The sequence below is a fragment of the Prunus mume genome, linkage group LG7, assembly GCF_029339155.1.
Source record: "Prunus mume cultivar Tortuosa linkage group LG7, ASM2933915v1, whole genome shotgun sequence".
Classification (NCBI taxonomy): domain Eukaryota; kingdom Viridiplantae; phylum Streptophyta; class Magnoliopsida; order Rosales; family Rosaceae; genus Prunus; species Prunus mume.
In genome coordinates, this window is record NC_142704.1 from 244,722 (window position 1) to 316,810 (window position 72,089).

The following is a 72,089-nucleotide window of genomic DNA, read 5'->3' on the forward strand; positions in this document are numbered from 1 at the left end:
AATATAGCAAGACAGTACGAAGGTCGTACTACTTAGGACCGAAGTTAAAATTAGTTATGTACTTAGATTACCAAATTCAAGAAAGTAGGAGGTTAAGTCTAAAATAGAATTTAAATAAAGAGGATTGTAATTGTTGAACAATTGAGGCAAAACGAAATTTCAAACAAAAGCAAAGTGAGCAAATGTAACAAAGAGTGTTTTTGTGGGCTGGAAAACAGATTGGGAGACTAGGCATCTGATTCACCATAACAATTCAATTCTAGGTTATAAGGAGTCAAGGACAAGTCTAATTGATTCAAAGATTGATTCTAGCTAAAGTGTGATTAGGCCATGGTGTCCTGGTCCTAACCTTGTGTTCCTAATTCCTAACTTGATCATTTGTTGTCTAACCTAAATTAAGCATTAGGAACTCATTAAGCATAGAAGAACAATTTAAACAACCAAGCATGTATCTAACTCTGTTGTCAAATGTCCATACATACTTTTCTTATTCATAGTTCAATTCAATCAAAGCATGGTGTCTACTCTGATTCAAACCAAGATAGCTAATATACAAGTTCTAATGGTGATCAATCATCCAAACAAGCATATTAACTGATAAGCATAATGAATAAGAACATGAATCATGAATCAAACTTGAAACTCAAAACTTCAACTTATAACCCTGAATATTCATGTTAGGTTACATCAAGTCCTAGTTATGAATTTAGCTACTCATAATGGAAATAAACTTAAACAGAAATGAGAAAACATAATGAATGTAATAAGAGGAAAACCCATTTCAAGTTACTTGTGGTGTCCAAGGCTTCTCCAAGTGCTTCTCCACACCTAATGCTGCTCCAAGAGCTTTCTCACATCTAGAGTATGGCAACTAAAGAGGAGGATTTGGGATGAGTTTGGGTGAGTGGTGATGGCATGTTAGAAAGAGGAAATTCGTAGGGAAATGGAAGGAAGGCTTGTTGGAGCTGTTTTGGTGATTTGGGACTGAATGGAGTGTTTGGGGAAGGATGGGAGTGTTAGAGGATGGTCAAGTGAATTTTAGGCTGAATGGAGTGACTCTCTTTGAATGAGTGTGCATCACTCTATTTAGAGTGCAAATTGTGCTCCCCATTGGCTCAGGTGAAGCACACCATTCCTAGCTATTCCCATTTGTCCGAGCTGCCCATTAGGTTCCCATGCTGCTGATTTGATGTGTTAGCCTATGCCTCTAGGAATGTCGCTGCCCATGCTTTCTTGAGTTTCCATTATGTCATTGTCACACATGACTCAATGAAAAATAGCTTGCATTCTCGAGCATGGAGTGCATTTTGATGGGTTCACTGATTAAAGGGGTTGACTTAATCAATTGATCTATTTGAGTAGTCCATCTTGCAGCTGACTCTCATCTTTCCAGGTACATATTATATGGGCCAATCAAGTTGGGAGAAAGATTTAATGCGAAATGAGTTGCCAACCTACCGCTCGTTTTGCACCATTTGCATCTTTTCATTCCAAAGGCACCATTGCTACCTAAGGCTCAATGAACTAATGATGAAATGTAAAAGGATAAAGATACGCTTGACTCCAATAACATAACCAAATCATAAGTTAGAAGGGTACAAAATGATATGCAATTGTGAACGATCAAATACCCCTGGACCTAGATTTTACTAGTCCCCTAGCAAAACAAAAGAAAATAAAGTTAAAAACAAACAAGAAGTTTAATCTAAACCACTTCACGGTAACCTGCGTTTGCATTGAGCATATGCAACAAGCCTTTAAACCTCTAGGCATCCTAGTAGAAGGAGTTGTGTCTCACCTGAGGGTTTAATTGAAACGATACCCACAAACGCTTTTTATGACCATTTATGAAACAAAAGGTTAGAAAACTAACTTGAAAACGACTAATGAAAATGAAAGAAAACTTTAATCATACCTCCAACACTTGAGAGTTGCCAAGATAGATGATCAATAAGTGTGTAAAGTGGAAGCTATAGCTCAAAGGCACACAGCTTCAAAGTAAACATACTAAATCTTGAAGGAAGAACATGCTTCAACTCTAATTCTCACATAGCACTCAATCACTCAAAACCTATGGTTTTATTCTCTCAAACAAGCATAAGTGAGTATATGAAATAGAATATGGATATTTGGTTAGATCTCATGAAGGGAATCAAATACTAAGAATAGAGATACACACATACATACCAGCACCATGAATACATCCTCAAAGATCAGCTAGGTCTTTCACAAGGTTGTAATGAATGGCTAAGGTTAGGGAAATGGAAGAGTTGGAAAGAACACAATTAACTTAAGAACATACCAAGGTTGCATTCTTCATTGATCTGCAAGGTATCATTGATTTAGAATGATATGGCTGCAAACTTCATAGCATCATCTGCATAGACTTTATATTTCACATTTAGATCAAATCGCAAACACTTTCTCCAAACATTTCTCTTTATCTTTCTTATTTGTGACTTGATCTACTTCTTCTTCTTCACTGCACAGATTCACACCAATTTACATTTAGGCATGTGGCAGCAAATCTTCCTTGCTTCAAACTTTATCTTGGCACACCTTGTATATTTCTAAGCTATAGGTATGGCTATAATAGGTTAAATATCTCAGATTGAGATACAAGGTTAGGGGAATTATGAGGGTGATAAAGAAAAGGCTTGAAGTGTTTGGCTGCAGAGAGCTGATGGAACACACTTAATGGGTAGGGTGAAAAGAAAGCACAGAGAATGGTTATACACACATAGCCTAGCATCACTTCAATGAGTTCATTCATGAATGAGAGCACGCACTGACCGAGTATCTGCAAAGAGAATGGTCATCCTTAGTATTCAATCAAAATGGAACAATGAGATCATTTAGAGTGAATTGAAGAAAATAAGTAGAGATGAGGAATAGAAACACTTTAAACCCTCTCAAGAATGCAATTAGGCTCGAAATAGCTCACTAGGGTAGTCTCCACTATTCTCCTTCAATAATCTGAGCATGGTACCTTAGCCACCAGAATTCTAAGAGCAAAAGCTTTGTGAAGTGTAAAATTTCTGATATGAAAATCTCAATGGCAGCTCCATAGCATTGATTGTATGAAATTCAAAAAAAATAAAAATAAATAAAAATAAAAAGTGACAAGCGGATTTAAAATTGTAAACACAAATGAACAAAATTGAAAACCTCCCTGCACTCTGAGTTTGATTGAACATTGTCCTCAATGTTAAAGCATAACAAAGATGAGTGAGAACATGTAAATAATAAGGGAAAGTTTAGACCAAGATTAGAGAAACTCCTCTTGATGCGATTAGGTCGAAATACTACCAAGCACCTTATTCTTCAAACATGGGTTGCCTTTCCAAGAAGCTTTAGTTAATGTCTTGGCAAGACATTGCAGTGATTAGCTAACTTGATTGTAATGAATGGAAGATGATCCACCACATGACCAGTTTGAATTCAACTGACACTCTCATAGAATGGCTTTAACGCTTGTCCATTTACTTTGAAATGAGCCATCTTTTTTTAGGGTTTTGAATCTCCACAGCCCCATAGGGAGAAACATTGATCAATTACTTGGTGAATGGGCCAAGCCACCTAGACTTCAATTTTCCTGAAAGAGACGCAAACGTGAGTTAAACAAAAAGAATCATGGCATACCTTTGGTGAACTCTTTCTGCTGAATGTTCTTTATCATGGTAACTCTTGTCTGCTCTTTGTAAAGCCTTGCATTCTCATAGGACTTATGTCTAATTTCTTCCAATTCATTGAGCTGAAACTTTCTAACATGTACGGCCTTGTCCAGATCTAAATTCAACTTCTTTATGGCCCAAAAGCATTGTGTTCAAGCTCCATTGGCAAGTGACAGCCTTCTCCCAAACACAAGACGATAAGGCTCATCTGGATGGGAGTCTTATACAGTCCTATAAGCCCATAATGCATCATTGAGCTTGGCAGCCCAATCTTCCTTGTACTATTCACCACCTTCTAGATCTGCTTAATTTCTCTGCTGCTTATTTCTACTTGATTCAGAAGTTTGAGGATGATATGGTGTAGAGACTGTGGGTGATGTTGTACTTTCATGAGTGCTTCCAAATGGCTTGTTGCAGAAGTGGCTGCCCATTACTAATGACAGCCCTGAGTAACAAACTAGAAAATATTGTCTTCAGAACTTCAGACCACCTATGATCATTGGTTTTGGTGGCTATGGTTTCCCCCATTTAGACACATAATCAACAGCAACAAGTATGTAGGTATATCCAAAGGAAGATGGGAATGGTCCCATGAAATCAATAATTTATACATCAAGAGTTCCACAAAGAGTATGTTCTTCAATAGCATTGCCTTCATGTTTATGTTTCCATCCTTTGACACCTATCACACTTAACACAAAAATTAAATGCATCTTTTGAATAGAGAGCCAAAAGAAATTGACAAAATTTAGGCGGTTCTCTTAGCTCCAAAGTACCTCACATTAAATTCTGTGGCGCTCAAGGATGCTTTCTTGTTCTTCTTCCGAACACATCTTCTAATGAGTTGATCCGGGCAATGCTTGAATAAGAAAGGTTCATCCTATATAATGTTTCACCATGAAAAGAACTTCTCTTTGTCCTCGATAAGGATCATTTCTAAGAACACCACAAGCAAGATAATTAATTTCAAAATTGTGCATACCATGGCTCTTGACTTGGGCAACAATAATGTTTATCCGGGAAAGTCTCATTCAAGGGTAGATGAAATTTTCTCCTTGCTCTTCAACCATACCCAAACACAGCCACTACATTTCACATCCTTCTTGTCTCAATTCTCCAAATCACCCTGCAGCAAGAGAATCCATCCGATCAAGCGTGGTTTACGCCCTTCTTAGTGAGCAAGCATTTAGAGCAAGATGGTCGTAATAAACAATTACTTTAGGAACCAACAAGGTAAGAACGAAATTTTTCAAAGCAAACCACAAAGAATAACTCCTTCTCTCATAGGAGTAATTGAGTTGGGCATCACCAAGGTCCGCCTGTGATAATGAATCACATGGGGAAGCTTGTTCTTCTTTTGACCTAGAACTGCACTAATAATAAAAAGTCGAGGCATCACACATTATTTCAAATGGTAAAGACCAACTGAGCTATGATAATAGGGGCTGGTTAGCTCTTTCTTCAAGGTCGGTTTCCATGCAAGTTTCACAAACTCAAAAACAGATCCTTAGCAAGGAGATTACACAATGGTCTTGAAATGCTCAAATTTTTTGATGAACCTTCTATAGAATTCGCATGTGTTCTGCCTGTAAGCATAGAAGAACAATTTAAACAACCAAGCATGTATCTAATCCCCTCAATGTCGAATGTCCATACATACTTTTCTTATTCATAGTTCAATTCGAATCAAAGCATGGTGTCTACTTGATTCAAAACCAAGATAGCTAATATACAAGTTCTAATGGTGATCAATCATCCAAACAAGCATATTAACTGATAAGCATAATGAATAAGAACATGAATCATGAATCAAACTTGAAACTCAAAACTTCAACTTATAAACCTGCATATTCATGTTAGGTTACATCAAGTCCTAGTTATGAATTTAGCTACTCATAATGGAAATGAAACTTAAACATGAAATGAGAAAACATAATGAATGTAATAAGAGTAAAAACCCATTTCAAGTTACTTGTGGTGTCTAAGGCTTCAAGTGCTTCTCCACACCTAATGCTCGCTCCAAGAGCTTTCTACGTCTAGAGTATGGCAACTAAAGAGGTGATTTGGGATGAGTTTGGGTGAGTGTGATGGCAGAGAAAGAGGAAATTGTAGGAAATGGAAGGAAGGCATTTGTTGGAGAGTTTTGGTGATTTGGGACCTAATGGAGTGTTTGGGAAGGATGGGAGTGTTAGAGGATGGGTGAAGGAATTTAGGCCAATGGAGTGACTCCCCTTTGAATGAGAGTGCATCACTCTATTTATAGAGTGCAAATTGTGCCCCCATTGGCCGGTGAAGCACAAAATGGCCCTAGCTATTCCTATTTGTCCGAGCTGCGCCAAAGGTTCTCATGCTGACATTTGATGTGTAGCCCATGCCTCTAGGAATGTCACTGCCCATGCCTTCCGAGTTTCATGTTGTCTTGTCAAGACATGACTCAACAAATAGCAGCATCTCCAGCATGGAGTGCATTTTGATGGGCTACTGATTGGGGTTGACTTAATCAATTGATCTATTTGAGTAGTCCATCTTGCAGCTTAGACTCTCATCTTTCCAGTACATATTATATGGGCCAATCAAAGTTAGAAAGACGTTAATGCCGAAATGAGTTGCCAACCCAATCTGCTTGCTTTGCACCATTTTGCATCTTTCTTTCCAGGCACCATTGTACCTAAGGCTCAATGAATCAATGATAAATAGTAGAAAGGGATTAAAAAGCACAACGCTTGACTCAATAACATAAACCAAATCACAAGTTAGAAGGGTACAAATGATATGCAATTGTGGAACTGATCAGATTCCACTCAAAACCCCAAATGACTCCTCCCACACATTATGATGTTCCCAAAGTTTTGGACTCAATCCCACATCGATTAGTACCATGAAATCGACAATCTGTGGTCGATAAGTTCGCTGAAATGGAGTGGTTGGTGCATTGCATTGTTTTAGGCATTGGATTTCACTCAAAACTCACCAAATGACTCCTCCCACCATATTATGATGTTCCCCAAGTTTTGGACTCAATCACATATGAATTCGTCCATGAAATCGGACAATCCAAGTTCGTACATAAGTTCGTTCTGAAATGGAGTGGTTGGTGCATTGCATAGTTTTAGGAATTGGATTTCACTCAACAAACCAAATGACTCCTCCCACCATATTATGATGTTCCCCAAGTTTTGGACTCAATCCCATATCGATTAGTCCATGAAATCGGACAATCTGGGTTCAGATTTACGTTCGTTAGAAATGGATTGGTTGGTGCATTGCATAGTATTTAGCTTTGATTCCACTCAAAACCTCCCAAATGACTCCTCCCACACATTATGATGTTCCCAAAGTTTTGGACTCAATCCCAAATCGATTAGTCCATGAAATCGGACAATTCAGGTCGTATGAAGTTCGCTCAAATAGAGTGGTTGGTGCATTGCATTGTTTTAGGCATTGGATTTCACTCAAAACTCACCAAATGACTCCTCCCACCATATTATGATGTTCCCCTGTTTTGACTCAATCTCATATCGATTGGTCCATGAAATCGGACAATTCAGGTTCGTAAGTTCGTTAGAAATGGAGTGGTTGGTGCATTGCATAGTTTTAGCCTTTGGATTCCACTCAAAACCCCAAATGACTCCTCCCACCATATTATGATGTTCCCAAGTTTTGGACTCAATCCCAAATCGATTAGTCCATGAAATCGGACAATTCAGATCGTACGAAGTTCGTTATGAAATGGAGTGGTTGGTGCATTGCATTGTTTTAGGCATTGGATTTCACCAAAAGCACCAAATCACTCCTCCCACCTATTATGATGTTCCCCAAGTTTTGACTCAATCCCATATCGATTAGTCCATGAAATCGGACAATTGATCGTACGAAGTTAGTTCGAAATTGAGTGGTTGGTGCATTGCATAGTTTAAGGCATTGATTTCACTCAACTCACCAAATGACTCCTCCCCATATTATGATGTTCCCCATGTTTTCGACTCAATCCCAAATCGTTAGTCCATGAAATCGGACAATTCAGATCGTACGAGTTCACTATGAAAAGGAGTGGTTGGTGCATTGCAAAGTTTTAGGCATTGATTTCACTCAAAACTCACCAAATGACTCCTCCCATATTATGATGTTCCCAAGTTTTGGACTCAATCCCATATCGATTAGTCCACGAAATCGGACAATTCACAATCGTACGAAGTTCGTTATGAAATGGAGTTGTTGGTGCATTGCATAGTTTTAGGCGCTGGATTTCAATCAAAACGCACCAAATGACTCCTCCCACGATATTAAGATGTTCCCCAAGTTCTAGACTCAATACCATATCGATTAGTCCTTGAAATCGGACAATTCGGTTCGTACGAAGTTCGTTATGAAATGGAGTGGTTGGTGCATTGCATAGTTTTAGGCATTGGATTTCACTCAAAACGCAGCAAATGACTCCTCCCACCATATTAAGATGTTCCCCAAGTTTTAGACTCAATCCGATATCGATTAGTCCATGAAATCGGACAATTCAGGTTCACGAAGTTCGTTATGAAATGGAGTGGTTTGTGCATTGCAAAGTTTTAGGCATTGGATTTTACTCAAACTCACCAAATGACTCCTCACCCCATATTATGATGTTCCCCATGTTTTGGACTCAATCCCATATCGATTAGTCCATGAAATCGGACAATTCACAATCGTACAGTTCGTTATGAAGTGAAGGTTGGTGCATTGCATAGTTTTAGGCGCTGGATTTCAATCAAAACGCACCAAATGATTCCTCCCACGATATTAAGATGTTCCCCAAGTTTTAGACTCAATACCATATCGATTAGTCCATGAAATCGGACAATTCAGGTTCATACGAAGTTCGTTATGAAATGGAGTGGTTGGTGCATTGCATAGTTTTAGCCTTTGATTCCACTCAAAACTCCCCAAATAACTCCTCCCACCACATTATGATGTTCCCCAAGTTTTGGACTCAATCCTATATCGATTAGTCCATGAAATCGACAATTCAGTTCGAATGAAGTTCGTTGAAATGGAGTGGCTGGTTCATTGTATAGTTTTAGACTTTGGATTCCACTCAAAACCCCCCAAATGACTCCTCCCACAACATTATGATGTTCCCCAAGTTTTGGACTCAATCCCAAATCGATTAGTCCATGAAATCGGACAATTCAGGATCACGAGTTCGTTCTGAAATGGAGTGGTTGGTGCATTGCATTGTTTTAGGCATTAGATTTCACTCAAAACTCACCAAATGACTCCTCCCACTATATTATGATGTTCCCCAAGTTTTCGACTCAATCTCATATGAATTCGTCCATGAAATCGGACAACCCAAGTTCGTACAAAGTTCGTTCTGAAATGGAGTGGTGGGTGCATTGCATAGTTTTAGGCGTTGGATTTCCCTCAAAAAGCACCAAATGACTCCTCCCACCATATTATGATGTTCCCCAAGTTTTGGACTCAATCTCATATCGATTAGTCCATGAAATCGGACAATTCAGGATCGTACGAAGTTAGTTATGAAATGGAGTGGTTGGTGCATTGCATAGTTTTAGGCATTGGATTTCACTCAAAACTCACCAAATGACTTCTTCCCCCATATTATGATGTTCCCCATGTTTTCGACTCAATCCCAAATCGATTAGTCCATGAAATCGGGCAATTCAGGATCGTACGAAGTTCATTATGAAAAGGAGTGGTTGGTGCATTGCATAGTTTTAGAAATTGGATTTCACTCAAAACCCACCAAATGACTCCGACCACCATATTATGATGTTCCCCATGTTTTGGACTCAATCCCATATCGATTAGTCCATGATATAGGACAATTCAGGATCGTACGAGTTAGTTCTGAAATGGAGTGGTTGGTGCATTTCATTGTTTTAGGCATTGATTTCACCAAAACTCACCAAATGACTCCTCCCCATATTATGATGTTCCCCAAGTTTTCGACTCAATCCCAAATCGATTAGTCCATGAAATCGGACAATTCAGATCGTAGAAGTTCGCAGAAAAGGAGTGGTTGGTGCATTGCATAGTTTTAGGCATTGATTTCACTCAAAACTCACCAAATGACTCCTCCCACCATATTATGATGTTCCCCAAGTTTTGGACTCAATCCAAATCGATTAGTCCATGAAATTGGACAATTCAGGATCGTACGAAGTTCGTTATGAAATGGAGTGGTTGGTGCATTGCATTGTTTTAGGCATTGGATTTCACTCAAAACCCACCAAATGACTCCTCCCACCATATTATGATGTTCCCCAAGTTTTTGACTCAATCTCATATGAATTCGTCCATGAAATCGGACAATCCAAGTTCATACAAAGTTCGTTCTGAAATGGAGTGGTTGGTGCATTGCATAGTTTTAGGCATTGGATTTCACTCAAAAAGCACCAAATGACTCCTCCCACCATATTATGATGTTCCCCAAGTTTTGGACTCAATCCCATATCGATTAGTCCATGAAATCGGACAATTCAGGTTCGTACGAAGTTCGTTATGAAATGGAGTGGTTGGTGCATTGCATAGTTTTAGGCTTTGGATTTCACTAAAACGAACCAAATGACTCCTCCCACCATATTATGATGTTCCCCAAGTTTTGGACACTCAATCCCATATCGATTTGTCCATGAAACGGACAATTCAAGTTCGTACGAAGTTCGTTATGAAATGGAGTGGTTGGTGCATTGCATAGTTTTAGCTTGGATTCCACTCAAAATTCCCCAAATGACTCCCCCCACCATATTATGATGTTCCACAAGTTTTGGACTCAATCCCAAATCGATTAGTCCATGAAATCGGACAATTCAGGATCGACGAAGTTCGTTCAAATGGAGTGGTTGGTGCATTGCATTGTTTTAGGCATTGGATTTCACTCAAAACTCACCAAATGACTCCTTCCACCATATTATGATGTCCCCCAAGTTTTCGACTCAATCTCATATGAATTAGTCCATGAAATCGGACAATCCAAGTTCATACAAAGTTCGTTCTGAAATGGAGTGGTTGGTGCATTGCATTGTTTTAGGCATTGGATTTCACTCAAAACTCACCAAATGACTCCTCCCACCATATCATGATGTTCCCCAAGTTTTCGACTCAATCTCATGTGAATTCTTCCATGAAATCGGACAATCCAAGTTCATACAAAGTTCGTTCTGAAATGGAGCGGTTGGTGCATTGCATAGTTTTAGGCATTGAGTTCACTCAAAACCACCAAATGACTCCTCCCACCATATTATGATGTTCCCAAGTTTTGGACTCAATCCCATATCGATTAGTCCATGAAATCGGACAATTCAGATCGTACGAAGTTCGTTCCGAAATGGAGTGGTTGGTGCATTGCATAGTTTTAGCCATTGGATTCCACTCAAAACCCCCCAAATGACTCCTCCCACCATTATGTTGTTCCCAAAGTTTTGGACTCAATCCCAAATCGATTAGTCCATGAAATCGGACAATTCAGGTCGTATGAAGTTCGTTGGAAAAGGAGTGGTTGGTGCATTGCTTGTTTTAGGCATTGGATTTCACTCAACACTCACCAAATGACTCCTCCTACCATATTATGATGTTCCCCAAGTTTTCGACTCAATCTCATATGAATTCGTCCATGAAATCGGACAATCCAAGTTCGTACAAAGTTCGTTCTGAAATGGAGTGGTTGGTGCATTGCATAGTTTTAGGCATTGGATTTCACTCAAAACCACCAAATGACTCCTCCCACCATATTATGATGTTCCCCAAGTTTTGGACTCAATCCCATATCGATTAGTCCATGAAATCGGACAATTCAGGATCGTACGAAGTTCGTTATGAAAAGGAGTGGTTGGTGCATTGCATAGTTTTAGGCATTGGATTTCACTCAAAACCCACCAAATGACTCCTCCCACCATATTATGATGTTCCCCAAGTTTTGGACTCAATCCCATATCGATTAGTCCATGAAATCGGACAATTCAGGATCGTACGAAGTTCGTTCTGAAATGGAGTGGTTGGTGCATTGCATTGTTTTAGGCATTGGATTTCAATCAAAACTCACCAAATGACTCCTCCCGCCATATTATGATGTTCCCCTTGTTTTCGACTTAATCCATATCGATTGGTCCATGAAATCGGACAATCCAATTTCGTACAAAGTTCGTTTTGAAATGGAGTGGTTGGTGCATTGCATAGTTTTAGGCTTTGGATTTCACTCAAAACCCCCAAATGACTCCTCCCACCATATTATGATGTTCCCCAAGTTTTGGACTCATTCCTATCGATTAGTCCATGAAATCGGACAATTCAGGATCGTACAAAGTTAGTTCGAAATGGAGTGGTTGGTGCATTCCATTGTTTTAGGCATTGGATTTCACTCAAAACTTACCAAATGACTCCTCCCAATATTATGATGTTCCCCATGTTTTCGACTCAATCCCAAATCGATTAGTCCATGAACTCGGACAATTCAGGATCGTTCGAAGTTCATTATGAAAAGGAGTGGTTGGTGCATTGCATAGTTTTAGGCATTTTATTTCACTCAAAACCCACCAAATGACTCCTCCCACCATATTATGATGTTCCCCAAGTTTTGGACTCAATGCCAAATCGATTAGTCCATGAAATTTGACAATTAATCGTACGAAGTTCGTTAAATGGAGTGGTTGGTGCATTGCATTGTTTTAGGCATTGATTTCACTCAAAACCACCAAATGACTCCTCCCACCATATTATGATGTTCCCCAAGTTTTGGACTCAATCCCATATCGATTAGTCCATGAAATCGACAATTCAGTTCGTACAAAGTTTGTTATGAAATGGAGTGGTTGGTGCATTGTATAGTTTTAGCCTTTGGATTCCACTCAAAACCCCCAAATGACTCCTCCCACCACATTATGATATTCCCAAGTTTTGGACTCAATCCCATATCGATTAGTCCATGAAATCGGACAATTCAGGTCGTCTGACGGGTTCGTATGAAATGGAGTGGTTGGTGCATTGCATAGTTTTAGGCATTGATTTCACTCAAACCCACCAAATGACTCCTCCCACCATATTATGATGTTCCCAAGTTTTGGACTCAATCCCAAATCGATTAGTCCATGAAATTGGACAATTGATCGTACGAAGTTCGTTCTGAAATGGAGTGGTTGGTGCATTGCATTGTTTTAGGCATTGGATTTCAATCAAAACTCACCAAATGACTCCTCCCACCATATTATGATGTTCCCCAAGTTTTCGACTCAATCTCATATCGATTGGTCCATGAAATCGGACAATCCAATTTCGTACAAAGTTCGTTTTGAAATGGAGTGGTTGGTGCATTGCATAGTTTTAGTCTTTGGATTTCACTCAAAACCCCCCAAATGACTCCTCCCACAACATTATGATGTTCCCCAAGTTTTGGACTCAATCCCAAATTGATTAGTCCATGAAATTGGACAATTAAGGATCGTACGAAGTTCGTTCTGAAATGGAGTGGTTGGTGCATTGCATTGTTTTAGGCCATGGATTTCACGCAAAACTCACCAAATGACTCCTCCCACCATATTATGATGTTCCCCAAGTTTTGGACTCAATCTCATATCGATTAGTCCATGAAATCGGACAATCCAAGTTCGTACGAAGTTCGTTCTGAAATGGAGTGGTTGGTGCATTGCATTGTTTTAGGCATTGGATTTCACTCAAAACTCACCAAATGACTCCTTCCCCCATATTATGATGTTCCCCATGTTTTGGACGACTCAATCCCAAATCGATTAGTCCATGAAATCGGACAATTTAGGATCGTATGAAGTTCATTATGAAAAGGAGTGGTTGGTGCATTGCATAGTTTTAGGCATTGGATTTCACTCAAAACCCACCAAATGACTCCTCCCACCATATTATGATGTTCCCCAAGTTTTGGACTCAATCCCAAATCGATTAGTCCATGAAATTGGACAATTCAGGATCGTACAAAGTTCGCTTACGAAATGGAGTGGTTGGTGCATTGCATAGTTTTAGGCATTGGATTTCAATCAAAACTCACCAAATGACTCCTCCCACCATATTATGATGTTCCCCTTGTTTTCGACTTAATCTCATATCGATTGGTCCATGAAATCGGACAATCCAATTTCGTACAAAGTTCGTTTTGAAATGGTGTGGTTGGTGCATTGCATAGTTTTAGGCTTTGGATTTCACTCAAACCCCAAATGACTCCTCCCACCATATTATGATGTTCCCCAAGTTTTGGACTCATTCCCGTATCCATATCGATTAGTCCATGAAATCGGACAATTCAGGATCGTACAAAGTTAGTTCTGAAATGGAGTGGTTGGTGCATTGCATAGTTTTAGGCATTGGATTTCACTCAAAACTTACCAAATGACTCCTCCCCCATATTATGATGTTCCCCAAGTTTTGGACTCAATCCCAAATCGATTAGTCCATGAACTCGGACAATTCAGGATCGTTCGAAGTTCATTATGAAAAGGAGTGGTTGGTGCATTGCATAGTTTTAGGCATTGGATTTCACTCAAAACCCACCAAATGACTCCTCCCACCATATTATGATGTTCCCCAAGTTTTGGACTCAATCCAATCGATTAGTCCATGAAATTTGACAATTCAGAATCGTACGGTTCGCTTCGAAAGGAGTGGTTGGTGCATTGCATTGTTTTAGGCATTGGATTTCACTCAAAACGCACCAAATGACTCCTCCCACCATATTATGATGTTCCCCAAGTTTTGGACTCAATCCCATATCGATTAGTCCATGAAATCGGACAATTCAGGTTCGTACGAAGTTTGTTATGAAATGGAGTGGTTGGTGCATTGCATAGTTTTAGCCTTTGGATTCCACTCAAAACCCCCCAAATGACTCCTCCCACCATATTATGATGTTCCCCAAGTTTTGGACTCAATCCCATATCGATTAGTCCATGAAATCGGACAATTGTGCTCGCATTCGTCTGAAATGGAGTGGTTGGTGCATTGCATTGTTTTAGGCCTTGGATTTCACGCAAAACTCACCAAATGACTCCTCCCACCATATTATGATGTTCCCCAAGTTTTGACTCAATTCATATGAATTCGTCCATGAAATCGGACAATCCAAGTTCGTAAAGTTCGTTAAATGGACTAGTTGGTGCATTGCATTGTTTTAGGCATTGATTTCACTCAAAACTCACCAAATGACTCCTTCCCCATATTATGATGTTCCCCATGTTTTCGACTCAATCCCAAATCGATTAGTTCATGAAATCGGACAATTTAGGATCGTAAAGTTCGTTATGAAAAGGAGTGGTTGGTGCATTGCATAGTTTTAGGCATTGGATTTCACTCAAAACGCACCAAATGACTCCTCCCACCATATTATGATGTTCCCCAAGTTTTGGACTCAATCCCAAATCGATTAGTCCATGAAATTGGACAATTCAGGATCGTACGAAGTTCGTTCTGAAATGGAGTGGTTGGTGCATTGCATTGTTTTAGGCATTGGATTTCAATCAAAACTCACCAAATGACTCGTCCCGCCATATTATGATGTTCCCCTTGTTTTCGACTCAATCTCATATCGATTGGTCCACGAAATCGGACAATCCAATTTCGTACAAAGTTCGTTTTGAAATGGAGTGGTTGGTGCATTGCATAGTTTTAGGCTTTGGATTTCACTCAAAACGCACCAAATGACTCCTCCCACAACATTATGATGTTCCCCAAGTTTTGGACTCAATCCCAAATTGATTAGTCCATGAAATTGGACAATTCAGGATCGTACAAAGTTCGCTCAAATGGAGTGGTTGGTGCATTGAATTGTTTTAGGCATTGGATTTCACTCAAAACTCACCAAATGACTCCTCCCACCATATTATGATGTTCCCCAAGTTTTCGACTCAATCTCATATGAATTCATCCATGAAATCGGACAATCCAAGTTCGTACAAAGTTCGCTCTGAAATGGAGTGGTTGGTGCATTTTATAGTTTTAGGCATTGGATTTCACTCAAAAAGTACCAAATGACTCCTCCCACCATATTATGATGTTCCCCAAGTTTTGACTCAATCCAACGATTAGTCCATGAAATCGGACAATTCAGATCGTACGGGTTAGTTCTGAAATGGAGTGGTTGGTGCATTGCATTGTTTTAGGCATTGGATTTCACTCAAAACTTACCAAATGACTCCTCCCCATATTATGACGTTCCCCATGTTTTCGACTCAATCCAAATCGATTAGTCCATGTGTTGATTCAATTCCTAACAACTAAAATGAGTTATTAAAAACAGCAACTTTAATTCTAAGTGCGAACCGTTTATAGTATAGCTTATGTAAATACGAGGTCGATCCCACAGAGAATGGTAACTTGGTTCCAAGCTAAATTACTTAGAATGCTAGAAAAACATAGAACAAAGAAACTGACTAACTAGCTAAAGGCAAGGTCAAATTCAACAATGCCTCTTGCTAATTACTCAAGGTCTAGGACAGAATCTAGCACCACACACGACTTTTCGAAATGGGGGTTTTGTTGTTGAAATGAAAAGAAGAACGTGAAATGAAAGTGCTCAAAGTAAACACCGGGCAGCAATCAAAAAGTTGTGAAACAAAGATTGAGAGGTGTTAGAGCCTTGGAATCTACCACTAGTCTTCCTATCCAAGTTATGAATGCATAGAAATTGACTAAAGCTTCATCAACAATAGATTATCGCATACAAGCCTATGGTATCTAGGTGCAGGATGCATGATTCTCCTAAGGCATGTGATTATGCATGGTATCTACACAACACGTGATCTCTAATATGCAACCTAAGCATGGTATCTACTTAGAATAAAGCATACAAGAGTCATTAAGCTTCTTGAGAATATGATAATCACACAAGTCCTAGAACATGGTATCTGTCCTAGTCAACCTATGGTTATTAACCCTTGAATGATTCTTAGGCCATTCATTTGTTGCTTGTGAAAGGAGAGTAGAATTGGTGAATCTAAACCCCTTCCCAACCTGTGCTAGATGCATAAAATCTTAGTTAGCTACTCCAAGAAAACATACATCAAGCACATAATAAACTAGAGATTAACAACTTGGTAATGAAAGCAAGGAAATCAATTAACTATAAAATCATCCATAACATTGAATATTCATGACTAGGGCTTCATCCTAAGCCCTAACTAAATGGGTTAGTTAGACATAACTATGAGTACAGAAAATAAGAAATACATAGATAGGATAAAGAGAGGAGAAGAACTAGATGATGGCAAAGGAATTCCCAGGACAGCCAAATTCTCTTCTCTCTTTGTGAATCTGAATGTGTGTTTGAGAGTAATGGATGAAGTGAATGTGTGTGTCTGCCTATATCCCTTGAATGAGTGAGCAGCTCTCTATTTATAGAGAGAAATTTCGTCCTCCCCTTTGGCTGGTGATCAGTTCACAATTGCATATCATTTTGTACCCTTCTAACTTATGATTTGGTTATGTTATTGAGTCAAACGTGTGCTTTTAATCCCTTTTCTGCTTATCATTCGATTCGGCCTTAACGTCTTTCTCCCAACTTTGATTGGCCCATATAATATGTCCTGGAAAGATGAGAGTCTGAACGGCAAGATGGACTACTCAAATAGATCAATTGATTAAGTCAACCCCAATCCGTGAGCCCATCAAAATGCACTCCATGCTCAGGAATGCAACTAATGTTGAGTCATATCTGACAAGACAGATAGAAACTTCGAAGGCATGGGAGTGTTAGAGGCATGGGCTACACATCAAATCAGCAGCATGGAAACTCGAAGGCATGGGCAGTGACATTCCTAGAGGGATGGGCTACACATCAAATCAGACATGGGAACCTAATGGGTAGCTCGGACAAATGGGAATAGCTAGGAATGGCTGAAAGCTTCACCAGCCAATGGGGGAGCACGAATTTGCACTCTATAAATAGAGTGATGCACACTCATTCAAAGAAAAGTCACTCCATTCAGCCTAAAATTCACTTCAGCCATCCTCTAACACTCCCATCCTTCCCCAAACACTCCATTCAAATCCCAAATCACCAAAACAGCTCCAACAAGCCTTCCTTCCATTTCCCTACGAATTTCCTCTTTCTCTGCCATCACCAATCACCCAAACTCATCCCAAATCACCTCTTTAGTTGCCATACTCTAGATGTGAGAAAGCTCTTGGAGCACATTAGGTGTGAGAAGCACTTGAGAAGCCTTGACACCACAAGTAACTTCGAAATGGGTTTCCACTCTTATTACATTCATTATGTTTCTCATTTCTGTTTAAGTTTCATTTCCATTATGAGTAGCTAAATTCATAACTAGGACTTCGATGTAACCTAACATGAATATTCTGGGTTTATAAGTTGAAGTTTTGAGTTTCAAGTTTGATTCATGATTCATGTTCTTATTCATTATGCTTATCAGTTAATATGCTTGTTTGGATGATTGATCACCATTAGAACTTGTATATTAGCTATCTTGGTTTGAATCAAGAGTAGACACCATGCTTTGATTCGAATTGAACTATAAATAAGAAAAGTATGTATGGACATTCACAAATGGATTAGATACATGCTTGGTTGTTTAAATTGTTCTTCTATACTTAATGAGTTCCTAATGCTTAATTTAGGTTAGACAACAAATGATCAAGTTAGGGAATTAGGAACACAAGGTTAGGACCAGACACCATGGCCTAATCACACTTTAGCTAGAATCAATCTTTGAATCTGAATTAGACTTGTCACTTGACTCCTTATAACCTAGAATTGAATTGTTATGGTGAATCGAATGCCCTAGTCTCCCAATCTGTTTTCCAGCCCACAAAAACACTCTTTGTTACATTTGCTCACTTTGCTTTTGTTTGAAATTTCGTTTTGCCTCATTTGTTCAACAATTACAATCACTCTTGGTTTAAATTCTATTTTAGACTTAACCTCCTACTTTCTTGAATTTGGTAATCTAAGTACATAACTAATTTTAACTTCTCAGTCCTCGTGGGTACGACCTCGTACTTGTCTTGCTATATTACTAATTGGCCCATAATTGCGAGTTAACATTTTAACAACAGCTGGTGAAGCACACCTCTCTTAGCTGCTCCCAACTGCTCCCTTCTGCTATTCTTGCCACTTGCTCCAGCTGCCCATGCTTTGGTATGGTGTCTTTATGCAAAGCTTGACTTTTGTTCATCTTTCTGAGTTCCTGAGCTGATTTGACTCCCATGTATGGCTGCCCATGCTGAGCACATGGCTCTAGGGATGTAGATGTGATGGCAGCCAATCATGACATTTCTGTGACCTTGGTTCAGTCTTTGACGTGCTAAGGGCTCCAGATTTATCCAATTGGGCTGAAATTTGGATATGTTATAATAGACACCCATTGGAACAACTTCTATCAAGGATGTCTCCTCATCCGACCTGTGTAAGTTGCTGAAATGAGGCCTGAAAGATGACCTACGAAACTGGACTGACAAGGAGTGTGGCCCAAATTGGGTTTGTCTTTAAGCCCATATTCCTCTTATCCCAATCAGCCCTTAACAAGCATGGATTGCATCAAATGTGATCTCTTGCTGTCTTAACCTACAAAACACACAAACATAGGTAAGAGACTCAAAATAAAGAGAAGCTAAACAAAATTACTAAGCAAAGAAGGCATGCAAATGTGTGAAATTATGACCTTATCAAATACCCCCAAACTTAGATTTTGCTAGTCCTCAAGCAAAACAAAGGAAAAATACCATTTAGAAAACAGGAAATAAGCTGCTAGCCTTCCAAACAATATCCTCAAAGAATCACCGAAATATATGGTTCCAAAGAAACACAACAATCACAATCTAAGTTCCACACATGATTCAAGGGTAACCAAGGCTCACAATGACATCCTTAAGTGTAGTGTGTGAATGCCAAATCAGAACAACACCTGCAACTCAAATAAGTACATGCGCACACACTTAGAGCAAAATCAAAAATTCCGAACCCCATAAGCTCATTATCCAATCTTCTCTCCACATAATACCATGCAACACCAAGGATCAAAAGGACTTTACAAGGGTAGTAATGAGGTTTAGGGTAGTGGTTGAACGAAAGAAGGGATATGAGATATACAATATTTTGAGCATAATTAAAGCATAGGTAAGAGCATAAGAGATTACTGAACTTTGTAACAAGTAAGGAACACATACATGAGCAGATTTTCAACATAATTTCAACACCTTCATATCTGTTTATTTGGCCTAATTTTGTGGCTCTTTACCCTAGATCACCATGATCTTCTCTTTTATAACACCCTAGGGTCGTGACTACATTGGTCACACTTCATTACCTCTTTTGATTAGTTACCAATACCCCCAAACTTATTTCTTTTCAATACTTGGGTTATGGCACTAATGATTCACTTTTGCTCTAAAAACCTTGCATTCTTTATAACTCTTTTTTGAAGATAACTTTAATTGCTCATAGAATAAGTAAGAATAAGAAAACAGAGGTTCATTATGGTAGGAATGGTTTACACAAAGAAAGGCTTAACTTGAGCTCAAATGGGTTGAGTATGGTTGAATATGTGTAGAGGATGGTTAGAAAAGCTCAAACGGTTCAAACATGGCCTAAATCACTTCCTAAGCATTGTATGGCAACAAAATGTCTCAAGAGATATTCAAATAAGTTCTAGAGTACTGAAACCAAGATCATGAGATAAGTAGAATTGCATAACATCTCCAAGTAACAAGAAATTGGACTAACTCAAAAGTGCTCAATAAATGCAAGGATGGCATGCAAGACAGAGTTAACTCAGAACCACACAAAGTCCTTAAACAATGACTATCAATCTCTGAGAAACCATATTAGTATTAGATCCAAGTCTTATCATAGGTGTTTGGAAGGATAACAAGACAAGACACAAGACACAAAATCCTGCGTTTTTAGACATTAGACACACTCAAAATTTTAAAATTTTTAAAATTTGACAATTTGAAACAACATAACTAAATCCTTCCCCCCAAACTTAAATGAAACATTGTCCTCAATGTCTAGAGTGTAAGAAAAAGCAATGCCTCATAAATGAAAGGAAAGAAGATAAGGGAAAGACATAACCAAAGGTTAGAGTTCAGAAAAACTCCCCTTTGAGGCAATTAGGACTCAAGCAAGCTTCCTCGCATATTCTATCTTCTCTCGTCACCTTGGGTTGCCTCCCAAGAAGCGCTAAGTTTTATGTCTTCAGCCAGACATCCAAACACTGGTGAGCTTCAAGAGAGTGGTGGAGGCTCCTTGAGTGCTTGAGACTCAATATTGGCATCAAAGTTGGCATCAAAGTAAGGTTTCAACCGATGTCCGTTCACCTTGAAGGTGCTGCCATCCTTAATATTTTGAATCTCCACTGCGCCATGATCAAACACATTAGTAATAACAAAAGGGCCAATCCACGAGAACGAAGCTTACCTGGAAGAGCTTAAGGCGTGAATTGAATAGGAGAACCTTCTGCCCTTTCTCAAACGTCTTCCTAAGAATTTTCTTGTCATGATATTGCTTTGTTTTCTCCTTGTAAAGCTTAGCGTTCTCATAAGCTTCATGTCGCAACTCCTCCAACTCATTGAGTTGAAGCCTCCTCTTCTCACCAGCAGCTTTCATATCAAAATTGAAGGCCTTGATTGCCCAATAAGCTCTGTGCTCAAGCTCCAATGGTAAGTGACAAGGTTTACCGAAAACAAGCCTATATGGAGACATACCTATAGGAGTCTTATAAGCAGTCCTATAAGCCCACAGTGCATCATCCAAACGCATGGACCAATCCTTCCTTGTGGTGTTCACTGTCTTTTCAAGTATGTGCTTAATCTCCTATTGCTTATCTCAACTTGCCCACTAGTTTGAGGATGATAGGTGTTGCCACCTTATGCGTGATTCCATATTTCTTCAAGAGTGCTGCAAAAGCTTGGTTAACAAAGTGGAGCCACCATCACTAATGATTGCTCTAGGTGTGCCAAACCTTGTAAAAATATTTCCTTTGAGAAAACCATCACAACCTTAGCATCATTAGTTCTAGTGGCAATGGCTTCCACCCATTTGGAAACATAATCGACAGCAACTAATATATATTCAAATCCATAAGAGGTAGGAAAAGGGCCCATGAAATCAATTCCCCAAACATCAAATATATCAATGATTAAGATATTAGTGAGAGGCATCTGATTTCTAGCATCTAAATTACCCATCCGTTGGCATCTATCACATGAAGCACAAAAGCATAAGCATCCTTAAAAAGGGTAGGCCAAAAGAAACGATTGTAGCACTTTGCTGGCAGTCTTCTTTGCTCCAAAATGGCCTCCGCATGCATGGGAGTGACAAAACTCTAGAATGCTCTTAAAATCACCTTCAGGCACACACCTTGAATTACTTGGTAGGGGCAATGCTTGAATAGATATGGATCATCCCAAAAGTAGTATCTTGCTTGCTTCCTAAGCTTGTCACGTTGGGCGTAGATAACCATGTAGGAGTTCATTAGTGCACAAATAGTTAACAATATCAGCAAACCAAGGCAATGGATTGAGGGAATTCAAAGCACAAATGGAGAAGAGTTGCTCATCAGGGAAGCTTTCACGCAATGGCAATGAATCCTCCTCTTCGCTAGATACATGTACCAATCTACTCAAGTGATCACCACGACATTCTCACTTCCTTCTTATCTTTTATCTCCAAGTCAAACTCTTGCAACAAGAGAATCCATCTAATGAGTCGTGGCTTGGCATCCTTCTTGGCTAACAAGTATTTTAATGCTGCATGATCAGTGTAAACAATAACCTTGTTAGTAATCAAATATGATCTGAACTTCTCTAAAGCAAATATGACAGCTAATAACTCCTTCTCTGTGGTGGAATAGTTGAGTTGGGCATCGTTGAGGGTTCTACTAGCATAGTAGATGGCATGTGGCTTCTTATCAACTCGCTGTCCCAAAATAGCTCCAACGGCATAGTCGAGGCGTCACACATCAATTCAAAAGGCAAGCTCCAATCTGGTGGTATAATGATTGGGGCAGTTGTGAGCATCTTCTTCAAAGCATTGAAAGCATTCTCACAGTTTTGATCAAAGACAAAACTCATGTCCTTGGCAAGAAGATTTCACAAAGGCCTCAAATCTTAGAAAATTCCTTAATGAAACGCCTATAGAAACCTGCATGGCCAAGGAAAGAACGTACTTCTTTGACTGAAGTAGGTGAAGGCATGGAGGCAATCAAATCAATCTTAGCTTTATCTACCTCGATTCCTTTACTAGAGATGACATGACCAAGAACTATGCCTTGGTTAACCATAAAATGACATTTTTCCCAATTAAGCACAAGGTTAGTCTGTTCACATCTAGCCAACACCTTAGATAAGTTATGCAAGCATTGATCAAAAGAATCACCAAAGACAGAGAAGTCATCCATGAATACCTCAATGAACCTTTCTACCATGTCGGAAAAAATGCTCATCATGCACCTTTGAAAAGTGGCTGGGGCGTTACAGAGACCAAAAGGCATCCTCCTATAAGCGAAAGTGCCAAAGGGACATGTGAAGGTCGTCTTCTCTTGATCCTCTGGGGCTATGGCGATTTGGTTGTAGCTGAATATCCATCAAGGAAGCAATAGTGGCTATGGCCAGCCAATCTCTCAAGCATCGATCAATGAATGGAAGAGGAAGTGATCTTTGCTTGTTGCTGTGTTGAGCTTCCTATAATCAATGCAAACTCTCTAGCCGTGGTCACCCGTGTAGGTACAAGCTCATTTGCTTCATTCTTCACCACTGTGATACGACTTTTTAGGGGACAACTTGCACTGGGCTCACCCATTTACTATCAGATATAGGGTAAATAATACCAACATCTAAAAGCTTCATTACCTCTTTCCTTACCACCTCCTTCATGTTTGGATTGAGACGTCTTTGGGCATCCCTCTTAGGCATTGCGTTGTCTTCCAATAATATCTTGTGCATGCATAGTGTTGGACTTATGCCTTTGATATCTGCAATGCTCCACCCAATTGCGTTTTGTGCTCTTTTAGAACTCTCAAAAGCTTCTTCTCATCATTTGGTTCGAGGTGTGAGGCAATGATAACAGGTAGAGTCTCATTTTCACCTAAATAAGCATATTTAAGGTGTTTTGGCAATTGCTTTAATTCCAACTCTGGTGCCTGCACAATAGAAGGTAAAACCTTATTAGTAGGTGGGGGTAATGATTCAAATTGGTTTGCATACCTCTTTCCAACTTCTATGTAGCTATCCATGCTGCAAACAAGCTCAAAAAGTAAAGGAGAGATCACAGCCTCTAAGCTGTCCGCTTCTTCTTTCCTTATGCTTTGTGTGATGCATGCTTCAATGGGCTCCAAATAACTCATTGGCAGTGCTTCTTTCACCATAGTATCAATTGCATCAAGCTGGAAAAGTTCATGCTCATCACTTGGAAACTTGGAGGCTTCAAACACTTTGAATGCTATTGTCTCATCAAACACGTTCATAGTCAATGTACCCTTCTTCACATCAATAATAGCACCGGCAGTTGCCATGAATGGCCGACCTAGAATGAGTGGTAACTGATTGTCATGAATTGGTGCTTCTTCCATTTCCAACACCAAGAAATCTGCTGGCAAAATTAGCTCTTCCACTTTCACCAAAACATCTTCTAGAATACCCTTAGGGTACCTAATAGTTCTATCTGCCAATTGAATGCTCATAGATGTGGCTTGCAACTCACCAAGGTTAAGTTTTTCATAAACATGATATGGCATAAGGTTTATAGAAGCACCAAGATCAAGCAAAGCTTTTTGAAACTTAAAATCACCAACTATACAAGGTATAGAAAATGAACCTGGATCCTTTAGCTTTGGAGGTAGCTTTCTTTGTAACACTGCACTTACCTCTTCACTCAATACAACTTGTTCATGCTCTTTGAATCTCCTCTTGTTAGTGCATAGATCCTTCAAAAATTTTGTATACTTTGGAATCTGAGCAATGGCATTGAGCAATGGGATGTTGATTTGCACCTTCTTGAATGTTTCCATTATCTCATCCAAGCCTTGATCTTTCTTTGACTTTGATAACCTGCTGGGAAAGGGTGCAATAGGCCTAAAAGCATTAGTTGAAATTGGAACTTGATTAGCATTAGATGATACCTTAGGGTTTGTGCTCTTTCTAGAAGGATTGAGGGACTGTTTGTCGAAGCTGTGGGCTGCTTATGTGGTGGCTGAATGATCTCCACGTTTACTCCATCTTCTTGCTCTTCGTTGACATCTCCAACCTTGTTATCAACTTGTTTACCACTTCTCAAGATGTGCACTGCTTTAGCATGCTCTTGATGCCTTGGATTCACCTCTGTTTGGCTTGGAAATGTTCCGGATGCCCTATTGCTCACGGAGGATGCAATCTGCCCAACTTGCACTTCTAGTTTGTTCACTGCATTTTGAAGATTCTGATTGGTTTGCATCTGTTGCCCCATGAACTTCTTGAACATGTCTTGCAATTCTCCCATTTGATCACCCCTTTGCTCTTGCACTTGTTGGGGAGCTTGCTGAAATTGCCTTTTGTTGTATTTGAAATCCTCGGGCAGGTCCTTGAGATTGTTGCACATTTGAGTTATTGCTCCACTTGAAATTAGGATGATTTCTCCACCGGATTATGCGTGTTTGAGTAAGGATCATTATTAGGATTCCTTGCTTGAAGGGCATTTGCTTGTTCTAGCATGTGCTCTGCAAAAGATTGGTCTTGAACTTCCACTTTGTTTCCTAGAGGCCAGTCACTGCTGTTGAAGCAAAGAACACATAACATCAAGTTTTGCAGCAATCTCATTATTAGTACTTACCTCAGAGACCACACTTTCATAGGAGCTCCTCTTCCTTTATTGTGGCTCCATTGTTGAGAGTTAGCACTCAAGGATTCAAAGAGAGTAAAAGCCTCCTCTGCTGTTTTGTTCATCAATCCTTCTCCACTTGTTGCATCTACCATCATCCTTTCGGAATCAAGCAAACCTTCATAGAAAGATTGCATTTGCATCCAACTCTCTATGTTGTGGTGTGGGCAAGAACTTATCATCTCCTTGTACCTCTCCCAACATTCATGAAAAGCTTCTCCTTCCTTTTGTGTGAAACCAAGGATTTCCTTTCTAATCTTGTTAGTCTTTTGAGCCGGAAAGAATTTCTGCAAAAACTTATTAGAAAGCTCTTCCCAAGCATGAATTGAAGCATTAGGCAAAGAGTATAACCAAGACTTAGCCTTATCTTTTAAACTGAATGGGAATAGCCTCATCTTAATCTGCTCATCATCAAGGCCATGAATTTTGATTGTAGCACATATTTCAAAGAATTGCTTAATATGCATGTAAGGATCCTCAGTGGTATTACCATAATAAGTTGGAAGAAGATGAATCATACCACTTTTAAGCTCAAACCATCAACTTTGTGAGTTGAGGATAGACGATGCACGAAGGTTGATCGGTGACTTTGGGAATGGAAAACTCACGCAGGGTTTCCGAGGTTGGAAACAAGCGCACCACCTCCTTCAACATTATTGTTGGTGTTCGGAATCTCTGCCATCGTGCTTGAACCTTCAGATTCGGAACTTTTAGAATCAGCACTTGAAGAACTATAATTCCTCCTCAAACCAGCACGTAAATGCGGTTCTTGGTGAAAGTGGCTCAGTGAACTTTACTCTTGGTCGATTCGGACATGCACACACCAAGGAACTCAATTCAGTGCTTTCAATGGAGATAACAACTAAATACAAAAACTGAATACTAAAAGAAAAACCAACGAAAAAAACAAATGAAACAACCAAAAACAAAACAATCAAAGTAATCTAACTATAGCACCAACGTTACGGTTCCCCGGCAACGGCGCCAAAAACTTGTTGATTCAATTCCTAACAACTAAAATGAGTTATTAAAAACAGCAACTTTAATTCTCGCAAGTGCACGAACCGTTTATAGTATAGCTTTGTAAATCGAGGTCGATCCCACAGAGAATGGTAACTTGGTTCCAAGCTAAATTACTTAGAATGCTAGAAAACATAGAACAAAGAAACTGACTAACTAGCTAAAGGCAAAGGTCAAATTCAACAATGCCTCTTGCTAATTACTCAAGGTCTAGGACAGAATCCTAGCACCACACACGCACTCGAAATGGGGGGTTTTGTTGTTGAAATGAAAAGAAGAACGTGAAATGAAAGTGCTCAGTAAACACTGGCGGCAATCAAAAAGTTGTGAAACAAAGATTGAGAGGTGTTAGAGCCTTGGAATCTACCACTAGTCTTCCTATCCAAGTTATGAATGCATAGAAATTGACTAAAGCTTCATCAACAATAGATTATCGCATACAAGCCTATGGTATCTAGGTGCAGGATGCATGATTCTCCTAAGGCATGTGATTATGCATGGTATCTACACAACACGTGATCTCTAATATGCAACCTAAGCATGGTATCTACTTAGAATAAAGCATACAAGAGTCATTAAGCTTCTTGAGAATATGATAATCACACAAGTCCTAGAACATGGTATCTGTCCTAGTCAACCTATGGTTATTAACCCCTTGAATGATTCTTAGGCCATTCATTTGTTGCTTGTGAAAGGAGAGTAGAATTGGTGAATCTAAACCCCTTCCCAACCTGTGCTAGATGCATAAAATCTTAGTTAGCTACTCCAAGAAAACATACATCAAGCACATAATAAACTAGAGATTAACAACTTGGTAATGAAAGCAAGGAAATCAATTAACTATAAAATCATCCATAACATTGAATATTCATGACTAGGGCTTCATCCTAAGCCCTAACTAAATGGGTTAGTTAGACATAACTATGAGTACAGAAAATAAGAAATACATAGATAGGATAAAGAGAGGAGAAGAACTAGATGATGGCAGCAAGGAATTCCCAGGACAGCTCCAGCTCTCTTCTCTCTTTGTGGTGAATCTGAATGTGTGTTTGAGAGTAATGGATGAAGTGAATGTGTGTGTCTGCCTATATCCCTTGAATGAGTGAGCAGCTCTCTATTTATAGAGAGAAATTTCGTCCTCCCTTTGGCTGGTGAAGCACACCTCTCTTAGCTGCTCCCAACTGCTCATACCTTCCCCATGCTTGCCACTTGCTCCAGCTGCCCATGCTTTGGTATGGTGTCTTTATGGAAAGCTTGACTTTTGTTCATCTTTCTGAGTTCCTGAGCTGATTTGACTCCCATGTATGGCTGCCCATGCTGAGCACATGGCTCTAGGGATGTAGATGTGATGGCAGCCAATCATGACATTTCTGTGACCTTGGTTCAGTCTTTGACGTGCTAAGGGCTCCAGATTTATCCAATTGGGCTGCAATTTGGATATGTTATAATAGACACCCATTGGAACAACTTCTATCAACGATGTCTCCTCATCCGACCTGCGTAAGTTGCTGAAATGAGGCCTGCAAGATGACCTACGAAACTGGACTGACAAGGAGTGTGGCCCAAATTGGGTTTGTCTTTAAGCCCACATTCCTCTTATCCCAATCAGCCCTTAACAAGCATGGATTGCATCAAATGTGATCTCTTGCTGTCTTAACCTACAAAACACATAAACATAGGTAAGAGACTCAAAATAAAGAGAAGCTAAACAAAATTACTAAGCAAAGAAGGCCTGCAAATGTGTGAAATTATGACCTTATCACCATGAAATCGGACAATTCAGGATCGTACGAAGTTTGTTATGAAAAGGAGTGGTTGGTGCATTACATAGTTTTAGGCATTGGATTTCACTCAAAACTCACCAAATGACTCCTCCCCCCATATTATGACGTTCGCCATGTTTTCGACTCAATGCCAAATCGATTAGTCCATGAAATCGGACAATTCAGAATCGTACGAGTTCGTTCTGAAATGGAGTGGTTGGTGCATTGCATTGTTGTAGGCATTGGATTTCACTCAAAACGCACCAAATGACTCCTCCCACCATATTATGATGTTCTCCAAGTTTTGGACTCAATCCCATATCGATTAGTCCATGAAATCGGACAATTCAGGATCGTACAAAGTTCGTTATGAAATGGAGTGGTTGGTGCATTGTAAAGCTTTAGCCTTTGGATTCCACTCAAAACCCCCCAAATGACTCCTCCCACCACATTATGATATTCCCCAAGTTTTGGACTCAATCCCATATCGATTAGTCCATGAAATCGGACAATTCAGTTCGTACGATGTTCGTTATGAAAAGGAGTGGTTGGTGCATTGCATAGTTTTAGGCATTGGATTTCACTCAAAACCACCAAATGACTCCTCCCACCATATTATGATGTTCCCCATGTTTTCGACTCAATCCCAAATCGATTAGTCCAGGAAATCGGACAATTCAGGATCGTACGAAGTTTGTTATGAAAAGGAGTGGTTGGTGCATTACATAGTTTTAGGCATTGGATTTCACTCAAAACTCACCAAATGACTCATCCCCCCATATTATGATGTTCGCCACGTTTTCGACTTAATCCCAAATCGATTAGTCCATGAACTCGGACAATTCAGGATCGTTCGAAGTTCATTATGAAAAGGAGTGGTTGGTGCATTGCATAGTTTTAGGCATTGGATTTCACTCAAAGCCCACCAAATGACTCCTCCCACCATATTATGATGTTCCCCAAGTTTTGGACTCAATGCCAAATCGATTAGTCCATGAAATCGGACAATTCAGAATCGTACGAAGTTCGTTCTGAAATGGAGTGGTTGGTGCATTGCATTGTTGTAGGCATTGGATTTCACTCAAAACACACCAAATGACTCCTCCCACCATATTATGATGTTCTCCAAGTTTTGGACTCAATCCCATATCGATTAGTCCATGAAATCGGACAATTCAGGGTCGTACAAAGTTCGTTATGAAATGGAGTGGTTGGTGCATTGCATAGTTTTAGCCTTTGGATTCCACTCAAAACCCCCCAAATGACTCCTCCCACCACATTATGATATTCCCCAAGTTTTGGACTGAATCCCAAATCGATTAGTCCACGAAATTGGACAATTCAGGATCGTACGAAGTTCGTTCTGAAATGGAGTGGTTGGTGCATTGCATTGTTTTAGGCATTGGATTTCAATCAAAACTCACCAAATGACTCCTCCCGCCATATTATGATGTTCGCCTTGTTTTCGACTTAATCTCATATCGATTGGTCCATGAAATCGGACAATCCAATTTCGTACAAAGTTCGTTTTGAAATGGAGTGGTTGGTGCATTGCATAGTTTTAGTCTTTGGATTTCACTCAAAACCCCCCAAATGACTCCTCCCACAACATTATGATGTTCCCCAAGTTTTGGACTCAATCCTATATCGATTAGTCCATGAAATCGGACAATTCAGGTTCGTACGAAGTTCGTTATGAAATGGAGTGGTTGGTGCATTGCATTGTTTCAGGCATTGGATTTCACGCAAAACTCACCAAATGACTCCTCCCGCCATATTATGATGTTCCCAAAGTTTTGGACTCAATCCTATCTCGATTAGTCCATGGAATCTGACAATTCAGGTTTGTACGAAGTTCGTTATGAAATGGAGTGGCTGGTTCATTGCATAGTTTTAGACTTTGGATTCCACTCAAACCCCACAAAATAACTCCTCCCACAACATTATGATGTTCCCCAAGTTTTGGACTCAATCCCAAATTGATTAGTCCATGAAATTGGACAATTCAGGATCGTACAAAGTTCGTTCCAAATGGAGTGGTTGGTGCATTGAATTGTTTTAGGCATTGCATTTCACTCAAAACTCACCAAATCACTCCTCCCACCATATTATGATCTTCCCCAAGTTTTCGACTCAATCTCATATGAATTCGTCCATGAAATCGGACAATCCAAGTTCGTGCAAAGTTCGTTTTGAAATGCAGTGGTTGGTGCATTTTATAGTTTTAGGCATTGCATTTCACTCAAAAAGCACCAAATGACTCTTCCCACCATATTATGATGTTCCCCAAGTTTTGGACTCAATCCCGTATTGATTAGTCCATGAAATCGGACAATTGAGGATCGTACGAAGTTAGTTCTGAAATGGAGTGGTGATAACTCATATATTTATACATTTATACCATCCATTTCACTTTTAGTTAGCATTCTTTCAAAACTTGTAATTTATAGAGGTCCAATCGGTCCCTGTGGTTCGACACCCTTACTTGTACCATTATTCTAACCATATATTGGCACTTGGAAGGAACACAACAAAATTTTTGGTGCCGTTGCCGGGGACTGATTTCAGTCCTCTGTGATTGCTTGTTCTCAAACCCTAATTTTGTTTTATTTTTGTTTTACAGGTAGTATATGTCAGATACACTTGCTGAAATTGGCCAAAGACTTGAACGCAGTTAAAGAGCAACACTTTTGAAAATTCTGTATCAGCTAGTGCCCAGGACTAGCCATATAGAAGAGGACAATAGTTCTTCTAGCCCAAATGAGTGTAGATTCTTTCGATAACTCTAACTCAGCGGAGAAGAAGAGATGGCTGGCAATACGATGACAACCAGAGCTTTGGAAGATTATGCTCAACCAGTTATACCAAATTCACCTTCGTGCATCTTGCTGCCTCAAGCTAGAAATTATGAACTCAAATCTTCTCATTTCACATGCTTCCTTCTTTTTATGGTTTACCTAATGAAGATCCATTATCCCATATTAAGGAATTCTACAATGTTGTGAGTGGTTTACCTTTGCAGCTGGAGTGAGTGATAGCAAATCTTAGGATGAGGGTTTTTCCTTATACATTGAAAGATAGAGCAAAGAATTGGCTAATGACGTTGCTTTGGTTCGCTCACCACTTGGGATGCCGTAGCTAAGAAGTTTACGGAGAAGTTTTTTCTCAACTCAAAAGACAGCTACGTTGAGAGGGCAAATCTTCAACTTTAAACAAGATGATGGAGAACCTTTCAATGAATGTTGGGAGCGTTTCAAAGGCCTATTGCTCCAATGTCCACATCATGGGTTACCTCTTTACTTACAAATGCAAATTTTTTATGATGGACTAACCCAAACATGTCAATCAACTGTGGATAATGCAGCGGTGGAGCTTTGAAGAAGAAGAATGCGCAAGAGTCATATAACATTTATGAGATGTTGGGATCTAATGCTCAACACAAAGATACAAGAGGTAAACGAGTTGGAATGTATGAAATGAGTTCTAATAATGATCTTGCTTTGCAGGTGGCTAGTTTGGAAAAGAAGCTCGATTACGTGCTCAATATGGCGCCTAAGATAGCTGAGAGTGTGTGCCATTTGCAACATACCAGGTCATCCTACTTATCAATGCTCAGCTAGTGAGGCTTATCGAATTCGTTCAAGAGCAAGTAAATCTCATGAATTCTTACAATCAGAGGCCGAGGAATGACCCATTCTCTAATACATATAACCCTGGTTGGAGAGATCATCCCAGCTCTCATGGAAGAATAACAATCAATTTCAAAATTTCCAACCAAAGCCTGCCACTACGCGAAGATCTTGTCAAAATGCTAGCTCGAACAACGCTTCAATTCCAGCAAACTACCAATAGTACTCTCCAACAACATTCAGCTGCTCTAACCAAAATGGAGACACAATTAGGTCAGATTGCTGATGCTTTGAGTCAAAGAGAACCCGGAAATTTCAAGCCAACGGTGATACTTCAAAGGAACCAAGAGCAGGCCAGCGGTCATAACACTTAGAAGTGGTAAGGTTATTGATAATAGAGTTGGCAATGAAGTTACTAATGAATCTGATCATGTGAATGCAGGCCCCACTCAAGAAGAGCATGAGAAACCGAATGAAGATCCAAGCAATGCCACTTCTTCGTATGAAGCTCCAAATTTTCACAAGGCTGAAAAACCTTACACTCCTCAATCCCATTTCTGGAAGACTTGCCAAAAGCAAGCAGGAGAAGTCATTTAAAGAAATTTTTGATATTTTAAGTAAAGTGAATGTTAATTTACCTTTGCTTGATGTCATTAGGAATATGCTAGCATATGGAAATTTTCAAGGAGCTAAACACTTATAAGAGGAAGTATGGACCTAATGAAAAGGTGATGGTGTCTGAAAATGTGAGTGCTGTGCTTCAAAGAAAGCTCCCACCAAAACTCAAGGATCCGGGCAGTTTTCTATCAATATCACCATTGGAGACACGCTAGTTGAAAAGGCTATGCTTGACTTGGGGCGAGCATCAATTTAATGCCCTATCAGTGTACCTTCAATTAGGTTTGGGGGTTTGAAGGCAACAACTATTTCATTGCAACTTGCCGATCGATCGGTGAAATATCCAAGAGGTATAGTGGAAGATATCTTAATTCAAGTTGACAAACTAATTTTGCCTGCTGATTTTGTAGTGTTGGACATGGAAGAGGCTCCTATACATGATCGTGAGTTACCTATTTTGCTTGGGAGACCCTTTATGGCCACGGCAAAGACTATCATAGATGTGCGAAATGGTCTCTCACCATGACTGTGCTAGGAGAAACTGTACAATTCAAAGTGTTTGAATCTCTTTCTCACCCTTCTAGTTCACTTGATTGTTGTTCGATTGATGTGCTTGATTCACTTGTTTTCTAAGTTTTTGCTGGCACAATCCAATGATCCATTACAATATGTTTTGAGTCAATCTCAAGATGACTTTGATGAAGAAGTGCTCATGGAGATGGTGGCAGCCTTGGAAGCATTAAAACCATATCCTCCACTTTTTCACCTCTTATAGAGCCATTAGGACCATCTGCCACACATCTGACCCCATCTATTGTTAAACCTCCAAAACTTGAGCTTAAACCACTTCCATCACATCTAAAATATGCTTACCTAGCTGAGTTTGAAACTCTCCCAGTTATCATAGCATCCGACCTCACCCCTTTGGAAGAAGAGAAGCTAATTAGGGTGCTAAAAGAGTTCAAATCAGCCATTGGTTGGTCTATTGCAGATATCAAGGGAATAAGCCCTACCATGTGCATGCATCGTATTTTATTGGAGGAGGGAGCGAAACCAACTCGTGAACCACAAAGAAGGCTCAATCCACACATGAAGGAAGTAGTAGAGAAGTGTTGATGTTGCTAGATGTGGGTATCATATACCCTATTTGAATAGCAAATGGGTCATTATTCACGTAGTGCCTAAGAGGATTGGAATCACATGGTAAAAATGAGCATAAAGTGCTTGTTCAAATGAGACCTGCAGCTAGTTGGCGTGTTTGCATCGATTACTGAAAGTTGAATTCGTACACTAGAAAAGATTATTTTCCTATGCCTTTTATTGATCAAATGCTTGGCGATTAGTCGTCACTCATATTATTGTTTTCTTGATGGATATTCAGGTTATAATCAAATTGCGATTGCTCTAAGATCAAGAGAAGACTACATTCACCTGTCCTTTTGGCACTTTTGCATATAGGAGGATGCCGTTTGGCCTTTGCAATGCCCCAGCAACATTCCAACGATGTATCTTGCCGCAATCTTTCAGATATGATTGAGAGATTTATTGAGGTATTCATGGCGATTTTTCAGTTTTGGTTCTTCTTTTGATACTTGTCTTAACCATCTCTCTCTAGTGCTTCAAAGATGTCAGGAAACAAATTTGATTCTTAATTGGGAAAAGTGTCAATTTATGGTGAAACAAGGTGTTGTGTTGGGACATGTAATATCCAGCAAGGGTATTGAAGTTGACAAAGCAAAATTGACATCATCTCAAATATGGCAGCCCTACTTCATGAAGGAGTGAGAAGCTTTCTAGGACATGCTGGTTTTTATCGTCGTTTCATTAAGGATTTTTCCAAGATCACTCATCCATTGTGCAATCTTTTGGCCAAAGATGTTGTATTTCACTTTGATAAAGATTGTATGAATGCATTTAATACCTTGAAACGTGAACTAACCTCTGCTCCTATCATTGTGGCCCCAGATTGGTCTTTGCCTTTTGAGCTAATGTGTGACGCCTCGACTATGCTATTGGTGCTGTTTTAGGTCAAAGAGTAAATAAGCTGCCACACGTAATCTACTATGCAAGTCGGACATTAAACGATGCTCAACTCAATTACTCTACAACCGAAGGAGTTGCTTTGTTGTTTTCGCTTTAGAGAAATTTCGTTCATATCTTGTTGGCTCTAAAGTTATTGTTTACTCTGATCATGCAGCTCTTAGGTTTTGTTGACCAAGAAAGATGCTAAACCACGTTTGATAAGATGGATACTCTTGTTACAAGAGTTTGACCTAGAAATTGAGACAAGAAAGGGAGTGAAAATGTTGTTGCTGATCACTTGTCGCGCTTGTTGATGAAAACCATGGAGATGGAAAAATTTTGCCTCTCAACGAATCATTCCCGGATGAAAAACTCTTTGTCATCCAAGATAAAACCATGGTATGCTGATTTTGTTCTAGTGTAATTAGAGATGATTTGACTTTTCAGGAGAGAAAGAAGTTCTTTTCAATGGTGAAACACTACATGTGGATGAGCCCTATTTGTTCAAGTATTGCCCCGACCAAATCATTCGAAGATGTGTTCCAGAGAGTGAGCAGCAAAGCATACTAACATTCAGTCATGCATTGGCATGCGGAGGTCATTCGATGCCAAAAAGACAGCTTTAAAGGTTTTACAATCTGGTTTCTTTTGGCCTACATTGTTAAAAGATGCTTTTGATTTTTGCTCTAAGTGTGATAGGTGTCAGAAAATGGGAGCATCGACGTGAGAATGAAATGTCATTAAACAACATTTTAGTGGTAGAGCTATTCGATGTATGGGGAATAGACTTCATGGGACCATTCTCATCTTCTTTTGGATACATATACATACTAGTGGCGTAGATTATGTATCAAAATGGGTCGAGACAATGCCTACAAGAACTAATGATCACAAAGTTGTTTTGAATTTTCTCAAAGATATGATTTTCACTAGGTTTGGAACTCCGAGAGCTATCATTAGCGATGGTGGCAGATCATACTGCAACAAACCTTTCGAGGCATTGATGAAGAAGTACAACATCACACATAAAGTGGCAACTCCATACCATCCTCAAACCTCTGGACAAGTGGAAATCAGCAATAGAGAAATAAAGAACATCTTGATGAAAACCGTTAGCCTTACAAGGAAGGATTGGTCACTAAGGTTGAATGATGCACTTTGGGCGTATCGCACAGCGATACAAGACCCCAATTGGAATGAGCCCTTATCGACGGTGTTTGGAAAGGCATGTCATTTGCCAATGGAGCTTGAGCACCGTGTATATTGGGCCATAAAGAAGTTCAATTTTGATCTCAAAGAAGCTGCAGGTGAGGAAGCTCCAACTCAATGAGTTGGAAGAGCTCAGAAATGAATCATATGAGAATGCAAGGATCTACAAAGAACGAACCAAGCTCTACCATGACAAAGCAATTCTTAGGAAGGAGTTTCAACCAGGTATGAAAGTACTTTTGTATGACTCACGTTTGCGACTTTTTCCAGGTAAATTGAAGTCTAGATGGGTTGGACCATTCAAAGTGCTTCAAGTATTTCCCCATGGAGCTATGGAGATAGAAAACATCAAGAATGGGACCCGTTTTAAGGTCAATGGACAGCGTTTGAAGCCTTATTTGGAGAATGTTTCACAGGAGCAGGTTTATGTAGTTATGGATTCTCTCGAGTTTATGACAACTTAGACACATTACCATGTCTTGCCTAGACATTAAATAAAGCGCTTGCTAGAGGCAACCTAGCTGGGTTTGTGTTCTTTCCTTTTATTTGTGTTAGTTTTAGTTTTTATTTTATTTCATTCCATGCACACTGCCAATTTGCATTGCATCCATTCCATTCATATTTTTTAAAGCATCGAGGACAATGCTTAGTTTAGGTTTGGGGGAGTGGGATTTTCGTTTGTTTCTAGTTAAGTTAAAGGTTGCTTTTGCTTACTAATGTGAATGTATATGAGGGCTATGGTTTACAATGAGGACTACTGTGTTGTCATGAAAAAGTTCGTATCATTATTTTTATTTTTATTTTTTCAAAGTGTTACTCTTAGAATCATGGTGGTTAAAGTATCATGCTCAAATTCTGGAAGAAGAATTGTGGAGACTACCCTAGAGAGTGATTTTGAGCTTATTTACTTCTTTGAGAGGGTTTAAAGTGTTTGTACTCCTATCTTTTTGCTTCAACTTCATTTCAAATGATCTCATTATTTTTGTTTGATTGAACGCTAAGAATTGTTCTCTTTCGCAGATACCATGTGTTTGTAACACTCATGAATGAACTCATTGAGATGATGTTAGGCTATGCATGTCTTAACCACCAAAAGGCCTAATTTCTTACCTTTATGTGTGTGTCATTACCCCATTTTGAAGCCAATCATGTTTAGCCATTTTCTTTTCTCACATTTTTTTCCCCATATCCTTTTATCTCAATATGAGATATTTAGCCCATTACAGCTATACCCTATAGTTTGGGGAATACCAAAGTGATGAAGACAAAGATAATTCGAGCTCTACATAAAGAATGTGGTGTGTACCGAGGTATGTGTGCTGGAATTGTAGAAAAAAGAAAGAAAACAGAAACAAAGTTTTAGAAAAGAAAAGAAAAAAAATCAAAGAGGATGTAATTTCTAAATCCTTCCATTATCGCACGAATCTGGATGCCACGGACAAACAACAAAGATCAATTCAAGAGGAGGCTTGCTGCTTTCAAGGAAGACACTTTGGTATGTCCCAAGCTTTAGTATTTCCTATCCTTTCTTTCATAGCCCCTGACCTAAGCCTTAACATTACAAACCTTGTGAAAGACCTAGCTGATCTTTGAGGATGTATTCATGAGTGATGCTAAGTATGTGTGCTATCCATATTCTTAGTGTTTGATTCCCTTCATGAGATCTGTCCAGAAATTGTGCTTTTATTTCATATTTCATATGTGAGGATTTTGATTTCCTTTACATAACTTCACTCACATATGTTTGAGGATAGACCGTGCCTTAGGATCTGAGTGAAAATTTGAGTGATATCTGTTAGGACTAGAGTTGAGGCGATTTCTATCTTTGGCATTTGAGTATGGTATCTTTGAAGACATGGGACATGGAGTAATTATTTTTTACACTTTATGATATGATTCTTTCAAGTGGCAGACTAGTGGTTTGAATGTATGACTAAGCTTTCATTGGTTCTTATTAGTCGCTATAAGTATGCTTTAACCAATTTGCTTGCAAGTATGCAGATGTTTGTGGTGTCATCACTCGAAACCCCGGAGACACAACTCCTCCTACTAGGGACACCTAGGGGTTTAAAACTTGTTGCACATGCTCAGTGCAATCGTTTAGCCAGCGAAAGTGGTCTAGTTAGATTTTAGTGTCTTGTGTGTTTTCAGTTTTTTGCTCAAGACTAGCAAAAATCAGGTTTGGGGTATTTGATAACTCATATATTTATACATTTATACCATCCATTTCTAGTCTATTTGTGATGTTTTTGAGTTAAACATGTTGCGTTTTACCCTATTTTGTGTTAGTATGCAGTTGCACCTACTTTAGGATCAAGTTGAAGGCAAAAGAAATCAAAACATGTCATTTTTGGAGCTGGCCACTATTCAAACGTGGAAAGAAATTTCGTGACTGTTTTGAAGTCCAAATAAAGATCCAAAGTGAACCTGGCTTGTTTAAAGACTAAGATGGAATGGGAAAGTAATGGGGATTTCTAGCTGATTTGGAGGTGTCAAATAAGGCAAAAACGTGCAAAATAAAGGCTGATTTATTAGGATCTCTTTGGAATATCGTGACCTCTTTTACCCCATAAAACTTGCCTTTAGCCACTTTCACAGACCCTATTTATTTTGGACGAATTTCACAACCCTAGACATCCTTCTTTTTGTTATTCTCCCCTTTCACACACACTTAAACCCTAGCCGCCCATATATTTCCACCATCAAGACTCATCGCAGGAGGCTGTTCTTGGAGAAGTTCAACATCAGAATTGGTTCAAGGGTTTCCTCTCATGAATTTATTTTCACTCATGTTGTTTATTTTCGTTTTAATCTTTGTGAACATGATGTGTAACTAAATTCATAGCTAGGGATTTCGATGTAGCCTTGCAACATTGATCCATGTTTCTAAGTTAAAGTATTCAGTTCATCAATCTGTTTCTTGTTTCATTCACTGAATCTATTGTTAAATTTGTTTGTCAATTTTAATGTTTGATCACCATTAGGGTTGCCTACAGATTATCTAGTCAAGGTTATTGTAAACATCATGCTTAATCTTGGTAGACATGTGAATGAATGAAGAGAATGCTATGCAAACATCCTGCCATGTGTTTTCTTTGGTTCTTTAACGTTTTCTTGCATGGTAATGACTCTTAACTTGGAACCAAAGTTGAACATCCCAATTAGGTTGCATATTAGGAGAATTTGATCAAAACCACACATCATATGGCTGATCATATATATGTAAAACCAACTCTGGAAACAGGTTGGTAGTTGAATACGGTTTAATTTTATAAACATGGAATTGGTTTTGCAATGGTGAATTCGAAATCCCTGGTCTCATCTCTATTCTTCTTACATCAATATCTCATTCGCTGCTACATTCGTCTTGCATTTTAAGTTATCTTTCATTTACAACACAAACTACTCTCAATTTGTTACTTTCACTTTTAGTTAGCGTTCTTTCAAAACTAGTAATTTATAGAGGTCCAATCGGTCCCTGTGGTTCGACACCCTTACTTGTACCATTATACTAATCATATATTGGCACTTGGAAGGAACACAACAAGTGGTTGGTGCATTTCATTGTTTTAGGCATTGGATTTCACTCAAAACTTACCAAATGACTCCTCCCCCATATTATGATGTTCCCCATGTTTTCGACTCAATCCCAAATCGATTAGTCCATGAAATCGGACAATTCAGGATCGTACGAAGTTCGTTATGAAAAGGAGTGGTTGGTGCATTGCATAGTTTTAGGCATTGGATTTCACGCAAAACTCTCCAAATGACTCCTCCCCCCATATTATGATGTTCGCCATGTTTTCGACTCAATCCCAAATCGATTAGTCCATGAACTCGGACAATTCAGGATCGTTCGAAGTTCATTATGAAAAGGAGTGGTTGGTGCATTGCATAGTTTTAGGGATTGATTTCACTCAAACCCACCAAATGACTCCTCCCACCATATTATGATGTTCCCCAAGTTTTGGACTCAATGCCAAATCGATTAGTCCATGAAATCGGACAATTCTCAATCAGAAGTTCGTTCAAATGGAGTGGTTGGTGCATTGCATTGTTTTAGGCATTGATTTCACTCAAAACGCACCAAATGACTCCTCCCACCATATTATGATGTTCCCCAAGTTTTGGACTCAATCCCATATCGATTAGTCCATGAAATCGGACAATTCAGGTCGTACGGGTTAGTTCAAATGGAGTGGTTGGTGCATTGCATTGTTTTAGGCATTGGATTTCACTCAAAACTTACCAAATGACTCTCCCCCATATTATGATGTTCCCCATGTTTTCGACTCAATCCCAAATCGATTAGTCCATGAAATCGGACAATTCAGAATCGTACGAAGTTCGTTATGAAAAGGAGTGGTTGGTGCATTGCATAGTTTTAGACTTTGGATTCCTCTCAAAACCCCACAAAATAACTCCTCCCACAACATTATGATGTTCCCCAAGTTTTGGACTCAATCCCAAATTGATTAGTCCATGAAATTGGACAATTCAGGATCGTACAAAGTTCATTCTGAAATGGAGTGGTTGGTGCATTGAATTGTTTTAGGCATTGCATTTCACTCAAAACTCACCAAATAACTCCTCCCACCATATTATGATCTTCCCCAAGTTTTTGACTCAATCTCATATGAATTCGTCAATGAAATCGGACAATCCAAGTTCGTACAAAGTTCGTTCTGAAATGCAGTGGTTGGTGCATTTTATAGTTTTAGGCATTGGATTTCACTCAAAAAGCACCAAATGACTCTTCCCACCATATTATGATGTTCCCCAAGTTTTGGACTCAATCCCGTATCGATTAGTCCATGAAATCGGACAATTCAGGATCGTACGAAGTTAGTTCTGAAATGGAGTGGTTGGTGCATTGCATTGTTTTAGGCATTGGATTTTACTCAAAACTTACCAAATGACTCCTCCCCATATTATGATGTTCCCCATGTTTTCGACTCAATCCCAAATCGATTAGTCCATGAAATCGGACAATTCAGGATCGTACGAAGTTCGTTATGAAAAGGAGTGGTTGGTGCATTGCATAGTTTTAGGCATTGGATTTCACTCAAAACTCTCCAAATGACTCCTCCCCATATTATGATGTTCGCCATGTTTTCGACTCAATCCCAAATCGATTAGTCCATGAACTCGGACAATTCAGGATCGTTCGAAGTTCATTATGAAAAGGAGTGGTTGGTGCATTGCATAGTTTTAGGCATTGGATTTCACCAAAACCCACCAAATGACTCCTCCCACCATATTATGATGTTCCCCAAGTTTTGGACTCAATGCCAAATCGATTAGTCCATGAAATCGGACAATTCAGAATCGTACAAGTTCGTTCTGTCAATAGAGTGGTTGGTGCATTGAATTGTTTTAGGCATTGGATTTCACTCAAAACGCACCAAATGACTCCTCCCACCATATTATGATGTTCCCCAAGGTTTGGACTCAATCCCATATCGATTAGTCCATGAAATCGGACAATTCAGGTTGGAAAAGTTCGTTATGAAATGGAGTGGTTGGTGCATTGCATAGTTTTAGCCTTTGGATTCCACTCAAAGCCCCCCAAATGACTTCTCCCACCACATTATGATATTCCCCAAGTTTTGGACTCAATCCCATATCAATTAGTCCATGAAATCGGACAATTCAGTTCGTGAGTTCGTTATGAAAAGGAGTGGTTGGTGCATTGCATAGTTTTAGGCAATGGATTTCACTCAAAACCCACCAAATGACTCCTCCCACCATATTATGATGTTCCCCAAGTTTTGGACTCAATCCCAAATCGATTAGTCCCTGAAATTGGACAATTCAGGATCGTACAAAGTTCGTTCTGAAATGGAGTGGTTGGTGCATTGCATTGTTTTACGCATTGGATTTCAATCAAAACTCACCAAATGACTCCTCCCGCCATATTATGATGTTCCCCTTGTTTTTGACTTAATCTCATATCGATTGGTCCATGAAATCGGACAATCCAATTTCGTACAAAGTTCATTTTGAAATGGAGTGGTTGGTGCATTGCATAGTTTTAGGCTTTGGATTTCACTGAAAACCCCCCAAATGACTCCTCCCACCATATTATGATGTTCCCCAAGTTTTGGACTCAACCTATATCGATTAGTCCATGAAATCGGACAATTCAGGTTCGTACGAAGTTCGTTATGAAATGGAGTGGCTGGTTCATTGCATAGTTTTAGACTTTGGATTCCACTCAAAACCCCACAAATGACTTCTCCCGCCATATTATGATGTTCCCCAAGTTTTGGACTCAATGAATATCGATTAGTCCATGAAATCGGACAATTGTTCGTACGAAGTTCGTTATGAAATGGAGTGGCTGGTTCATTGCATAGTTTTAGACTTTGATTCCACTCAAAACCCCACAAATGACTCCTCCCACAACATTATGATGTTTCCCACGTTTTGGACTCAATCCCAAATTGATTAGTCCATGAAATTGACAATTCAGGATCGTACGAAGTTCGTTATGAAAAGGAGTGGTTGGTGCATTGCATAGTTTTAGGCATTGGATTTCACTCAAAACTCACCAAATGACTCCTCCCCCCATATTATGATGTTCCCCATGTTTTCGACTCAATCCCAAATCGATTAGTCCATGAACTCGGACAATTCAGGATCGTTCAAGTTCATTATGAAAAGGAGTGGTTGGTGCATTGCATAGTTTTAGGATTGGATTTCACTCAAAACCCACCAAATGACTCGTCCCACCATATTGTGATGTTCCCCAAGTTTTGGACTCAATGCCAAATAGATTAGTCCATGAAATCGGACAATTCAGAATCGTACAAGTTCGTTCTGAAATGGAGTGGTTGGTGCATTGCATTGTTTTAGGCATTGGATTTCAATCAAAACTCACCAAATGACTCCTCCCGCCATATTATGATGTTCCCTTGTTTTCGACTTAATCTAATATCGATTGGTCCATGAAATCGGACAAGCCAATTTCGTACGAAGTTCGTTTTGAAATGGAGTGGTTGGTGCATTGCATAGTTTTAGTCTTTGGATTTCACTCAAAACCCCCCAAATGACTCCTCTCACAACATTATGATGTTCCCCAAGTCTTGGACTCAATCCCAAATCGATTAGTTCATGAAATTGGACAATTCAGGATCGTACGAAGTTCGTTCTGAAATGGAGTGGTTGGTGCATTGAATTGTTTTAGGCATTGGATTTCACGCAAAACTCACCAAATGACTCCTCCCACCATATTATGATGTTCCCCAAGTTTTCGACTCAATCTCATATGAATTCGTCCATGAAATCGGACAATCCAAGTTCGTACAAAGTTCGTTCTGAAATGGAGTGGTTGGTGCGTTGCATTGTTTTAGGCATTGCATTTCCCTCAAAACTCACCAAATGACTCTTCCCCCCATATTATGATGTTCCCCATGTTTTCGACTCAATCCCAAATCGATTAGTTCATGAAACCGGTCAATTTAGGATCGTACAAAGTTCGTTATGAAAAGGAGTGGTTGGTGCATTGCATAGTTTTAGGCGTTGGATTTCACTCAAAACTCACCAAATGACTCCTCCCCCCATATTATGATGTTCCCCATGTTTTCGACAATCCCAAATCGATTAGTCCATGAAATAGGACAATTCAGATCGTACGAAGTTCATTACGAAAAGGATTGGATGGTGCATTGCATAGTTTTTTGCATTGAATTTCATTCAAAACCCACCAAATGACTCCTCCCACAACATTATGATGTTCCCAAGTTTTGACTAAATGCCAAATCGTTAGTCCATGAAATCGGACAATTAGAATCGTACAAGTTCGTTCAAATTGAGTGGTTGGTGCATTGCATCGTTTTAGGCATTGGATTTCACTCAAAACGCACCAAATGACTCCTCCCACCATATTATGATGTTCCCCAAGTTTTGACTCAATCCCATATCGATTAGTCCATGAAATCGGACAATTCAGGTTCGTACAAGTTCATTCTGAAATGGAGTGGTTGGTGCATTGCATTGTTTTAGGCATTGATTTCAATCAAAACTCACCAAATCACTCCTCCCGCCATATTATGATGTTCCCCTCGTTTTCGACTTAATTTCATATCGATTGGTCCATGAAATCGGACAATCCAATTTTGTACAAAGTTCGTTTTGAAATGGAATGGTTGGTGCATTGCATAGTTTTAGGCTTTGGATTTCACTCAAAACGCACCAAATGACTCCTCCCACCATATTATCATGTTCCCCAAGTTTTGGACTCAATCCAATATCGATTAGTTCATGAAATCGGACAATTCAGGTTCGTACGAAGTTCGTATGAAATGGGGCTGGTTCATTGCAGTTTTAGACTTTGATTCCACTCAAAACCCCCCAAATGACTCCTCCCACAACATTATGATGTTCCCCAAGTTTTGGACTCAATCCCAAATTGATTAGTCCATGAAATTGGACAATTCAGGCTCGTACAAAATTCGTTCTGAAATGGAGTGGTTGGTGCATTGCATTGTTTTAGGCATTGGATTTCACTCAAAACTCACCAAATGACTCCTCCCACCATATTATGATGTTCCCCATGTTTTCGACTCAATCCCAAATTGATTAGTCCATGAAATCGGACAATTCAGGATCGTACGAAATTCATTATGAAAAGGAGTGGTTGGTGCATTGCATAGTTTTAGGCATTGAATTTCACTCAAAACCCACCAAATGACTCCTCCCACCATATTATGATGTTCCCCAAGTTTTGGACGCAATGCCAAATCGGTTAGTCCATGAAATCGGACAATTCAGGATCGTACGAAGTTCGTTCTGAAATGGAGTGGTTGGGCATTGCATTGTTTTAGGCATTGGATTTCAATCAAAACTCACCAAATGACTCCTCCCACCATATTATGATGTTCCCCTTGTTTTCGACTTAATCTCATATCGATTGGTCCATGAAATCGGACAATCCAATTTCGTACAAAGTTCGTTTTGAAATGGAGTGGTTGGTGCATTGCATAGTTTTAGGCTTTGGATTTCACTCAAAACCCCCCAAATGACTCCTCCCACAACATTATGATGTTCCCCAAGTTTTGGACTCAATCCCAAATTGATTAGTCCATGAAATTGGACAATTCAGGATCGTACGAAGTTCGTTCTCAAATGGAGTGGTTGGTGCATTGCATTGTTTTAGGCATTAGATTTCACGTAAAACTCACCAAATGACTCCTCCCACCATATTATTGATAACTCATATATTTATACATTTATACCATCCATTTCTAGTCTATTTGTGATGTTTTTGAGTTAAACATGTTGCGTTTACCCTATTTTGTGTTAGTATGCAGTTGCACCTACTTTAGGATCAAGTTGAAGGCAAAAGAAATCAAAACATGTCATTTTGGAGTTGGCCACAATTCAAACGTGGAAAGAAATTTCGTGACTGCTTTTGAAGTCCAAATAAAGATCCAAAGTGAACTGCTTGTTTAAAGACTAAGAGCGGAATGGGAAAGTAATGGATTTCTAGCATTTGGGTGCCAAATAAGGCAAAAACAAAATAAAGGCTGATTTATTAGATCTCTTGGAATATCCGTGACCTCTTTTACCCCATAAAGCTTGCCTTTTAGCCACTTTCTGACCCTATTTATTTTGGACGAATTTCACAACCCTGACATCCTTCTTTTTGTTATTCTCCTTTCACACACACTAAAACCCTAGCCCCTGCTATATTTCACCATCAAGACTCATCAGGAGGTTCTTAGAGAAGTTCAACATCAGATTGGTTCAAGGGTTTCCTCTCATGAATTTATTTTCACTCATGTTGTTTATTTTCGTTTAATCTTTGTGAACATGATGTGTAACTAAATTCATAGCTAGGATTTGATGTAGCCTTGCAACATTGATCCATGTTTCTAAGTTAAAGTATTGATTCATCAATCTTTCTTTGTTTCACTCACTGAATCTATTGTTAAATTTGTTTGTCAAATTTAATGTCCGATCACCATTAAGGTTGCCTACAAATTATCTAGTCAAGGTTATTGTAAACATCATGCTTAATCTTAGACATGTGAATGAATGAAGAGAATGCTATGCAAACATCCTGCCATGTGTTTTTTCGGTTCTTTAACGTTTTCTTGCATATGTAATGACTCTTAACTTGGAACCAAAGTTGAACATCCCAATTAGGTTGCATATTAGAGAATTTGATCAAACCACACATCATATGGCTGATCATATATATGCAAACGAACTCGGAAACAGGTTGGTAGTTGAATACTTTAATTTTATAAACATGGAATTGGTTTTGCAATGGTGAATTCGAAATCCTGGTCTCATCCCTATTCTTCTTACATCAATATCTCATTCGCTACATTAGTCTTGCATTTTAAGTTATCTTTCATTTACAACACAAACTACTCTCAATTTGTTACTTTCACTTTTAGTTAGGGTTCTTTCAAAACTAGTAATTTATAGAGGTCCAATCGGTCCCTGTGGTTCGACACCCTTACTTGTACCATTATACTAACCATATATTGGCACTTGGAAGGAACACAACAATTATGATGTTCCCCAAGTTTTCGACTCAATCTCATATGAATTCGTCCATGAAATCGGACAATCCAAGTTCGTACAAAGTTCGTTCTTAAATGGAGTGGTTGGTGCGTTGCATTGTTTTAGGCATTGGATTTCACTCAAAACTCACCAAATGACTCTTCCCCCCATATTATGATGTTCCCCATGTTTTCGACTCAATCCCAAATCGATTAGTTCATAAAATCGGACAATTTTGGATCGTACGAAGTTCGTTATGAAAAGGAGTGGTTGGTGCATTGCATAGTTTTAGGCGTTGGATTTCACTCAAAACTCACCAAATGACTCCTCCCCCCATATTATGATGTTCCCCATGTTTTCGACTGAATCCCAAATCGATTAGTCCATGAAATCGGACAATTCAGGATCGTACGAAGTTCATTATGAAAAGGAGTGGATGGTGCATTGCATAGTTTTAGGCATTGAATTTCATTCAAAACCCACCAAATGACTCCACCCACAACATTATGATGTTCCCCAAGTTTTGGACTCAATGCCAAATCGGTTAGTCCATGAAATCGGACAATTCAGAATCGTACGGTTCGTTCGAAATTGAGTGGTTGGTGCATTGCATCGTTTTAGGCATTGGATTTCACTCAAAACGCACCAAATGACTCCTCCCACCATATTATGATGTTCCCCAAGTTTTTGACTCAATCCCATATCGATTAGTCCATGAAATCGGACAATTCAGGTTCGTACGAAGTTCATTCTGAAATGGAGTGGTTGGTGCATTGCATTGTTTTAGGCATTGGATTTCAATCAAAACTCACAAAATCACTCCTCCCGCCATATTATGATGTTCCCCTTGTTTTCGACTTAATCTCATATCGATTGATCCATGAAATCGGACAATCCAATTTCGTACAAAGTTCGTTTTGAAATGGAGTGGTTGGTGCATTGCATAGTTTTAGGCTTTGGATTTCACTCAAAACGCACCAAATGACTCCTCCCACAACATTATGATGTTCCCCAAGTTTTGGACTTAATCCCAAATTGATTAGTCCATGAAATTGGAAAGTCGTGCCTGCACAAAATTGCTCAAATGGAGTGGTTGGTGCATTGCATTGTTTTAGGCATTGGATTTCACTCAAAACTCACCAAATGACTCCTCCCACCATATTATGATGTTCCCCATGTTTTCGACTGATTAGTTCACAATTGCATATCATTTTGTACCCTTCTAACTTATGATTTGGTTATGTTATTGAGTCAAACGTGTGCTTTTAATCCCTTTTCGCTTATCATTCAGTTCATTGAGCCTTAGGTAACAATGGTGCCTTTGGATAAGAAAAGATGCAAATGGTGCAAAAACGAGCATGGGTTGGCAACTCATTTCGCCTTAACGTCTTTCTCCCAACTTTGATTGGCCCATATAATATGTGCCTGGAAAGATGAGAGTCTGAACGGCAAGATGGACTACTCAAATAGATAAATTGATTAAGTCAACCCCAATCCGTGAGCCCATCAAAATGCACTCCATGCTCAGAATGCAATACTAGATGTTGAGTCTGTCGCAAACAAGACATGGAAACTCGAAGGCATGGGCAGCTGACATTCCTAGAGGCATGGGCTACACATCAAATCAGCAGACATGGAAACTCAGAAGGCATGGGCAGTGACATTCCTAGTGGCATGGGCTACACATCAAATCAGTGACATGGGAACCTAATGGGGCTTTGCGGACAAATGGGAATATTAGGAATGATTGTGCTTCACCATAATGGGGAGCACGAATTTGCACTCTATAAATAGAGTGATGCACACTCATTCAAAGAGATGTCACTCCATTCACCTAAAATTCACTTCAGCCCTCCTCTAACACTCCCATCCTTCCCCAAACACTCTATTCAATTCCCAAATCACCAAAACACCCAACAAGCCTTCCTTCCATTTCCTACAAATTTCCTCTTTCTCTGCATCACCACTCACCCAAACTCATCCCAAATCACCTCTTTAGTTGCCATACTCTAGATGTGAGAAAGCTCTTGGAGCAAAGATTAGGTGTGAAGCACTTGAGAAGCCTTGGACACCACAAGTAACTTCAGAAATGGTTTTTCCACTCTTATTACATTCATTAAGGCTTGTTGCATATGCTCAATGCAAACGAGTTACCCGCAGAAGTGGTTTAGTTAAACTTCTTGTTTTGTTTTTAACTTTGTCTTCTTTTGTTTTGCTCGGGGACTAGCAAAATCTAGGTCTGGGGTATTTGATCAGTTCACAATTGCATATCATTTTGTACCCTTCTAACTTATGATTTGGTTATGTTATTGAGTCAAACGTGTGCTTTTAATCCCTTTTCTGTTTATCATTCAGTTCATTGAGCCTTAGGTAGCAATGGTGCCTTTGGATAAGAAAAGATGCAAATGGTGCAAAAACGAAGCAGTGGTTGGCAACTCATTTCGCCTTAACGCCTTTCTCCCACTTTGATTGGCCCATATAATATGTGCTGGAAAGATGAGAGTCTGAATCGCAAGATGGACTACTCAAATAGATCAATTGATTAAGTCAACCTCAATCCGTGAGCCCATCAAAATGCATTCCATGTCAGAATGCAACAACCAAATGTTGAGTCATGTCAAAATTGACAAGACAAGATGGAAACTCGAAGGCATGGGCAGATATTCCTAGAGGCATGGGCTACACATCAAATCGCATGGAAACTCGAAGGCATGGGCAGCTGACATTCCTAGAGGCATGGGCTACACATCAAATCAGCAAGATGGAAACTCGAAGGCATGGGCAAATGACATTCCTAGAGGCATGGGCTACACATCAAATCAAGAAGATGGGAACCTAATGGGCAGCTCTTGATAAATGGGAATATTAGGAATGGTTGTAAGCCACCAGCCAATGGGGAGCATGAATTTGCACTCTATAAATAGAGTGATGCACACTCATTCAAAGAGATGTCACTCCATTCAGCCTAAAATTCACTTCAGCCTCCTCTAACACTCCCATCCTTCCCAAACACTCCATTGGTCCCAAATCTCCAAACAGCTCAACAAGCCTTCCTTCCATTTCCCTACAAATTTCCTCTTTCTCCGCCATCACCACTCACCCAAACTCATCCCAAATCACCTCTTTAGTTGCCATACTCTAGATGTGAGAAAGCTCTTGGAGCAAAGCATTAGGTGTGGAGAAGCACTTGGAGAAGCCTTGGACACCACAAGTAACTTCAGAAATGGGTTTTTCCACTCTTATTACATTCATTATGTTTTCTCATTTCTGTTTAAGTTTCATTTCCATTATGAGTAGCTAAATTCATAACTAGGACTTCGATGTAACCTAACATGAATATTCTGGGTTTATAAGTTGAAGTTTTGAGTTTCAAGTTTGATTCATGATTCATGTTCTTATTCATTATGCTTATCAGTTAATATGCTTGTTTGGATGATTGATCACCATTAGAACTTGTATATTAGCTATCTTGGTTTGAATCAAGAGTAGACACCATGCTTTGATTCGAATTGAACTATCAATAAGAAAAGTATGTATGGACATTCGACAACAGGGATTAGATACATGCTTGGTTGTTTAAATTGTTCTTCTATGCTTAATGAGTTCCTAATGCTTAATTTAGGTTAGACAACAAATGATCAAGTTAGGGAATTAGGAACACAAGGTTAGGACCAGACACCATGGCCTAATCACACTTTAGCTAGAATCAATCTTTGAATCCGAATTAGACTTGTCACTTGACTCCTTATAACCTAGAATTGAATTGTTATGGTGAATCGAATGCCCTAGTCTCCCAATCTGTTTTCCAGCCCACAAAAACACTCTTTGTTACATTTGCTCACTTTGCTTTTGTTTGAAATTTTGTTTTGCCTCATTTGTTCAACAATTACAATCACTCTTGGTTTAAATTCTATTTTAGACTTAACCTCCTACTTTCTTGAATTTGGTAATCTAAGTACATAACTAATTTTAACTTCTCAGTCCTCGTGGGTACGACCTCCCACCATATTATGATGTTCCCCAAGTTTTGGACTCAATCCTATATCGATTAGTTCATGAAATCGGACAATTCAGGTTCGTACGAAGTTCGTTATGAAATGGAGCGGCTGGTTCATTGCATAGTTTTAGACTTTGGATTCCACTCAAAACCCCCCAAATGACTCCTCCCTCAACATTATGATGTTCCCCAAGTTTTGGACTCAATCCCAAATTGATTAGTCCATGAAATTGGACAATTCAGGCTCGTACAAAATTCGTTCTGAAATGGAGTGGTTGGTGCATTGCATTGTTTTAGGCATTGGATTTCACTCAAAACTCACCAAATGACTCCTCCTACCATATTATGATGTTCCCCATGTTTTCGACTCAATCCCAAATCGATTAGTCCATGAAATCGGACAATTCAGGATCGTACGAAGTTCATTATGAAAAGGAGTGGTTGGTGCATTGCATAGTTTTAGGCATTGAATTTCACTCAAAACCCACCAAATGACTCCTCCCACCATATTATGATGTTCCCCAAGTTTTGGACGCAATGCCAAATCGGTTAGTCCATGAAATCGGACAATTCAGGATCGTACGAAGTTCGTTCTGAAATGGAGTGGTTGGTGCATTGCATTGTTTTAGGCATTGGATTTCACGCAAAACTCACCAAATGACTCCTCCCACCATATTATGTTGTTCCCCAAGTTTTCGACTCAATCTCATATGAATTCGTCCATGAAATCGGACAATCCAAGTTCGTACAAAGTTCGTTCTGAAATGGAGTGGTTGGTGCGTTGCATTGTTTTAGGCATTGGATTTCACTCAAAACTCACCAAATGACTCTTCCCCCCATATTATGATGTTCCCCATGTTTTCGACTCAATCCCAAATCCAGTTAGTTCATGAAATCGGACAATTTAGGATCGTACGAAGTTCATTATGAAAAGGAATGGTTGGTGCATTGCATAGTTTGAGGCGTTGGATTTCACTCAAAACTCACCAAATGACTCCTCCCCCCATATTATGATGTTCCCCATGTTTTCGACTGAATCCTAAATCGATTAGTCCATGAAATCGGACAATTCAGGATCGTACGAAGTTCATTATGAAAAGGAGTGGATGGTGCATTGCCTAGTTTTAGGCATTGAATTTCATTCAAAACCCACCAAATGACTCCTCCCACAACATTATGATGTTCCCCAAGTTTTGGACTCAATGCCAAATCGGTTAGTCCATGAAATCGGAAAATTCAGAATCGTACGAAGTTCGTCAAATTGAGTGGTTGGTGCATTGCATCGTTTTAGGCATTGGATTTCACTCAAAACGCACCAAATGACTCCTCCCACCATATTATGATGTTCCCCAAGTTTTTGACTCAATCCCATATCGATTAGTCCATGAAATATGACAATTCAGGTTCCTACGAAGTTCATTCTGAAATGGAGTGGTTGGTGCATTGCATTGTTTTAGGCATTGGATTTCAATCAAAACTCACCAAATGACTCCTCCCGCCATATTATGATGTTCCCCTTGTTTTCGACTTAATCTCATATCGATTGGTCCATGAAATCGGACAATTCAATTTCGTACAAAGTTCGTTTTGAAATGGAGTGGTTGGTGCATTGCATAGTTTTGGGCATTGGATTTCACTCAAAACGCACCAAATGACTCCTCCCACCATATTATGATGTTCGCCAAGTTTTGGACTCAATCCTATATCGATTAGTTCATAAAATCGGACAATTCAGGTTCGTACGAAGTTCGTTATGAAATGAAGTATGGTTCATTGCATAGTTTTAGACTTTGGATTCCTCTCAAAACCCCCCAAATGACTCCTCCCACAACATTATGATGTTCCCCAAGTTTTGGACTTAATCCCAAATTGATTAGTCCATGAAATAGGACAAGTCAGGCTCGCACAAAATTCTTTCTGAAATGAAGTGGTTGGTGCATTGCATTGTTTTAGGCATTGGATTTCACTCAAAACTCACCAAATGACTCCTCCCACCATATTATGATGTTCCCCATGTTTTCGACTCAATCCCAAATTGATTAGTCCATGAAATCGGACAATTCAGGATCGTACGAAGTTCATTATGAAAAAGAGTGGTTGGTGCATTGCATAGTTTTAGGCATTGAATTTCACTCAAAACCCACCAAATGACTCCTCCCACCATATTATGATGTTCCCCAAGTTTTGGACGCAATGCCATATCGGTTAGTCCACGAAATCGGACAATTTAGGACCGTACGAAATTCGTTATGAAAAGGAGTGGTTGGTGCATTGCATAGTTTTAGGCATTGGATTTCACTCAAAACTCATCAAATGACTCCTCCCCCCATATTATGATGTTCCCCATGTTTTCGACTCAATCCCAAATCGATTATTCCATGAAATCGGACAATTCAGGATCGTACGAAGTTCGTTATGAAAAGGAGTGGTTGGTGCATTGCATAGTTTTAGGCATTGGATTTCACTCAAAACTCACCAAATGACTCATCCCCCCATATTATGATGTTCCCCATGTTTTCGACTCAATCCCAAATAGATTAGTTCATGAAATCGGACAATTCAGGATCGTACGAAGTTCGTTATGAAAAGGAGTGGTTGGTGCATTGCATAGTTTTAGGCATTGGATTTCACTCAAAACTCACCAAATGACTCCTCCCCCCATATTATGATGTTGCCCATGTTTTCGACTCAATCCCAAATCGATTAGTCCATGAAATCGGACAATTCAGGTTCGTACGAAGTTCATTCTGAAATGGAGTGGTTGGTGGATTGCATTGTTTTAGGCATTAGATTTCAATCAAAACTCAACAAATCACTCCTCCCGCCATATTATGATGTTCCCCTCGTTTTCGACTTAATTTCATATCGATTGGTCCATGAAATCGGACAATCCAATTTCGTACAAAGTTCGTTTTGAAATGGAGTGGTTGGTGCATTGCATAGTTTTAGGCTTTGGATTTCACTCAAAACGCACCAAATGACTCCTCCCACCATATTATGATGTTCCCCAAGTTTTGGACTCAATCCTATATCGATTAGTTCATGAAATCGGACAATTCAGGTTCATACGAAGTTCGTTATGAAATGGAGCGGCTGGTTCATTGCATAGTTTTAGACTTTGGATTCCACTCAAAACCCCCGAAATGACTCCTCCCACCATATTATGATGTTCCCCAAGTTTTGGACGCAATGCCAAATCGGTTAGTCCATGAAATCGGACAATTCCGGATCGTACGAAGTTCGTCGAAATGGAGTGGTTGCTGCATTGCATTGGATTTCAATCAAAACTCACCAAATGACTCCTCCCGCCATATTATGATGTTCCCCTTGTTTTCGACTTAATCTCATATCGATTGGTCCATGAAATCGGACAATTCAATTTCGTACAAAGTTCGTTTTGAAATGGAGTGGTTGGTGCATTGCATAGTTTTGGGCATTGGATTTCACTCAAAACGCACCAAATGACTCCTCCCACCATATTATGATGTTCGCCAAGTTTTGGACTCAATCCTATATCGATTAGTTCATAAAATCGGACAATTCAGGTTCGTACGAAGTTCGTTATGAAATGAAGCGGCTGGTTCATTGCATAGTTTTAGACTTTGGATTCCTCTCAAAACCCCCCAAATGACTCCTCCCACAACATTATGATGTTCCCCAAGTTTTGGACTTAATCCCAAATTGATTAGTCCATGAAATAGGACAAGTCAGGCTCGCACAAAATTCTTTCTGAAATGAAGTGGTTGGTGCATTGCATTGTTTTAGGCATTGGATTTCACTCAAAACTCACCAAATGACTCCTCCCACCATATTATGATGTTCCCCATGTTTTCGACTCAATCCCAAATTGATTAGTCCATGAAATCGGACAATTCAGGATCGTACGAAGTTCATTATGAAAAAGAGTGGTTGGTGCATTGCATAGTTTTAGGCATTGAATTTCACTCAAAACCCACCAAATGACTCCTCCCACCATATTATGATGTTCCCCAAGTTTTGGACGCAATGCCAATCGGTTAGTCCAAAATCGGACAATTTAGGACCGTACGAAATTCGTTATGAAAAGGAGTGGTTGGTGCATTGCATAGTTTTAGGCATTGGATTTCACTCAAAACTCATCAAATGACTCCTCCCCCCATATTATGATGTTCCCCATGTTTTCGACTCAATCCCAAATCGATTATTCCATGAAATCGGACAATTCAGGATCATACGAAGTTCGTTATGAAAAGGAGTGGTTGGTGCATTGCATAGTTTTAGGCATTGGATTTCACTCAAAACTCACCAAATGACTCATCCCCCCATATTATGATGTTCCCCATGTTTTCGACTCAATCCCAAATAGATTAGTTCATGAAATCGGACAATTCAGGATCGTACGAAGTTCGTTATGAAAAGGAGTGGTTGGTGCATTGCATAGTTTTAGGCATTGGATTTCACTCAAAACTCACCAAATGACTCCTCCCCCCATATTATAATGTTGCCCATGTTTTCGACTCAATCCCAAATCGATTAGTCCATGAAATCGGACAATTCAGGTTCGTACGAAGTTCATTCTGAAATGGAGTGGTTGGTGGATTGCATTGTTTTAGGCATTAGATTTCAATCAAAACTCAACAAATCACTCCTCCCGCCATATTATGATGTTCCCCTCGTTTTCGACTTAATTTCATATCGATTGGTCCATGAAATCGGACAATCCAATTTCGTACAAAGTTCGTTTTGAAATGGAGTGGTTGGTGCATTGCATAGTTTTAGGCTTTGGATTTCACTCAAAACGCACCAAATGACTCCTCCCACCATATTATGATGTTCCCCAAGTTTTGGACTCAATCCTATATCGATTAGTTCATGAAATCGGACAATTCAGGTTCATACGAAGTTCGTTATGAAATGGAGCGGCTGGTTCATTGCATAGTTTTAGACTTTGGATTCCACTCAAAACCCCCGAAATGACTCCTCCCACCATATTATGATGTTCCCCAAGTTTTGGACGCAATGCCAAATCGGTTAGTCCATGAAATCGGACAATTCGGATCGTACGAAGTTCGTTCTGAAATGGAGTGGTTGCTGCATTGCATTGGATTTCAATCAAAACTCACCAAATGACTCCTCCCGCCATATTATGATGTTCCCCTTGTTTTCGACTTAATCTCATATCGATTGGTCCATGAAATCGGACAATCCAATTTCGTACAAAGTTTGTTTTGAAATGGAGTGGTTGGTGCATTGCATAGTTTTGGGCTTTGTATTTCACTCAAAACCCCCCAAATGACTCCTCCCACAACATTATGATGTTCCCCAAGTTTTGGACTCAATCCCAAATTGATTAGTCCATGAAATTGGACAATTCAGGATCGTACGAAGTTCGTTCTGAAATGGAGTGGTTGGTGCGTTGCATTGTTTTAGGCATTGGATTTCAATCAAAACTCACCATATCACTCCTCCCGCCATATTATGATGTTCCCCAAGTTTTCGACTCAATCTCATATGAATTAGTCCATGAAATCGGACAATCCAAGTTCGTACAAAGTTCGTTCTGAAATGGATTGGTTGGTGCATTGCATTGTTTTAGGCATTGGATTTCAATCAAAACTCACCAAATCACTCCTCCCGCCATATTATGATGTTCCCCTTGTTTTCGACTTAATCTCATATCGATTGGTCCATGAAATCGGACAATCCAATTTCGTACAAAGTTCGTTTTGAAATGGAGTGGTTGGTGCATTGCATAGTTTTAGGCTTTGGATTTCACTCAAAACGCACGAAATGACTCCTCCCACCATATTATGATGTTCCCCAAGTTTTGGACTCAATCTTATATCGATTAGTTCATAAAATCGGACAATTCAGGTCCGTACGAAGTTCGTTATGAAATGAAGCGGCTGGTTCATTGCATAGTTTTAGACTTTGGATGCCACTCAAAACCCCCCAAATGACTCCCCCACAACATTATGATGTTCCCCAAGTTTTGGACTTAATCCTAAATTGATTAGTCCATGAAATTGGACAAGTCAGGCTCGTACAAAAGTCGTTCTGAAATGGAGTAGTTGGTGCATTGCATTGTTTTAGGCATTGGATTTCACTCAAAACTCACCGAATGACTCCCCCCACCATATTATGATGTTCCCCATGTTTTGACTCAATCCCAAATCGATTAGTCCATGAAATCGGACAATTCAGGATCGTACGAAGTTCATTACGAAAAGGAGTGGTTGGTGCATTGCATAGATTTAGGCATTGAATTTCACTCAAAACCCACCAAATGACTCCTCCCACCATATTATGATGTTCCCCAAGTTTTGGACGTAATGCCAAATCGGTTAGTCCATGAAATCGGACAATTCAGGATCATACGAAGTTCGTTATGAAAAGGAGTGGTTGGTGCATTGCATAGTTTTAGGCATTGGATTTCACTCAAAACTCACCAAATGACTCCTCCCCATATTACGATGTTCCCCATGTTTTCGACTCAATCCCAAATCGATTAGTCCATGAAATCGGACAATTCAGGATCGTACGAAGTTCGTTATGAAAAGGAGTGGTTGGTGCATTGCATAGTTTTAGGCATTGGATTTCACTCAAAACTCACCAAATGACGCCTCCCACCATATTATGATGTTCCCCAAGTTTTCGACTCAATGTCATATGAATTCGTCCATCAAATCGGACAATCCAAGTTCGTACAAAGTTCGTTCTGAAATGGAGTGATTGGTGCATTGCATTGTTTTAGGCATTGAATTTCACTCAAAACTCACCAAATGACTCCTCCCCTCATATTATGATGTTCCCCATGTTTTCGACTCAATCCCAAATCGATTAGTCCATGAAATCGGAAAATTCAGGATCGTACAAAGTTCGTTCAAAATCGAGTGGTTGGTGCGTTGCATTGTTTTAGGCATTGGATTTCATTCAAAACTCACCAAATGACTCCTCCCCATATTATGATGTTCCCCATGTTTTCGAATCAACCCAAATCGATTAGTTCATGAAATCGGACAATTCAGAATCATACGAAGTTCGTTCTGAAATTGAGTGGTTGGTGCATTGCATCGTTTTAGGCATTGGATTTCACTCAAAACGTACCAAATGACTCCTCCCACCATATTATGATGTTCCCCAAGTTTTTGACTCAATCCCATATTGATTAGTGCATGAAATCGGACAATTCAGGTTCGTATGAAGTTCATTCTGAAATGGAGTGGTTGGTGCATTGCATTGTTTTAGGCATTGGATTTCAATCAAAACTCACCAAATCACTCCTCCCGCAACATTATGATGTTCCCCTTGTTTTCGACATAATCTCATATCGATTGGTCCATGAAATCGGACAATCCATTTTCGTACAAAGTTCGTTTTGAAATGCAGTGGTTGGTTCATTGCATAGTTTTAGGCTTTGGATTTCACTCAAAACCCCCAAATGACTACTCCCACAACATTATGATGTTCCCCAAGTTTTGGACTCAATCCCAAATTGATTAGTCCATGAAATTGGACAATTCAGGCTCGTACAAAATTCGTTCTGAAATGGAGTGGTTGGTGCATTGCATAGTTTTAGGCATTGAATTTCACTCAAAACCCACCAAATGACTCCTCCCACCACATTATGATGTTCCCCAAGTTTTGGACGCAATGCCAAATCAGTTAGTCCATGAAATCGACAATTCAGGATCGTACGAAGTTCGTTATGAAAAGGAGCGGTTGGTGCATCGCATAGTGTTAGGCGTTGTATTTCACTCAAAACTCACCAAATGACTCCTCCCACCATATTATGATGTTCCCCAAGTTTTGGACTCAATCCTATATCGATTAGTTCATGAAATCGGACAATTCAGGTTCGTACGAAGTTCGTTATGAAATGGAGCGGCCGGTTCATTGCATAGTTTTAGAATTTGGATTCTACTCAAAACCCCCCAAATGACTCCTCCCACAACATTACGATGTTCCCCAAGTTTTGGACTCAATCCCAAATTGATTAGTCCATGAAATTGGACAATTCAGGCTCGTACAAAATTCGTTCCGAAATGGAGTGGTTGGTGCATTGCATTGTTTTAGGCATTGGATTTCACTCAAAACTCACCAAATGACTCCTCCTACCATATTGTGATGTTCCCCATGTTCTCGACTCAATCCCAAATCGATTAGTCCATGAAATCGGACAATTCAGGATCGTACGAAGTTCATTATGAAAAGGAGTGGTTGGTGCATTGCATAGTTTTAGGCATTGAATTTCACTCAAAACCCACAAAATGACTCCTCCCACCATATTATGATGTTCCCCAAGTTTTGGACGCAATGCCAAAATCGGTTAGTCCATGAAATCGGACAATTCAGGATCGTACGAAGTTCGTTATGAAAAGGAGTGGTTGGTGCATCGCATAGTTTTAGGCATTGGATTTCACTTAAAACTCACCAAATCACTCCTCCCCCCATATTATGATGTTCCCCATGTTTTCGACTCAATCCCAAATCGATTAGTCCATGAAATCGGACAATTCAGGATCGTACGAAGTTCGTTATGAAAAGGAGTGGTTGGTGCATTGCATAGTTTTAGGCATTGGATTTCACTCAAAACTCACCAAATGACTCCTCCCACCATATTATGATGTTCCCCAAGTTTTCGACTCAATGTCGATGAATTCGTCCATCAAATCGGACAATCCAAGTTCGCATACAAGTTCGTTCTGAAATGGAGTGGTTGGTGCATTGCATTGTTTTAGGCATTGGATTTCACTCAAAACTCACCAAATGACTCCTCCCCTCATATTATGATGTTCCCCATGTTTTCGACTCAATCCCAAATCGATTATTCCATGAAATCGGACAATTCAGGATCGTACGAAGTCCGTTATGAAAAGGAGTGGTTGGTGCATTGCATAGTTTTAGGCATTGGATATCACTCAAAACTCACCAAATGACTCCTCCCCATATTATGATGTTCCCCATGTGTTTGACTCAATCCCAAATCGATTAGTCCATGAAATCGGACAATTCAGGATCGTACGAAGTTCATTATGAAAAGGAGTGGTTGGTGCATTGCATAGTTTTAGGCATTGGATTTCACTCAAAACCCACCAAATGACTCCTCCCACCATATTATGATGTTCCCCAAGTTTTGGACTCAATGCCAAATCGGTTAGTCCATGAAATCGGACAATTCGAACCGTGAAGTTCGTTACGAAATGGAGTGGTTGGTGCATTGCATTGTTTTAGGCATTGGATTTCACTCAAAACGCACCAAATGACTCCTCCCACCATATTATGATGTTCCCCAAGTTTTGGACTCAATCCCATATCGATTAGTCCATGAAATCGGACAATTCAGGTTCGTACAAAGTTCGTTATGAAATGGAGTGGTTGGTGCATTGCATAGTTTTAGCCTTTGGATTCCACTCAAAACCCCCCAAATGACTCCTCCCACCACATTATGATATTCCCCAAGTTTTGGACTCAATCCCATATCGATTAGTCCATGAAATCGGACAATTCTGGTTCGTACGAAGTTCGTTATGAAAAGGAGTGGTTGGTGCATTGCATAGTTTTAGGCATTGGATTTCACTCAAAACTCACCAAATGACTCCTCCCACCATATTATGATGTTCCCCAAGTTTTCGACTCAATGTCAGATGAATTCGTCCATCAAATCGGACAATCCAAGTTCGTACAAAGTTCGTTCTGAAATGGAGTGGTTGGTGCATTGCATAGTTTTAGGCATTGGATTTCACTCAAAACTCACCAAATGACTCCTCCCCTCATATTATGATCTTCCCCATGTTTTCGACTCAATCCCAAATCGATTATTCCATGAAATCGGACAATTCAGGATCGTACGAAGTCCGTTATGAAAAGGAGTGGTTGGTGCATTGCATAGTTTTAGGCATTGGATATCACTCAAAACTCACCAAATGACTCCTCCCCTCATATTATGATGTTCCCCATGTTTTCGACTCAATCCCAAATCGATTATTCCATGAAATCGGACAATTCAGGATCGTACGAAGTCCGTTATGAAAAGGAGTGGTTGGTGCATTGCATAGTTTTAGGCATTGGATATCACTCAAAACTCACCAAATGACTCCTCCCCATATTATGATGTTCCCCATGTGTTTGACTCAATCCCAAATCGATTAGTCCATGAAATCGGACAATTCAGGATCGTACGAAGTTCATTATGAAAAGGAGTGGTTGGTGCATTGCATAGTTTTAGGCATTGGATTTCACTCAAAACCCACCAAATGACTCCTCCCACCATATTATGATGTTCCCCAAGTTTTGGACTCAATGCCAAATCGGTTAGTCCATGAAATCGGACAATTCAACCGTACGAAGTTCGTTCTGAAATGGAGTGGTTGGTGCATTGCATTGTTTTAAGCATTGGATTTTACTCAAAACGCACCAAATGACTCCTCCCACCATATTATGATGTTCCCCAAGTTTTGACTCAATCCCATATCGATTAGTCCATGAAATCGAACAATTCAGGTTCGTACAAAGTTCGTTATGAAATGGAGTGGTTGGTGCATTGCATAGCGTTAGCCTTTGGATTCCACTCAAAACCCCCCAAATGACTCCTCCCACCACATTATGATATTCCCCAAGTTTTGGACTCAATCCCATATCGATTAGTCCATGAAATCGGACAATTCAGTTCGTACGAAGTTCGTTATGAAAAGGAGTGGTTGGTGCATTGCATAGTTTTAGGCATTGGATTTCACTCAAAACTCACCAAATCACTCCTCCCACCATATTATGATGTTCCCCAAGTTTTGGACTCAATCCCAAATCGATTAGTCCATGAAATTGGACAATTCAGATCGTACGAAGTTCGTTCGAAATGCAGTGGTTGGTGCATTGCATTGTTTTAGGCATTGGATTTCACTCAAAACTCACCAAATGACTCCTCCCATCATATTATGATGTTCCCCAAGTTTTCGACTCAATCTCATATGAATTCATCCATGAAATCGGACAATCCAAGTTCGTACAAAGTTCGTTCTGAAATGGAGTCGTTGGTGCGTTGCATATTTTTAGGCATTGGATTTCACTCAAAACGCACCAAATGGCTCCTCCCTCCCTATTATGATGCTCCCCAAGTTTTGGACTCAATCCCATATCGATTAGTCCATGAAATCGGACAATTCAGGTTCGTACGAAGTTCGTTATGAAATGGAGTGTTTGGTGCATTGCATAGTTTTAGCCCATGGATTCCTCAAAACCCCAAAATGACTTCTCCCGCCATATTATGATGTTCCCCAAGTTCTTGGACTCAATCCCATATCGATTAGTCCATGAAATCGGACAATTGAAGTTCGTACGAAGTTCGTTCTGAAATGGAGTGGTTGGTGCATTGCATAGTTTTAGCCCATGGATTCCACTCAAAACCCCCCAAATGACTTCTCCCGCCATATTATGATGTTCCCCATGTTTTGGACTCAATACCAAATCGATTAGTCCATGAAATTGGACAATTCAGGATCGTACGAAGTTCGTTCTCAAATGGAGTGGTTGGTGCATTGCATTGTTTTAGGCATTGGATTTCACTCAAAACTCACCAAATGACTCCTCCCACCATATTATGATGTTCCCCATGTTATCGACTCAATCTCATATGAATTCGTCCATCAAATCGGACAATCCAAGTTCGTACAAAGTTCGTTCTGAAATGGAGTGGTTGGTGCATTGCATTGTTTTAGGCATTGGATTTCACTCAAAACTCACCAAATGACTCCTCCCCCCATATTATGATGTTCCCCTTGTTTTCGACTCAATCCCAAATTGATTAGTCCATGAAATCGGACAATTCAGGATCGTACGAAGTTCGTTATGTGATAAGGTCATAATTTCACACATTTGCATGCCTTCTTTGCTTAGTAATTTTGTTTAACTTCTCTTTATTTTGAGTCTCTTACCTATGTTTGTGTGTTTTGTAGGTTAAGACAGCAAGAGATCACATTTGATGCAATCCATGCTTGTTAAGGGCTGATTGGGATAAGAGGAATATGGGCTTAAAGACAAACCCAATTTGGGCCACACTCCTTGTCAGTCAAGTTTCGTATGGTCATCTTGCAGGCCTCATTTCAGCAACTTACACAATTCGGATGAGGAGACATCCTTGATAGAAGTTGTTCCAATGGGTGTCTATTATAACATATCCAAATTTCAGCCCAATTGGATAAATATAGAGCCCTAAGCACGTCAAAGACTGAACCAAGTTCACAGAAATGTCATGATTGGCTGCCATCACATCTACATCCCTAGAGCCATGTGCTCAGCATGGGCAGCCGTACATGGGAGTCAAATCAGCTCAGGAACTCAGAAAGATGGACAAAAGTCAAGTTTTCCATAAAAAACCATACCAAAGCATGTATTTGGCAGCTGGAGCAATTGGCAAGCATGGGCGAAGGGAGCATTGGGAGCAGCTAAGAGAGGTGTGCTTCACCAGCCAAAGGTGTAATAACCCAAACTTTAATTAATATTTAACTATTACTTTATTAAGGAAAAATGACACTTTTCCCTTAGACTATTTTAGTAATTGAGAAGTTGACTTTTTGACCGGAGAGGATTTTGGAAATTTTGTTTGCACGTTGCACTTAAAACGAGTTCGTGGACATGTGGCACGCTTCCGAGCTGTGAAGAAGGAAAGGTCTATAACGAAAAGGGCGTAATGGGAATTTTAAAATTGTCGGTGCTACAGTGTTGCTACAGTACCGGTATATTTCTCCTTCTTCCTCGTGAGAGAGACCAGATTTTCTGGTTCTCTCTCTCTCTCCGCACACACTCATCTTCAAGCAACGATTTCGTCGCCATCCGAGGTCCGTTTTGAGTGAAATTTGTTGCAAAAGTTTCATATCGTTGTCCTCTATCTAACCCAGCTCAGCTCCGACGCCAACCGCAACGAAACCACCAGAAAACTCGAAGGAAGTTGCCGGTTTTGACAGAATTTTCCAAGCTTACGTTCTCCCTCGATTCTCCACCAAATTGGACGAGTGAGGTATGGTTTTCCAGCTATTTTTCGTAACTTAACTGCTGGTTGGGTTAGATTTCAGAAATTTTAAGCGTAGAGCGTTCGTTTTACAACTTAAGTTTCATCCGGTTTTGAGGGTAAGATTCCGGCCACTTCCGGCCACTTTTGGGGTAGGTCCAAGAACAAAAGTGGTTCCAAATTGGGTGTTTTATCTAAGTTAGGAGTTTGGGCAAGCGGTTTGGAGTTTTTCCGGCGCGGAAATTTCTCACCACCCAAACCGCCGGCGCGTGGCGGCGTGGGCAGTCTGGTGGGAGAATTCTCAGTTCCAGAATGATCCTAGTGTTCTCACGAGTGTGTAGAAATTCGCGGATCTCAATTCGGACGTCGTTTGAGTGTTAGCGGACTTTTACATAGTATGCGTTATCCGGTTCAATAGTTTGAACCATTGGATCGTGACCACTTTAAGATATGTTGATCTAGACCTTGCCAGGATTGTGTAGGATTCGACGGATCATGAATCGGAGTCCCGGATACTCCGGAATCGCGAACCCTAGGGTTAAGGTTTTAGAATCGTCGATCGTGTGATCGTGACGAATCTAACCGTCCGATCGAAACCAGATTCACGAGACGAATGTCCTAGATTAAAGGAACGTAATGTGGGCATCGGAATAACTTTTAATTGATGCACGCTTCTAGAAGCGAAGGTCGTGGTTTTATTTAAATATTTATACCGAGCAGTTTTATTAATATATTTTATTCGTATTTGAATGCATTGGGCACCATTGACCCCAGAGGGACCTTCCAAAGGTCCGTGAGCTCGGACCAATCGTGAGTGGACTTTTTGTTTTCATAAATGAATTTATGCAATTTACTTTCGATATTTGATCTTGAATAAGTTTTATTCAAAGAATAGTGTTTTATAAGTGAGACATGCTTTTAAATATTTTGATTTGCATCTGCCGAGTGGAATATCCTTTAGAGACACGAAAAAGAGAATTTTAGCTAAACATCGAGAGAAATGGCAGTGAGTCCAGAAATTCATTATTTATCAGATTTTCAACAAACTTTGCTTATTACTATTATTATTATTTTCTAAGCCACCTTAGGTATCCAGAATATCAGATGTTGCCTTGGATATGATGATGTCTACGGACATCCAGGTTGCCCAGGATTTGATCGATTGCCTTTGTTTAGTCGGCATGCTTGGATTGCCCCACGAGTTCTTTGGTACCGGACTGTGCGGAGCCAGAATGCGGATCGGTTGACTACGGTCCCCGAATCCGCTGCTTTGCGGCTCGGGTTGACTCTGTCACCGAGACCTGCGGAAATTGACGGATATCAGGAATTGATGGCAAACCAGGAATTGTGAAATAGAGGGGTACACCTAAGTGGTAGTTTTAAGGATTTTAATGCTTTACGAGAATAATGTTAACCATGAATGTGTTTGGTATATAATGCATGAATACATTGATTTCGGCATGTGTATGATAAAGAAAATGAGTTAGTTTTGTATAATTGTATTTTTACTGTGGGGTTAGTATATTCTTACTTATTTTTCTAAACTTTGTTTTTGGGGTCCACTCACCTTTTTAATGTTTTGCGCTGTAGATGTGCATCCGAGAGCCACCACAGGATATTCCCGCTTCCCGCTCTTCCCCATTTTGATGTAGGGTTCCTTGGTTCTACAACGGTTACCTCCTTTGTAATTAAACATAGATGCTCCGAGATTGCCCTGAACGTCTTTAATCGCTGGAACTTACTTACTTTTGTATCTTTGGCGGTTGGTGTATATATTTAAGTACTTGTTGACAGGTGTAAATTTTGGGAACGCTTCAATTTACGGGGAGACTCTGCCAATTTTGTAGAAGTCGAGATTTAAGGAATTAAGTTTTAATCAAAAGGCAACCAAGTCAATTGTGTTCGCAACCATCGTGTCGATCACAAATTGGTTCGGATTCCAAAGTGGAATTTGGGTGGTCTGTCAAAAGGGAGGACGAAATTGCACTCTATAAATAGAGGCTGCACACTCATTCAAGGATATAGAGAGTCGGATACACAATTTCACTTCACCCATTACTCTCATACACAAATTCAGATTCACCATAAAGAGAGAAGAGAGCTTGGAGCTGTCCTGGGAATTCCTTGCTGCCATCATCTAGTTCTTCTCCTCTCTTTATCCTATCTATGTATTTCTTATTTTCTGTATTCATAGTTATGTTTAACTAATCCATTTAGTTAGGGATTAGGATGAAGCCCTATTCGTGAATATTCAATGTTATGGATGATTTTATAGTTAATTGATTTCCTTGCTTTCATTATCAAGTTGTTAATCTCCAATTTATTATGTGCTTGATGTATGTTTTCTTAGAGTAGCTAACTAGGATTTTATGCATCTAGCATAGGTTGGGAAAGGGTTTAATTCACCAATTCTACTCTCCTTTCACAAGCAACACATGAATGGCCTAAGAATCATTCAAGGGGTTAATAACCATAGGTTGACTGGGACAGATACCATATTCTAGGACTTGTGTGATTATCATATTTTCAAGGAGCTTAATGACTCTTGTATGCTTTATTCTAAGTAGATACCATGCTTAGGTTGCATATTAGAGATCACGTGTTGTGTAGATACCATGCATAATCACATGCCTTAGGAGAATCATGCATCCTGCACCTAGATACCATAGGCTTGTATGCGATAATCTATTGTTGATGAAGCTTGAGTCAATTTCTATGCAGTCATAACTTGGATAGGAAGACTAGTGGTAGATTCCGAGGCTCTAACACCTCTCAATCTTTGTTTCACAACTTGTTGATTGCTGCCAGTGTTTACTTTCGAGCACTTTCATTTTACGTTCTTCTTTTCATTTCAAACAACAAAACCCCCCGTTTCGAGTGCGTGTGTGGTGCTAGGATTCTATCCTAGACCTTGAGTAATTAGCAAGAGGCATTGTTGAATTCGACCTTGCCTTTAGCTAGTTAGTCAGTTTCCTTGTTCTATGTTTTTTAGTATTCTAAGTAATTTAACTTGGAACCAAGTTACCATTCTTCGTGGGATCGACCTCGTATTTACATAAGCTATACTATAAATGGTTCGTGCACTTGCAAGAATTAAAGTTGCTGTTTTTAATAACTCATTTTAGTTGTTAGGAATTGAATCAACAAGTTTTTGGCGCCGTTGCCGGGGAACCGTAACGTTGGTGCTATAGTTAGATTACTTTGATTGTTTTTTTTGGTTGTTTCATTTGTCTCTTTTTGTTGGTTTTTCTTTTAGTATTCAGTTTTTGTATTTAGTTGTTATCTCCATTAAAAGCACTGAATTGAGTTCCTTGGTGTGTGCATGTCCGAATCGACCAAGAGCAAAGTTCACCTGAGCCACTTTCACCAAGAACCGCTGATGTACTGAGTTTGAGGAGGAATTATAGTTCTTCAAGCGCTGATTCTAAAAGTTCCAAATCTGAAGGTTCAAGAACGATGGCAAAGATTCCGAACAACAACAATAATGTTGAAGGAGGTGGTGCACTTGCTTGTCCAACCTCGGAAACCCTGCGTGAGTTTTCCATTCCTAAAGTCACCGATCAACCTTCGTGCATCGTCTATCCTCAACTCACTTGTGAGTTTGAGCTTAAAAGTGGTATGATTCATCTTCTTCCAACTTATTATGGTAATACCACTGAGGATCCTTACATGCATATTAAGCAATTCTTTGAAATATGTGCTACGATCAAAATTCATGACCTTGATGATGAGCAGATTAAGATGAGGCTATTCCCATTCAGCTTTAAAAGATAAAGCTAAGTCTTGGTTATACTCTTTGCCTAATGCTTCAATTCATGCTTGGGAAGAGCTTTCTAATAAGTTTTTGCAGAAATTCTTTCCTCAAAAGACTAACAAGATTAGAAAGGAAATCCTTGGTTTCACACGAAAGGAAGTAGAAGCTTTTCATGAATGTTGGGAGAGGTACAAGGAGATGATAAGTTCTTGCCCACACCACAACATAGAGAGTTGGATGCAAATGCAATCTTTCTATGAAGGTTTGCTTGATTTCGAAAGGATGATGGTAGATGCAACAAGTGGAGAAGGATGATGAACAAGACAGCAGATGAGGCTTTTACTCTCTTTGAATCCTTGAGTGTTAACTCTCAACAATGGAGCCACAATAAAGGAAGAGGAGCTCCTATGAAAGCTGTGGTCTCTGAGGTAAGTACTAAGAATGAGATTGCTGCAAAACTTGATGTTATGTGTTCTTTGCTTCAACAGGCAGTGACTGGCCCTCTAGGAAACAAAGTGGAAGTTCAAGACCAATCTTTTGTAGAGCACATGCTAGAACAAGCAAATGCCCTTCAAGCAAGGAATCCTAATAAAATCCTTACTCAAACACGTACAATCCGGGGTGGAGAAATCATCCTAATTTCAAGTGGAGCAATAACTCAAATGTGCACCAATCTCAAGGACCTCCCCCAGGATTTCAAATACAACAATGGCAATTCCAGCAAGCTCCCCAACAAGTGCCAGAACAAAGGGTGATCAAATGGGAGAATTGCAAGACATGTTCAAGAAGTTCATGGGGCAACAGATGCAAACCAATCAGAATCTTCAAAATGCATTGAACAAACTAGAAGTGCAAGTTGGGCAGATTGCATCCTCCATGAGCAATAGAGCATCCAAACTTTCCCAAGCCAAACAGAGGTGAATCCAAGGCATCAAGAGCATGCTAAAGCAGTACACATCTTGAGAAGTGGTAAACAAGTTGATAACAAGGTTGGAGATATCAATGAAGAGCAAGAAGATGGAGAAAATGTGGAGATCATTCACCACCACATGGGCAGCCCACACTTCCGACAAACAGTCCCTCAATCCTTTTGGAAAGAGCACAAACCCTAAGGTATCATCTAATGCTAATCAAGTTCCAATTTCAACTAATGCTTTTAGGCCTATTGCACCCTTTCCCAGCTGGTTATCAAAGTCAAAGAAAGATCAAGGCTTGGATGAGATAATGGAAACATTCAAGAAGGTGCAAATCAACATCCCATTGCTCAATGCCATTCTCAGATTCCAAAGTATGCAAAATTTTTGAAGGATCTATGCACTAACAAGAGGAGATTCAAAGAGCATGAACAAGTTGCATTGAGTGAAGAGGTAAGTGCAGTGTTACAAAGAAAGCTACCTCCAAAGCTAAAGGATCCAGGTTCATTTTCTATACCTTGTATAGTTGGTGATTTTAAGTTTGAAAAAGCTTTGCTTGATCTTGGTGCTTCTATAAACCTTATGTCATATCATGTTTATGAGAAACTTAACCTTGGTGAGTTGCAAGCCACATCTGTGAGCATTCAATTGGCAGATAGAACTATTAGGTACCCTAAGGGCATTCTAGAAGATGTTTTAGTGAAAGTGGAAGAGCTAATTTTGCCAGCAGATTTCTTGGTGTTGGAAATGGAAGAAGCACCAATTCATGACAATCAGTTACCACTCATTCTAGGTCGGCCATTCATGGCAACTGCCGGTGCTATTATTGATGTGAAGAAGGGTACATTGACCATGAACGTGTTTGATGAGACAATAGCATTCAAAGTGTTTGAAGCCTCCAAGTTTCCAAGTGATGAGCATGAAGTTTTCCAGCTTGATGCAATTGATACTATGGTGAAAGAAGCACTGCCAATGAGTTATTTGGAGCCCATTGAAGCATGCATCACACAAAGCATAAGGAAAGAAGAAGAGGACAGCTTAGAGGTGTGATCTCTCCTTTACTTTTTGAGCTTGTTTGCAGCATGGATAGCTACATAGAAGTTGGAAATAGGTATGCAAACAAATTTGAATCATTACCCCCACCTACTAATAAGGTTTTACCTTCTATTGTGCAGGCACCAGAGTTGGAATTAAAGCAATTGCCAAAACACCTTAAATATGCTTATTTAGGTGAAAATGAGACTCTACCTGTTATCATTGCCTCACACCTCGAATCAAATGATGAGAAGAAGCTTTTGAGAGTTCTAAAAGAGCACAAAACGCAATTGGGTGGAGCATTGCAGATATCAAAGGCATAAGTCCAACACTATGCATGCACAAGATATTATTGGAAGACAACGCAATGCCTAAGAGGGATGCCCAAAGACGTCTCAATCCAAACATGAAGGAGGTGGTAAGAAAAGAGGTAATGAAGCTTTTAGATGTTGGTATTATTTACCCTATTTCTGACGGTAAATGGGTGAGCCCAGTGCAAGTTGCTCCCAAAAAGTCAGGTATCACAGTGGTGAAGAATGAAGCAAATGAGCTTGTACCTACACGGGTGACCACGGGCTGGAGAGTTTGCATCGATTATAGGAAGCTCAACACAGCAACAAGCAAGGATCACTTCCCTCTTCCATTCATTGATCGATGCTTGAGAGATTGGCTGGCCATAGCCACTATTGCTTCCTTGATGGATATTCAGGCTACAACCAAATCGCCATAGCCCCAGAGGATCAAGAGAAGACGACCTTCACATGTCCCTTTGGCACTTTCGCTTATAGGAGGATGCCTTTTGGTCTCTGTAAAGCCCCAGCCACTTTTCAAAGGTGCGTGATGAGCATTTTCTCCGACATGGTAGAAAGGTTCATTGAGGTATTCATGGATGACTTCTCTGTCTTTGGTGATTCTTTTGATCAATGCTTGCATAACTTATCCAAGGTGTTAGCTAGATGTGAACAGACTAACCTTGTGCTTAATTGGGAAAAATGTCATTTTATGGTTAACCAAGGCATAGTTCTTGGTCATGTCATCTCTAGTAAAGGAATCGAGGTAGATAAAGCTAAGATTGATTTGATTGCCTCCATGCCCTCACCTACTTCTGTCAAAGAAGTACGTTCTTTCCTTGGCCATGCAGGTTTCTATAGGCGTTTCATTAAGGAATTTTCTAAGATTGCGAGGCCTTTGTGCAATCTCCTTGCCAAGGACATGGATTTTGTCTTTGATCAAAACTGTGAGAATGCTTTCAATGCTTTGAAGAAGATGCTCACAATTGCCCCAATCATTATACCACCAGATTGGAGCTTACCTTTTGAATTGATATGTGACGCCTCTGATTATGCCGTTGGAGCTGTTTTGGGACAGCGAGTTGATAAGAAGGCCACATGCCATCTACTATGCTAGTAGAACCCTCAATGATGCCCAACTCAACTATTCCACCACAGAGAAGGAGTTGTTAGCTGTCATATTTGCTTTAGAGAAGTTCAGATCATATTTGATTACTAACAAGGTTATTGTTTACACTGATCATGCAGCATTAAAATACTTGTTAGCCAAGAAGGATGCCAAGCCACGACTCATTAGATGGATTCTCTTGTTGCAAGAGTTTGACTTGGAGATAAAAGATAAGAAAGGAAGTGAGAATGTTGTGGCTGATCACTTGAGTAGATTGGTGCATTTATCTAATGAAGAGGAGGATTCATTGCCATTGCATGAAAGCTTCCCTGATGAGCAACTCTTCTCCATTTGTGCTTTGAATTCTCTCAATCCATTGCCTTGGTTTGCTGATATTGTTAATTATTTATGCACTAATGAACTCCCTACAGGGTTATCTACGTTCCAACGTGACAAGCTTAGGAAGCAAGCAAGATGGGATGATCCATATCTATTCAAGCATTGCCCAGACCAAATAATTCGAAGGTGTGTGCCTGAAGGTGATTTTAAGAGCATTCGGAGTTTTGTCACTCCCATGCATGTGGAGGACATTTTGGAGCAAAGAAGACTGCCAGCAAAGTGCTATAGTCAGGTTTCTTTTGGCCTTCCCTTTTTAAGGATGCTTATGCTTTTTGTGCTTCATGTGATAGATGCCAACGGATGGGTAATTTAAATGCTAGAAATCAGATGCCTCTCACTAATATCTTAATCATTGATATATTTGATGTTTGGGGAATTGATTTCATGGGCCCTTTTCCTACCTCTTATGGATTTGAATATATATTAGTTGCTGTCGATTATGTTTCCAAATGGGTGGAAGCCATTGCCACTAGGACTAATTATGCTAAGGTTGTGATTGGTTTTCTCAAAGGAAATATTTTTGCAAGGTTTGGCACACCTAGAGCAACCATTAGTGATGGTGGCTCCCACTTTGTTAACCAAGCTTTTGCAGCACTCTTGAAGAAATATGGAATCACGCATAAGGTGGCAACACCCTATCATCCTCAAACTAGTGGGCAGGTTGAGATAAGCAATAGGGAGATTAAGCACATACTTGAAAAGACAATGAACACCACAAGGAAGGATTGGTCCATGCGTTTGGATGATGCACTGTGGGCTTATAGGACTGCTTATAAGACTTCTATAGGTATGTCTCCGTATAGGCTTGTTTTCGGAAAACCTTGTCACTTACTAGTGGAGCTTAAGCACAGGGCTTATTGGGCAATCAAGGCCTTCAATTTTGATATGAAAGCTGCTGGTGAGAAGAGGAGGCTTCAACTCAATGAGTTGGAGGAGTTGCGACATGAAGCGTATGAGAACGCTAAGCTTTACAAGGAGAAAACAAAGCAATATCATGACAAGAAAATTCTTAGGAAGACGTTTGAAAAAGGGCAGAAGGTTCTCCTATTCAATTCACGCCTTAAGCTCTTCCCAGGTAAGCTTCGTTCTCGGTGGATTGGCCCTTTTGTTATTACTAATGTGTTTGATCATGGCGCAGTGGAGATTCAAAATATTAAGGATGGCAGCACCTTCAAGGTGAACGGACATCGGTTGAAACCTTACTTTGATGCCAACTTTGATGCCAATATTGAGTCTCAAGCACTCAAGGAGCCTCCACCACTCTCTTGAAGCTCACCAGTGTTCGGACGTCCGGCTGAAGACATAAAACTTAGCGCTTCTTGGGAGGCAACCCA

The 72,089-nt window shown here is 39.7% G+C and overlaps 2 protein-coding genes, 3 non-coding genes and 1 pseudogene across 5 annotated transcripts; 2 read left to right on the forward strand and 4 right to left on the reverse strand.

Annotated features, from left to right (window-relative positions):
• Window positions 1–20,804: 20,804 nt before the first annotated feature.
• On the reverse strand, window positions 20,805–21,565 carry LOC148915140 (uncharacterized; annotated as a pseudogene).
• A 2,037-nt stretch (window positions 21,566–23,602) lies between these two features.
• LOC148915141 (uncharacterized) lies at window positions 23,603–25,218 on the reverse strand. The gene is made up of 2 exons (XM_089041187.1): window positions 24,764–25,218; window positions 23,603–24,716 (listed from the first exon to the last, which is right to left on the reverse strand). Exons 1-2 carry the CDS (start codon window positions 25,216–25,218, stop codon window positions 23,603–23,605), a joined length of 1,569 nt encoding a protein of 522 aa, XP_088897313.1.
• A 432-nt stretch (window positions 25,219–25,650) lies between these two features.
• LOC148915142 (small nucleolar RNA R71) lies at window positions 25,651–25,757 on the forward strand. Its single transcript, XR_016122396.1, has one exon. It is a non-coding gene; the product is annotated as a small nucleolar RNA R71 (small nucleolar RNA).
• Window positions 25,758–31,463: 5,706 nt separating this feature from the next.
• LOC148915143 (small nucleolar RNA R71) lies at window positions 31,464–31,570 on the reverse strand. Its single transcript, XR_016122398.1, has one exon. It is a non-coding gene; the product is annotated as a small nucleolar RNA R71 (small nucleolar RNA).
• Window positions 31,571–67,129: 35,559 nt separating this feature from the next.
• Window positions 67,130–67,236, reverse strand: LOC148915144 (small nucleolar RNA R71). The gene has a single exon (XR_016122402.1). It is a non-coding gene; the product is annotated as a small nucleolar RNA R71 (small nucleolar RNA).
• A 775-nt stretch (window positions 67,237–68,011) lies between these two features.
• Window positions 68,012–69,281, forward strand: LOC148915145 (uncharacterized). Its single transcript, XM_089041189.1, has 3 exons — window positions 68,012–68,251; window positions 68,317–68,967; window positions 69,099–69,281. The coding sequence occupies exons 1-3, from the start codon at window positions 68,012–68,014 to the stop codon at window positions 69,279–69,281; spliced, it is 1,074 nt and encodes a 357-aa protein (XP_088897315.1).
• Window positions 69,282–72,089: the final 2,808 nt, after the last annotated feature.

Bases quoted from the DNA above. Each gene is read 5' to 3' on its own strand.
- LOC148915145 (XM_089041189.1), top strand. From the start codon at position 68,012: ATGAAGAGCAAGAAGATGGAGAAAATGTGGAGATCATTCACCACCACA. The intron at 68,252-68,316 runs GTGCAAATCAAC...AAATTTTTGAAG, and splicing joins TAATGGAAACATTCAAGAAG to GATCTATGCACTAACAAGAG. The intron at 68,968-69,098 runs GTGTGATCTCTC...TCTATTGTGCAG, and splicing joins AAGAAGAGGACAGCTTAGAG to GCACCAGAGTTGGAATTAAA.
- LOC148915141 (XM_089041187.1), bottom strand. From the start codon at position 25,218: ATGTGCAACAATCTCAAGGACCTGCCCGAGGATTTCAAATACAACAAA. The intron at 24,717-24,763 runs GTATCATCTAAT...TAATGCTTTTAG, and splicing joins GAAAGAGCACAAACCCTAAG to GCCTATTGCACCCTTTCCCA.